This window comes from Malaclemys terrapin, chromosome 1 (assembly GCF_027887155.1).
Source record: "Malaclemys terrapin pileata isolate rMalTer1 chromosome 1, rMalTer1.hap1, whole genome shotgun sequence".
Taxonomy (NCBI): Eukaryota; Metazoa; Chordata; order Testudines; family Emydidae; genus Malaclemys; species Malaclemys terrapin.
The window spans coordinates 348,086,447-348,157,550 of record NC_071505.1 but is presented as its reverse complement, the minus strand read 5'-3'; the positions used below and the strand labels follow the sequence as shown (position 1 = coordinate 348,157,550).

The window sequence follows — 71,104 nt, the reverse complement described above, 5'->3', positions numbered from 1 at the left end:
CGGCTCACAGAATCTGGGAAGAACAGGGCTGATGTTGCAGAAACCCACATACCTAAGAGGTACTAGGCACAAGTCTGTAAATACATTCCAGGGTGGTACAAGAACACCCTGATACCAGCATTCTCCCCATAGATAACAGGAATATGCTGACCCATCCTAAAGACAGGGTCAGGATGACATGATGGATAGGGATGTTTTGATCAAACCAACATGCACAATGTAATGGGTGGCACCTTGATATGTAGAAGGGTCACACCTCGATATGTCAGGAGTGATGTGTAACTCGTTTGTATCTGTGTATAAAGATGTATCTCAGAGGGGCTGTCTTTGTCCAGCCTAGGGGGCAGTGGAAAGTCCTGCCACTGACTGAGCTGAGTCCATTGTCAGGGGGCACATATGTACTAGCAGAACCGTAGACATCTGATCCGGGGAGCTAGAGACCGTGTTTCATTTGGCAATAAACCTGGCCGGGTGCCTTCGTACCTTATCTGAGTCTGTGGTCATTGAGAGTTCCACTGGCCACTGTCAGAAGACAGGACACTGAGCTAGATGGACCGAATCCATATGGCCATTCTTATGTTCTTAAATTGTTCCACTGATGGAGGGGCTGCTGCAGTCAAGCCTTTTCCAGGGGCTATCTCTGTTACAGAGCTGGTGTAAAAAGAAGAACAGGAGTACTTGTGGCACCTTAGAGACTAACAAATTTATTAGAGCATAAGCTTTCGTGGACTACAGCCCACTTCTTCGGATGCATATATGCATATATGCATCCGAAGAAGTGGGCTGTAGTCCACGAAAGCTTATGCTCTAATAAATTTGTTAGTCTCTAAGGTGCCACAAGTACTCCTGTTCTTCTTTTTGCGGATACAGACTAACACGGCTGTTACTCTGAGAGCTGGTGTAGACACCCTACATTTTGGCCAGGTCAGTCCCTTTTTTAAGCCCTGTCCCAGCCATCCAGAATTTTTTTTTCAAAAGGAGGCATTTCTACTGTTTGCTCTTGCTGACTTGATCAGTTGGCAAGAGCAAACGGGACAAATGCCCACTTCTGTCAAAAAAATGGGGAAATGGGAGTGAAGGAACATTTGGGGGAGCCTAGTGCAGACGGCAGCCCCCCGCAGGGGGTGAGGCAGAGCTGAAGAGGCAGCATTCCAGCCACAGGTGACAGTCTCCTGACACCTTAGGGGGCCCCTACAGTATTCCAGCAACAGCGTCTCCCGTTTTCTCTTTGGGAAATATTGCCATCTTAAGGGGCTGCTCAGTGTGGGAGGCTGATTGGGGGGCTAGCACTGCCACCTAGGGGTGTGGTCCTGTAGCAGAAGGGACAGAGGCTCATGGTTTGAGCTAGAGCTTGGCTTGAAAACAGGTTTTTTTCCCCCACAAACTGAAATGTTTCCTTTTCATCCATTTTTTGGGGTGAATTTTCATAGAAAATGGATCATTTTTTCTCTGAAAGCTCAGCTGCCATTATCATAGAATCATAGACTATCAGGGTTGGAAGGGACCTCAGGAGGTATCTAGTCCAACCCCCTGCTCAAAGCAGGACCAATCCCCAACTAAATCATCCCAACCTTAAAAATCTCTAAGGATGGAGCTTCCACCACCTCCCTAGGTAACCCATTCCAGTGCTTGCCACCCTCCTAGTGAAAACGTTTTTCCTAATATCCAACCTAACCCTCCCCACTGCAACTTGAGACCATTAATCCTTGTTCTGTCATCTGCCACCACTGAGAACAGTCTAGATCCATCCTCTTTGGAACCCCCTTTCAGGTAGTTGAAAGCAGCGCTGTCCAGAGGATTCAAGGGGTCTGGGGCAAAGCAATTTTGGGGGCCCCTTCCATAAAAAAAAGTTGCAATACTATATTCTTGTAGGGGCACCTGCGGGGCCTGGGGCAAATTGCCCCACCTGTCCCCCCTTCCCCCGGGCGGCCCTGGGGAAAATAAACATTTAAAAACCTTCCGCATCTCGGCACAAACCTAGTTTTGAGAAAACTTCTTTTCAAGTCACCTCTACAAGGTATCACTGGTTCTCAGCATCAGCTAGTGCTAAAAGACACGAAAGCTCATTAAAAGGGTTGATGTTTTCTGTCAAAATTGTTTTTGGATCAAAAACTAGGGGTTTTCCGTCAAAACATTTTTTGGATCAAAAACTAGGGGTTTTCAAAAAGCAGAAAAAATCACGGACAATGTCTGCTTTCCTTCAAAATTTGTTGTGTTTTTTTTTAATTGAAAAGCTGAAATTAATCTACCAAAACCTGAACATGGTTTGGGGTTTCAGAAGTGTGTGGCCAAATATTTGCTGCTTGCTGTGTTTGATTGTTTAAAGAAACAATAAAAAAATTCTGCTTAAAAAAAATCCAAAACTTTTGAACCACCTCAGCTTGTGACCAAACGCCTGAGCCTGTCCAGTCAGAGATTTTTCCAGGTTTCTGATACTCTGCTGTCTTCCTTGACTCATATCTGTCTCCATAACTTTGGGTTCATTTAGGTTAGAACATAAGAACATAAGAATGGCCGTACTGGGTCAGACCAAAGATCCATCCAGCCCCGAATCCTGTCTTCCAACTGTAGCTAATGTTAGGTGCCCCAGAGGGAGTGAACCTAACAGGTATCAAGTATCAGGGGGTAGCCGTGTTAGTCTGTATCTACAAAAACAACAAGGAGTCCGGTGGCACCTTAAAGACTAACAGATTTATTTGGGCATAAGCTTTCGTGAGTAAAAACCTCACTTGATCAAGTGATCTCTCTCCTGCCATCCATCTCCACACTCTGACATACAGAGGCTAGGGACACCATTCCTTACCAATCCTGGCTAATAGCCATTAATGGACATAACCTCCATGAATGTATCTGTTTCCTAGAGACTGGCTCCATGGGGTCCCTCACAAACTGGAGACGGTTACTGTGGGTTTGTCTTTAGTATAGACCATGTACATACTCCACGAACTGAGCATTTGAGCTTGTTCCAGAATCTGGGATGAGCCTATGTTGTGAAAACTGAAATCTCAAAATAGCACATGCCTGTGAATGGACACAGGGTGCTAAAATTAAATTAACCCAGGGGGTCTCAAACTGGGGGTCGGGAACCCTCGGCACGAGGTTATTACTGGGGGTCACGAGCTGTCAGCCTCCACCTCAACCCCCACTTTGCCTCCAACATTTATAATAGTGTTAAAAATATAAAAAAGACTTTTTAATTTATAAGGGGGGGGGGTTACACTCAGAGGTTTGCTATGTGAAAGGGGTCACCAGTACAAAAGTTTGAGGAGCACTGAATTAACCCCTCTGGAGTCTCAGGGAATGCAGGGGAGGGGGCGGGGGGTCCTCCCTTGGTAGGGTTGGGAAGGAGGTAGGTGGTGTATGATATTGCTCTTCTCATGTGATCCCTCCCCCATAGCTCTCTTGGCGCTATCACTGTTAATGTAAAGTGGCTAATTTTAAATGAAGCTACCCTCCCCTGACATGAATCTCCCTTGGCACTGAAATTAAATGTAGACTATAATTTGGCATTTGATAAGTGAAAGGGATGGTAGCCCTAAGGGAAAAGATAACAGCTTGGCTCATTGGGTTAAATAGCTGTCTGCAAGCAGGGCCAATGCAACCCATTAGGCGACCTAGGCGGTCGCCTAGGGCACTAATATTTGGGGGCTGGCGACCGCAGCGGCCAGATCTTCAGCCACCCCGGTCATCAGCAATATTTCAAGGGCGGGATCTTCTGCCGCCTCTGTTGGGGGCAGCATTTAGGGGGCGGGACCTTTCGCCGCTTAGGGCGGCAAAAAACTTGGCAGCGCTCCTGTCTGCAAGCCTCAAACTGCTGAATGAGCTTTAGGGTAGGGAAGGCTGTGCCTCCCTAAACAGCCTGGCCCTGCCCCCTATCCGACCCCCACCCACTTCCTGCCCCCCGACTGCCCGCCTCAGAATCCCTGACCCATTCTGCTCCTTGTCCCCTCACGGCCCCCCCAACCACCTCCCCCAGGACCCCCTCCAACCCACCCTGCTCCCTGTCCTCTGACTGCCCCAATCCCTATCCACCCCCCCACACTGAGTCCTGACAGACCCCCGCAATGCCCACAATCCAACTGACCGCCCCCCCAGCAGCGCTGGCCAGGGCCACTCCTGAGTTACCGTCGCCTCTCCCCTCTCTCGGAGCCTCAGAGCGCCGCATCCAGGAGCTGCCCTGGCCCCTGGACAGCGCTGCAGCGGCATGGTTTGGCAGGACCGGAGCTTGCAGCCCCACCCCCTTACCACGTGACTCTGACTCAGTGGGAGGAGCTCAGGCCCGCAGCACTCTCCAGGGACGCTCCTGACGTGACGCGCTGAGGCGCCAGGGGATGGGAGAAGGCGGAGGCGGGGCCGGGGGCCCCTGCAGGGCCCAGGGCCTTGGGTATATTGCCCCATTTGCCCCCCCCCCAGGTGGCCCTGGTTGAAAGTAGTTATCAAATCCCCCCCCTCATTCTTCCCTTCTGTAGACTAAACAATCCTAGTTCCCTCAACTCTACTCATAAGTCATGTGCTCCAGACCCCTAATCATTTTTGTTGCCCTCCACTGGACTCTTTCCAATTTTTCCACATCCTTCTTGTAGTGTGGGGCCCAAAACTGGACAAAGTACTCCAGATGAGGCCTCACCAATGTCAATAGAGAGGAATGATTACATCCCTTGATCTGCTGGCAATGCTCCTACTTATAAAGCCCAAAATGTCTTTAGCCTTCTTGGCAACAAGGGCACACTGTCAACTCATATCCTGCTTCTGCCATATGATACTCTCCAGCTGCAGCTGCCTGGATCCCCAAAAGAAATTGGAGGCTTTTCATCTGCATCTCCCTCGTAAAATAATACAAGGTTGCACTGACGGAGTCTATGGCTGCACTCTGGGCATAGAAAGGTTGAAACCTTCTGACCAGTCTATTGTTGGGGTATTGTGCCCCACAGCAGTTGGGGAGGCCCAGAGATTGTGCGTGGGTGGGCCTACCTCCCAATGGATCACTGAGATCTGTATATAACTTTGGGGATCCCTGGATCCCGTGTCCCCATTTCCATTCCTCAGGGAGAAGGGAATGGATCTCCCGTCCTGGAACAATCGGTGGGAAATTTCCATGTAGGGAGCTTTGTGGACTCTCCCTTCTCTGGCCAGCCTCATGGGTTTGTAATGCAGGAAAGGGGGTTGCCGGGGAGATATGTGGTCCTATATTATTATTATTATGATTCTATTTTATTTTATATCAGCAAGATCAAAGTGTGACAAAATCATCGTTACCATTTGGTTCCCCCCTCCCTCCGAGGTAGCTAATTAGAACTATACGAACAGTGATGACAAGCCCCGATTCCAGGAATAGAGCCTGCAGCAGGGCTGGCACTGCTGTCCAGTTATGTAGGATCACCAGGCATCCCCTGTGATTTGGCTTCCTGCTGTTTGCCATTAGTAGCGACAGTGGTTAAAGTTGGTGCACACTGAGCCAAGCAGCTGAGGTTCCCTGATGGCCAAGTGGCCCCCAAGGGAATGTGCAGGCATGCTTTATAAAGACACCTGCCTCCCTATCTGAACAGATTTTCCCTGTGCAACCTCTGCAATGACTCTTCGTCCTTTAGGGTGAAGACCTGTGGTGTCAGCGGCTCCCCGTCTAGCAGGAATTGGGTACGTTGGCAGGTTTCACTATCGTTAAAATGCAAAGTGAAGGGGAAAGGCTGCCAGCTGTTTCCATTGGCAGATGTTCTGTGCAGCGGCAGAGGACTCAGCTGGGCTGTCGGAGTGACTCGGTGAAGGGCTGGGGGGTGAGGCAGGGCTAGGTAGCTTGGGAACCCCTCCCCTACATCTGCCCATGCTCCACGGTGGGCTACTCAATGTACACAGAAATCTGACATTCAAACTGAGCTCCGAGTGTTAAAACCCTGATGCCCCGAGTCAGGATTTCTCAAGGGGTCCCGTTTCTAGAGGTGCCGTGTGCTCTGGGCCTGATCCTGCCAGGGACTGAGCTAGAGGAAACCCTCATGGAATATCAGTGACTCGTTCCCAAATTGCCTCAGGTTTATTTCTTCCTAGAAATTTAATCAGTAAATGTATTTACATTTGAAAAGGTTTTATTCTCTGGCTCGATTGTGAAGGCAGGATTTCAGAGTTTTGTTGCTCTGTGGTAACAGGTCCAATAAGGCATATTTCTGTTTCCTGACTGGCTGAGGGCTCTAGACTCTCTGCCCTGTAGAGACCCCTCAGAGTAACAGGGCAACCAGCATCCCTGCCCCCGCTCTGGTCTCTGAGTGCCAGATGACCACCTTGTAGCCTTCCCTCTCATAGGGTGCAATCCAGCGATCTTCCCACCCTCAGATGGGACTCTGGGCTACTGCACACTGCTTGACCACTGTGCTTGCAGAGCAAGTCTGAGTCGGTTCGGGTCCTGTGGTTCTTCCCTTTGGGAGCCTGTGAGTAGTTGTGAGACGAGTGACCAGGCAGCCTTCTAGACCCAAAATACTGTTTAATCTGAAGAGTAGGAACAAAGCGTAACATAGGAGAATAAGCAGGGTTTAAATAGGGCTGTCAAGTATTTTAAAAAATATCCCGATTAATTGCATGATTAAAAAAATTAATTGCAATTAATCACAGTGTTAAAAATGTATATAATACCATTCTTTTAAATATATTTGGATATTTTCTACTTTTTTAAATATAGTGATTTCAATAACAACACAGAATGCACAGTGTACAGGGCTCACTTTATATTCAATTTTGCTTGTGGATATGTGCACTGTAAAAAAGAAACAAAAGAAACAGTAGTTTTCAATTCACTTAATTTTACAATTCACCTAATATAGAATTAAGTAGAAAAAATAACTGCACTCAAAAATAAAACAGTGTAAAACTTTAGAGTTTTTACAAGTCCACTCAGCCCTACGTGTTGTTCAGCCAATAGCTCAAACAAGTTTGTTTACGTTTGCAGGAGATAATGCTGCCTGCTTCGTGTTTACAGTGTCTCCTGAAAGTGAGATCAGGTGTTCACATGGCACTTTTGTAGCCGGCATCGCAAGATATTTTCATGCCATATGCGCTAAAGATTCTTATGTCCCTTGATGCTTCAACCACCATTTCAGGGGACATGCATCCATGCTGATGATGGGTTCTGCTTAGTAACGATCCAGAGCAGTGTGGACTGATGCACGTTCATTTTCATCATCTGAGTCAGACGCCACCAACAGAAGGTTGATTTTCTTTTTTGGTGGTTTTTGGTTCTGTAGTTTACGCATCGGAGTGTTGCTCTTTTAAGACTTCTGACAGCCACTTCATCTCTCTTACAGTTTGGAAGGCACTTCAGATTCTTAGATCTTGGGTCGAGTGCTGTAGCTATCTTTAGAAATCTCACATTGGTACCTTCTTTGTGTTTTGTCAGATCTTCAGTGAAAGTGTTCTTAAAATGAACAACATGTGCTGGGTCATCATCTCAGACTGCCATAACACAAAATATATGGCAGAATGCATGTTAAACAGAACAGGAGACATACAATTTTTCCCCAAGGAGTTCAGTCACAAATGTAATTAACACATTGTTTTTTTAACAAGCCTCATCAGCATGGAAGCATGTCCTCTGGAATGGTTCCAAAGCATATAAATATTTAGCATACCTGGCAAGTAAATATCTTGCAATGCCGGCTACAGCAATGCCATGCAAACACTTGTTCTCACTTTCAGGTGACATTGTAAATAAGAAGCATGAGCATTATTTCCTATAAATGTAAACAAACTTCTTTCTCTTAGCGATTGTCTGAACAAGAAGTAGGACTGAGTGGACTTGTAGGTTCTAAAGTTTTACATTGTTTTGTTTTTGGGTGCAGTTATGTAATGAATATAATCTACAGTTGTAAGGTGCACATCCATGATAAAGAGATTGCTCTACCGTACTTGTAGGGGGTGAATTGAAAAATATTATTTATTTTTTGTCTTTTTTACAGTGTGAATATTTGTAATAAATATAATAATGTAAAGTGAGCACTGTACACTTTGTATTCTGGGTTGTAATTGAAAATGTAGAAAAACATCCTAAATATTTAATAAATTTCACTTGATATTCTATTATTGTTTAAGAGTGTGACTAAAACTGTGATTAACCGAGATTAATTTTTTTGGCTTAATCGCATGAATTAACTGTGATGAATAAACAGCCCTAGTTTTCAAACAACTGTGTGTACACATCTCTGACCCCAAAACCTCTCTCTCTGACGGGGACCCAAGCAGGCCAAGGGCCTTCAGACTGCCCCAGTGTTGCCTGAGGAGCTCCTCAGCAACAGCTGCCCCACCTCTGGACAGACTCCCAGCGCTGGCAAAACAAGCTGTGTAACGTGGCTGGAGCCCAGCCACTGGGTCTGGTGTTGTCTCTCAACCTCCCTGAAGTGCTGACTCAGCGACGGCTTTTTTTGATCTGTTGCTTCTCTTCCTGCTTGTTTTCCAGCAGCCTGCTGTTAACCTAAGATGAGCCGTACTTTCTGTGGCACCCAAAACCCCCCCTCCCCTCCTGCCTTGGTCAAGCTGAGAGTGATGAATAGGCTGCTTTTAACAATAAGCCATAGTGGTTTCAGGCATTTTACTGGTTTGCCAGAATCTCCCCGTACACCACAACCTTTTTAATTTTTTATTTGAAGTGTCAGGAATTTGGTTCCATTTTTGGTTTAGGCGGAGCCCATCCTTCCTGTATAGGTTGCCGCTTTGCCAAAAGTTTCCCCAGTTCTTAATAAATATAAATCCCTCCTCTCTACACCATTGTCTCATCCTCGCACTGCGACCCTGCAGTTCTGCCTGTCCATCGGGTCCTGCAGGAGGAATGGGAACCATTTCTGAGAATGAAATCCAGGACCTCCATGGTAGCAATCTCTAATCTCGCACTCAATCCCTCTGCAATACCTGTGCAAGACTTTCCTAAATGTCATGAGACAATAGAACCGCTGGTCTTTGTTTCATCAAAGTGTAGAGCTGAGGTGTAGGAAAGGGGAGTGTAATGGGGTTGTATGTAACTTACGCACAGTATCACTTACACGGGTGTGGTTGAAGTAACTAGGACACTCAGATGGATATTAGTGCAAACCTAGTGTTTGCACTATTCACCCATTTGTGATGCCTCCCCCGTCCAGCTGAAGTAACTGTCTGTGTTAGCTTGTAACTTGCCAGATATCTACATACCTTGCATGGGGAGAGGATGCAGGTCCTGTGAGGATGAAGTGGAGCCTGTGGGATGATTGGACTCTCTGGATTCAGTCAACGCTGGCCGGGCAAAGCACTTCAGCTCCTCTTGGAGGGATTCTTGGGGGTCAGAGTGTATCACCGGGAGCATTTGGTAAAGGAAAGTTAATAGAGCCTGGTTCTGATTGAATTTACACATGTAAATCTGGAGTGACGCAGTTGAAGTCACTGTTATTAAAATCAGAACCTGACCCTGAGAATTGTGCTGCAGAGAGGCAGTGGCATAATTTGGACTCTCAGGAGTGGAGAAAATAAAAAAAATATATAATGAGGCAATTAACCATTTTTATAAATAGCTTCAATGCAGGGCAGATAAGTACAATGACAGATTTCACCATGCACTTTTCATTGCATGATACAATGGGCTACTCAGAAGTGGAGGGTCAGAAAAGGTGTCTGCGGGAAGGTCACAACTGTAAAATCATATGGGGATAAAGGAGACTGTGGAACTCCCAGTCACAAGTTATCAATGCGGCCAAGAGTTTAGTAGGATTCGAAGAGGAACTGTATGTTTATGTGGGTAACCAGAAAATCCAATTACATTAGTGAGGACTGTTTTAAAAAGTTTTGGAAAGACTATAAACCTTCCTGATTAACACAACAAAATATGTGTAATTAGTTTGTGTCAGGGGAAAATATTCCCCGGGAGCAGGTTATCTCATAGCTTTCTATTGCAGGGCTTCATCTGGCTTCCTCTGAAGCATCTGGAACTGGCCAATGGATACTGGGCTAGATGGACTGCAGGTCTGATCCAGTCTGGGAATAGCTATCTTCTTATATGTGGTGTAAATCCAAGATTAAGTGTTTGCTGATCTTCCTTGAGCTCCTGGGACTCTCTAGAGTTGCACTGAGAGCAGAAAAATGTCTTGTTAAATATCATCTAGTCTCGTCTTGTTTTTCCTTTCAGGAGTAAAGGTTCAAAACTACTCGGACTTCCCAGTACGGTATGTCAGCTATTAATGACACTAAATTCAGCTCTGCAGTGTTCCTTCTCACTGGGATACATGGGCAGGAAGACGTCTATCTCTGGATCTCTATCCCCTTCTGCTTCATGTATGTTATTTCTATAGTAGGAAATTCAGTCATTCTGTTCATTATAAAAACAGATCCAAGCCTCCATGAGCCCATGTACATTTTCCTTTCCATGTTGGCCGTCACAGACCTTGGCTTATCGATAGCCACCATGCCAACAACACTGGGGATATTCTTGTTTAACTCTAGGGAGATCAGTCTTCATGCTTGTTTTGCCCAGCTCTTCTTCATCCACTCACTCACATTCATTGAATCCTCTGTGCTCTTGTTGATGGCCTTTGACCGCTTCATCGCGATCTCTAACCCACTGAGATATGCTTCCATCTTAACCCCACCGAGAATAGTCAAGATGGGACTGGTGTGTGTGCTAAGAGGGGTGGTCGTAGTATTCCCACTGCCCTTTCTCCTGAAACGGTTCCAATATTGTCAAGCCAATGTCCTCTCCCATTCCTACTGCCTGCACCAAGAGGTCATGAAGATGGCTTGTTCGGATATCAGAGTCAACAGCATCTATGGCTTGTTTGTCACAATCTCCACAGTGTTGTTGGACTCGCTGCTCATCCTCCTATCGTACGTGATGATTCTGAAAACAGTGCTGAGCATTGCATCTCATGTGGAGTGCGTTCGGGCACTGAGCACCTGTGTCTCCCACCTCTGTGCTGTCCTCCTCTTCTACATACCAGGGATTGGCTTGTCTGTAGTACAGAGATTCGGGAATAGCTCTTCTCCCTTGCTTCAGATTCTCATGGGCTACATCTATTTGCTGGTCCCGCTCATGATGAACCCAATTGTGTACAGCTTGAAAAGCAAACTCCTTCGTACGAGGATAATCAAGGCATTCAAAAAGCAAAGAGTCAGTTCATCAACTGGCTCCAGCGCTGGTGAAAGAAGAGAAGTTCAGACAGGGTCTAAGGCCTGGAGCAATTGGACAGGGCCTGGTGAGGGAGGACAGTGCACTGGGTGAAAGAGACCAAAGCAGCAGCAGAATTTACAAAGTGACTGTGTTTGTGGAGAGCCAGGGGACTGGTTGCATGTTGGCCCATAAACATCTGAATCGGTGGCTGCTCTGACCTCAGAATTCCTGCCGATACATTCAGTAAAGCGAAGGGAGGTGGGTGTTGTTTCCCATTACACCTGGCCGGTCACTGTCCTGTTGTCTTTAGTCAAATATCAATGGGCCATGAAAAAAGCTGCAGAGCTGTTCTGTAGTCACCGTCCTGGTGATTCCCAAACCCTCTGGGTGCGGCGTGATCCATGAGCACTGCACCAGCTGTGGACAGGGGCTATTGAAAGGGAACGGTCACCCATCCTTCCCCTACCTCCTCAGCCAGGTGCTAGTGATTGAGTCGTGTCCGATGCGTGATTCATGGAGGAGACCCAGGAGAAGCTATTCAGGCCCCCCGGCCCCATTGATGGCTCTGCACACCACACACGTGCTTAGCCCCCTCCTCACCGAGGCAGAGCAGAGCTGCGTGTGTGAGTGAGGGTCTGACACACACGAGTCCTGGAAAGAGACTCAGGCCCAGATTCCCTTTTCCCGCCATCCATTTGTGCTGCACTGAAAATGGTTGGAAATGGTCCTCAACTCCCCCGCAGAGGCACCTCTAGCTCCAATCCCAGCCCAGCCCATTCTGCGTAGAGTGACCATCTTTTCAAAAGGCAAAAGCGAGACACATGCAGGAGCACCATCCCCACTGCCTCTCTACTCTTCCTCTTCCCACGAGGATCCCTTCCCCCGCCCCATCTCTTCCACCAAGACCCCACCCCCTGGTCCTCCTCACTGGTGAAGGCTCTGCACCCTCTCCAGACCAGAAGTCAGAGCTGTGACATGGTGAGAGTTGCCAGGATCTAGAGCCACTCTGAGAAACCAAAACCCTCCACCTGCCCTGGGCAGTTCACTGGGGGACTGAAGGAAAGACCCCAGCCTGTGTCCCCACACTCCAGAACTTAAAATCCAGGAAAGGTGGAGAGCCCGGGGCTCCCCACAGGGGCCTGGGCTCCCGGAGCAGCTCTTACCACAGTCTAGCTCTGATGTGGCTTGGGGCTGGAGCCTCAGGGGAAGAGGAGGAACAAGGGGAAGGGCCTTCTGATAAGGGATGGGGTAGGGCCTCAGGAAAAGAGATGGGGTAGTGGGTGTGGCAAGCCTGAACCAACGCTGACCCCAGCAAGCAGGGTGGGTGTGGGAGGGCTCCTCAGTAAAGGAGGAGGATGGGGCTGTAGGGTAGGAGAGCCTGTGTTTTGGAGAAGACTGAATTAATGTGACCCCACAAAGGGGGCTTTCAAGTATTCCAGGCTGAGAGTAAGTCATTGCAAGGAGCTTAGACGGAAGGGCAGGGCATGTGCAGGGCCACCTCAGGCCCCAAGGGGGCACTCTGGGGTGACACCCATCTGCTGGGATGTGGCCAGAGTGGGTTGTGCTCTTGGAAGCCGTTACCACTGGGCAGAGGTCAGCCCAGCCCCCAGGCTGCTCTAAACTCCCCTGATGCAGGGGGGAGAACAGGCCAGTGAATCAATCACTGTAACTGTCTCCTTGCCATCCCCGCTCTGTGTAGCACAGTGGGGAGCTCTTCTGGCACAGAAGAGAATGCAGCCGGGACTGTCACCACTCAGATAGCTGGAAGGCTGGACCTGTGGTCCGGGCACTGCTCTGTGACTCAGGTGCCTCTCCTACCCTCCAGCTCCATCGTCCTCCTTTACTCAGGAGTTCCCCACGACCTCCTTGTTGGGGTCTGCATTGGTTCAGGCTTGCCACATCCCCTGCTCATTTTCCCCTTAGATCCAGCCACCCCCTGTTCCTCCCCTTCTCCTGAGGCCCTTCCCCCTTTTCCTCCTCTTTACCTCAGGCCTCAGGTCACTGTGGGGAGCCCCGGAATCGCTACCTTCAATGTATGGCGTGTGCTGGTGGGTGGGAACACGGACTAGGGGATGCTCTCGTGTCCCCTCGCCCTCCTGCCCAGGGAAGTGAAACATCAGGACTCTCTGGATATCTCTTGCCATGGCAAGGCTCCAGCTTCCAGCCTGGGTAGGGTTGGGGCCATGGAGGAAGAGAAGGAGCAGGGGGTGGGGCCTCAGGTGGAAGAAGAGAGGCAGGGTGGTGCCACTGAGGGGGGACAGGGCTCCTCCATGTGTCTTTTGAAAAGGTGGTCATCCTACTCCGAATGGGCTGAGCTGGCATAGGAACGAGCCAGGCCTCGAGGGAGGAGTTGAGGTCATTTCCAAACCTTTGGGTTACTGGGGCAGTACAAAGGGAGGCGAGGGGGAAAGAATCTGGGCCTGAGTCTCTTTCCAGGACTCCTGTGCACTCACACACACAGCTCTGGGCTTACCAGGTGTGCGGTGTGCTCAGCCATCAATGCAGGGGCAGGGGCTGCCTGAATGGCCGCTCATGGGACTCCTGCATTAGTCACGTCTCTGACACGACTCAGTCACAGGCACACTGCTGAGGGTGTAGGGGAAGGGGGGTGTCCGTCCATGGCTGCTGCAGCCCCCCTGGATCACGCAGCACCCAGAGCGCTCAGGAGGAGCCAGGACTGCAATTGCAGAAAAGCTGTGCAACTTTTTTCACAGCCCGTAGATCTGTTAACCAGAGATGGGGCAGGGACAGGCCATGTGCAAGGGAACCGACATCCACGTCCCTTCTCTTTATTAATGGTGTCAACGGGAATTCTGAAGTCTGAGCAGCCAGCAATATGGCTCTTTAGAGCCAGCATCCCACTGGCTCTTCACAAACACAATCACTTTGTAAATGCCACTGCCTGCCGAGCTCTCCTTCCTCCGCGGTGTTTACAAGGAAATGTGCACACAGCACCCTAGCAAATGGATCCACGTACAGACAGCAACTATTTTTTATCATGTTGTGCAAGCTTAACCGAAATCCATCAAAATGCACAGCGCCATTTAGAGTCAAATCCACAGCACCGTCTGAGGACCGGATCAGTCTGGAGGAATCAGCTTGGCTAGTTATTCATTGCTGTGGGTAAAACGTGCACAGAAAGATTTTTCTCTAAAGTTTCTAACTCCCCTCCCCTCAATACTTCCACACACATCCCAGCCTGGCCCACAGCCCCGTTTGACAACATCTGAACCAGATGATCTAATGGCTCCTTCTGGCCTTAAACTCGATGACTCTATGAATCATTGGCTTGAGTGGATCGTTATCGTGGATACAACTTGAACAAGTTGCTCCTCTGAATGCTGACAGGCACTCAACCAGGGTAGACACTGGCCAAGAAGAATCAGGATTGTTACAGGATCTTCCAATCTGTTTTCTCCTTTCTTGTGGAAGCAGCCTTTGCTGAAACGTGTGTGAGCCTGGGCCCAGTCACCATAGTGCTCAGCCATCTCCATGTTACTGAGCCAAGGTGTGGAGATGACCTTTTCCCTCAGAATGCTTTCTGCCAGCAGGATGTCTCAGATGATACCCCCATGGCTGTTGTTCCATTGTTTGGCAGTTAGACCCAACATCCCCTCAGAAATCCTTTCCTTCTTTGCTTGTCAATTAGACCTATTCCACCTCAATGGCTTGGAAACACCGGTCCGGTGACTGTGCTGAAACTCCCAGCATCCCAATGATGCTCCAACGCTTCCCTCATAAAACCACTACCTACCCCTTATTGTCACTCCCCGACATCCCCCACAGACACCAAGGTGCTGGAGTCACAGGGTTTCCCAGAAGGCAGCTGTCATGAGAGGCTGTGGTAAGAGGCCTTTCATACACAAATGTCAGGGACATTGCTCTGTGGAACTCTGACATAACCTTAATCTTAGGATCTCAGAGCACTTTGAATTTATTTATCCTCCCGCCACTGCTGTGAGGCAGGGAAGGGCTATTATTCACCTGTGCAGAAGCTCAGAGACAGCCAATGGCTTTCCCATGGTCACACAGGGGAAGGAAATCAAACCCAGCTCTCTTGAGTCACAGAGCTATGCCCAGACTACAGGGCCAGGCTTCCAGCTATCTGAGTGGTGACAGGCCTGTCTGGATTCTCTGCTGTGTCAGCAAAGCTCATCCCTGAGCTGCAGAGAGTGGGGATGCAAGGAGCCAGTTACAGAGGTTTGATTCTCTGGCCTTTTCTCCCCCTGCCTCAGCGGGGTTTAGAGCAGCCTGCATGCTGGGCTGATCTCCACCTGGTGGTAATGGCTTCCAAGAATAGAGCACACTTTGGCCAAGTCTCTGCAGACAACAGCTTACCCCAAAAGCCCCGTTGGGACCTGAGGTAGCCCTATAGGTGCCTTCCATCTAAGGTCCTTGAAATAACTTACTCTCCCCTTGGGATACTTAAAAGAAGAACCCCCTTTGTGGGGTCGCATTTATTCAGTCTTCTCCAAAACACAGACTCTGCTACCCACTGGGCCCATCCTCCTCCTTTACTCAAGAACCCACCACCACCCTGCTTCCTAGGGTCAGCATGGTTCAGACTTGCCGCACCCCCTCTCCTCCTTTTCTCATGAGGCCCTGCCACCTCCCCATCTCTTCCCACTAGGCCCTTCCCCCTGCTCCTCTACTTCCATCGAGGCAGGCTATGGTAAGAGCTGCCCTGCAGCCCAAGCCGCTTTGGGGAGTTGCAATTCTCCATCTTCTCTGGGATGCATCCCGTGGGTGGGGAAACAGGCTGAGGGCTTCTCTTGGGCCTCCCAGCCCCCTGCCCAGGGCAGGTGGAGAGTCTGGGGCGCCTCACAGTGGCTCTGGCTCCCTAGGCAGCTGTTGCCATGGTCCAGCTCTACCTTCTAGCCTGGAGTGGGGCTGCAGTCTTGGATAAGGAAGAGGAGCACAGGGTGTAGTTGTGACATTGCAGGATGTGATGTTGCACTCCATATGTTTTATGAAAATATGCTTATGAATATGAATATGATGTAACTGGAATATGCTTTGTGCAAAAGGTCTCTTGTATGGTGTCATTAGAAAGCTTGCAATCTACTAAGTGTGTTCATCCCATTGGTTTGCATGTATTAGTTCTATGTCTGGAGTTAGGAGAATGAGATATAAACCTGTATCACTGATGTAAACATATTAAGTGGAAGCCATTAAGGGTGCTTCAGAAATCAATGAACTGTGAATGGCTCTGTATACTTGCAAGCCTTCCTGTGTACATGAGGGCCAGCCCAGGAGGAATCGAGACTAGAGGTCTCAGAGACATGTGACCATGTCACATGATACTGGAATCCATCTTAATCCTCGTACTTTTCCATGGAAGAGGCAGGGGTGGGGACAAGCACAGACAAAAGGTTCCTGCCTTGTGCCAAAGATATAAAAGGGGGTGGAGCAGGACAAAGGAGGCTTCCAGTCATGAGAAAACCCGTTTATCACCTAAGATGTGTGCTGGAACTAAGAACTAAGAAAGAAAGGATTGGGCCCTGAGTAGAAAATAGTCCAGTCTGTAAAGTAAGCTTATTGGAACATCTCTGAGGGTGAGATATTACCTGTAATCAGTTTCTTAAAGTATTAGGTTTAGACTTGCGAATTTGTTATATTTTGCTTTTGTGACTTATTTTGTTCTGTCTGTTATTACTCAAAACCACTTAAATCCTACTTTTTATGCTTAATAAAATCACTTTTGTTTGTTAATAAACCCAGTGTAAGTGATTAATACCCGGGGGAGCAAACAGCTGTGCATATCTCTCTATCAGTGTTATAGGGGATGGACAATTTATGAATTTACCCTGTATAAGCATTATACAGAGTAAAACAGACTTATTTGGGGTTTGAATTCCATTGGGAACTGGGTGTCTGGGTGGTGGAGACAGGTAACCTGCTGAGCAGTTTTCAGGTAAAACCTGCAGCTTTGGGAGCATGGCCCAGACCCCGGGTCTGCGTTGCAGCAGGCTAGTGTGTCTGGCTGAACAAGGCAGGGTTCTGGAGATCCCAAGCTGGCAGGGAAAACTGGCTCGGGGGTAATTTCAGCACATCGGGTGACAGTCCCAAGGGGATCTCTGTGACCGAACCTGTCACACTAGTCTTGAGGGAAGAGATGGGGCAGAGGGAGGGGCCTCAGGGGAAGAGGAGGAGCAGAGTGTAGGGTCTCAAAGAGGAAGAAAAAGGGATGGGGCAGGATCACCGAGGGGAAGTGGCTTCTGCGTGTATCCAGTTTTTGTCTCTTGACTAGGTGGTCACCCTACATTGAACAGGCTGGGCTGGGATAGGAGCTAGCTGTGCCTCTGTGAAGGGGCTGAGGACCATTTCCACCCCTTTAGAAGCAGTTGGGGCAGCACAAACCGAGGGGAGGAGAAGGAAATATGGACCTGAGTCTCTTCCCAGGATTCCTGTGGTTCAGACCCTCAGTTACACACTGCCCTGCCTTGGTGGGGAATGAGCTCAGCAGGTGTGCTGTGGGCAGAGCTGTCAATGGGGGGAGGGGGTGTTGCCTGAATGGCTTTTCCTGGATCCCCTGTGTTAATCATATCTCTGAAACAACTCAGTCACAAGTAACTGGCTAAGAGTATAGGGAAATGGTGGGTGACTGTGCTCCTTGAATAGCCCCTATCCACCACTGGTGCAGCCCCCATGGATCACGCAGCACCCAAAGCACTAAGGAAGGGCCTGGACTGTGACTCCAGAACAGATCTGCAGGTTTTTTTCCTGGCCCATGGATGTTTAACCAGAGACAGAACAGTGACAGGCCAGGTGTAATGGGAAACAACATCCACATCCCTTCTCTTTATTGATCGTATCAACAGAAATTCTGAGGTCGGAGCAGCCACTGACAAGGCTCTTTATGGGCCAACATCCCACCGGACCCCTGGCTCTCCGTGAAAACAGACACTTTGTAAATGCTGCTGCCTGCCTTGGTCTCCTTCCCCCAGTGCCCTGCCCTCCCACACCAGCTAGTGGGGACAGCCACCCTCCCATTGCTCCAAGCCTTAGATCCCATCTGAACCTCTCCCTATAGAGTGGTAATCAGTATGTCATCTCATCTCAATTGGAAGGGTCCAGGATGGAAAAGGTGGCAGTACCTGGAGAAGGGTGATGAACTGATTCTTCACTTGGCAAACACCCGGATTATCCTAACACGAAGGTGTTTGCTTTTCACGCTATATACAATTGGGTTCATCAGGGGCGGAACAAGCAGAGAGACATAGCCCAGGAGAATCGGAGGCAAGTGAGAAGAGCTTTTCCCGAATCTGTGTATCACAGACAAGCCGATCTCTGGTGTGTAGAAGATCAGGACGGCACAGAGGTGAGAGACGCAGGTGTTCAGGGCCCTGAGGCACTCTGCGTGGGATGCAACACTTAGCGCTGTTTTGAGGATCATCACATAAGATAGGAGGATGAGCAGTGAGTCCAAACCCACTGTTATGAGTGTAATAAACAAGCCATAAATGCTGTTGACTGTTATATCAGAACAAGCCATCTTCATGACCTCCTGGTGCAGGCAGTAGGAATGGGAGAGGACATTGGCTCGACAGTATTGGAACCGTTTCAGGAGAAAGGGGAGTGGAAACATTGCAGCCATACCTCTTAGCACACACACCAGTCCCATCTTGGCTGCTCTTGGCAGGGTTAAGATGGAAGCATATCTCAGTGGGTTACAGATCGCGATGAAGCGGTCAAAGGCCATCAACAACAGCACAGAGGATTCAATGCATTGAAGCGAGTGGATGAAGAACAGCTGGGCAAAACAGGCATTGAGGCTGATCTCCTTAGAGTTAAATAAGTACATGCCCAGTATTGTCGGTATGGTGGCTATTGATATGCCAAGGTCTGTGACGCCCAACATGGAAAGGAAAATGTACATGGGCTCATGGAGGCTTGAATCTATTTTTATAATGAACAGAATGACTGAATTTCCTACTATCGAAATAATATACATTAAGCAGAAGGGGACAGATATCCAAAGATAAACGTTTTCCTGCCCAGGTATCCCAGTGAGAAGTAACACTGCATGTGTGAATTGGGTGATATTGACAGCTGACATAATGTACTGGGAAGGGCCAATGAATTTTGACCTTTCCTTCCTGTAAGGAAAAAGAACAGGAGATTAGATGATATTTAATGGGACATCATTCTGCTCTCAGTGCAAGTCTAAACCCTCCCAGAAGCTCAAAGAAGATCAGCAAAAATATAGTCTTGGATTAACACCACTGATAGGAAGACAGGCATTGCCAGACTGGATCAGACCTGCAGTCCATCTAACCCAGTATCCAGTGGCCAGTTCCAGACGCTGCAGAGGAAGGAGCTCTGAAATAGGCAGCTATAACCTGCTCCCAGGGAAAGTTTCCTCCTGAGACTACTAGTTAGACATATTTTGTGGTATAAATCAGGAAGGTTTAGAGACTTTCCAAGACTTAAAAAAAATCCTCACTAGTGTAATTGGATTTTCTGGTTACCCATAAAAACATCCAGTCCCTCTTTGAATCCTGCTAAGCTTTTGGCCCATTTATATCTTGTGGCTGGGAGTTCCACAGCCTGCTTGAGCGCTGTGTGACCTTCCCACAGACACCCTTTCTGGCCTCCACTTCTCAGTGTGGCCCATTGTATCATGATTTGTTAAAACACATGGGAAGTGCATAGTGAAAATGTCCGTTGAAGCTATTTATAGACGTGTGTCATTGTCTCATTACATATGTTGGTTTAGTTTCTCCACTACTGAGAGTCCAAATTATACCACTCCCGCTTTGCAGTAGATGAGATATGTTCTAAGGGCCAGATTCTTAATTCAATAACAGTGACTTCAACTATATCACTGTCACTTCCGATTTACATGTGTAAATTCAATCAGAACTGGGCTCTATTACTTTCCCTTACCAAAAGTTCCCGATGATGCACTTTGACCCCCCCAGAGTCCCTCCAAGAGAAGCCGAAGTGCCTGGCCAATATTGACTGAATCCAGAGAGTTCTATCATCCTACAGGCTTCTCGCCACCCTCACAGGACCTGCATCATCTCCCCATGGAACGGTCTCTAGGTATCTGGCAAGCTAGAAGCAAACACTGACCGTTACTTCAGCTGGGCAGGGGAGGGAATGATGTCGCAAATGGGTGAATAGTGAAAAAACTCTAGGTTTGCTCTAATATCCACTTGAGTGTGCAAATTACTCAGCCATGCTTGTGTAAGAGGTGATTGACGTAAATTATATACAACCACTATTACACTCCCCTTTCCCGGACCTCAGCTCTACACTTTGCTGAAACAGTCATAAGTGGTTCTGTTCTCCCACAATGTTTTGGAAAGTCTTGCACAGGTACTGCAGAGGGATTGTGTTCATGCCCCTCAATGTAAGTGTCACAAACAGCTTCTGGTCAGTTACTAGGAGACAGAATCATACAACTGTTCACTGAACAAAGAGTTAACAGCACAAACCCATTGCAAACAGTATGTGGAGTACTTCTAAAATGCTTTCTAAAGTAATACCAATTAAGCAGTAAAGTTACCACTGCTCCTTCCTGTAGAGATTCCAACAACTCTGCCCCTGGCTTTCAATATATCTGCATGTCATGAAAGTTTGTTTGGAATATTTTTATGATAATGTAAAGTTTTGGCATAACTTTTACACATCATCTGTACTCTAGCACACATGTCAACCCATTCTTTCCCCTCTGATCTTCTTTCTGAGATCTTTTCTCTGGGACTTAAAATGTAGTGTCTGTCATCTGGATTTCTTCAGAATCTGAAAAGACCTCAATCTGAGCTCTCATTCAGTTGCTTGTCAGCAAACAAAAGTCTAGTAGCTCCTCTGTCCCTGGGTTAATAGCTGACTGGTTCTCCTCAGGTTCTGTTCTGTCAGTCTGTGACCTGTACCCAGGGTGGTAACAGCCATTGGGATCAGTATATGAAATATTAATTCCCTGAGCTCTCACTCTTTTGTACATAGTAACCCCAGAACCTCTTATTTCCACCAGGATGAGGGTTTACAAGACTTGGATTTCAAAGTCAAAAGCATGAGTATTCATGAAAATGGAACTTCATTTCCCACATGAGAGCAGTCTATTGCTCTCCCTCTCTCTCTCTTGCTGCTTATGTCCTGTATGAATAAAATGCATAGCACCCGGGAATGGAAGAGTGTCAGACATGGACCTGATCTGCAATAAGGAATGTGTCTGTTAAACCAATTTCTGGGGATGTTTGCTGTAGAGCTATATTGGGTTAACTAGTGGGATGTTTATGTTATGGCTATATTGGGAGAAACCAGTATGGCTCATCTTAGTTTAATAGCAGCCTACTGGAAAACAAGCAGGAAGGGAAGCAACAGCTCAAAATAAGCCATTGCTCAGTCAGTACTTACGAGAGACTTTACCGGAGCTACAAGCTGGGAAGAGCCTATATCTGGGCTCCAGCCACATTACACAGCTTGTTTTGCCAGTTCCGTGAGTCTGTGCAGAGCTGAGGCAGCTGTTGCTGAGAAGGTCTTCAGACTGACAGGCACAGACACCACTGGAGAAGTCTGAAGGCCCTCGGCCTGCCTGGGTCCCCATCAGAGTGCGAGGACTTGGGGTCAGAGATTTGTATAGACTGTTATTTGAAAACCCTCTTCTTCTCCCATGTTACACTTTATTCCTACTGTTTGATTAAACAGTATTTTGGTTCTAGAAGGCTGATTGGTCACTTGTCTCACCACTACTCACAGCCTTCCTGAGGGAAGAGCCACAGGTGCCAAACACACTTGGACCTGCTTGACCAACACTGTCCTGTAGCCAGAGCCCAGTATGAGGTGGGAGAATCGCAGGATTCCACCCCAGGAGAGGGCAGGGTACAACACCTCACGTCTGGAACTCAGAGACCATAGAGGGGGCAGACGTGCAGGTAGTCCTGTAACTCTGAGTGGAATCTACAGGGTAGAAACCTGGAGCCCTCAGACAGTCAGAAACATTAATAGGCTCTATCAGACCTGTTACCAACAGCAGCACAGCTCTGAATTGAGGAGCAATTGAGGAACAAATAAACCTGGGGTGATTTGGGAACTAGTCATTGATATTCCGTGGGGTTTCGTCTCGCTCAGCTCCTGGCAGAATTGGGCCCAGAGCACACAGCACCTCTAGAAACAGGACCCTTGAGAAATCCTGACTTGGGTCATCGGGGTTTTAACTCCAAGCTCACTTTGGATCTCAGATTTCTGTGTAGCTTGAACAATCCACCGTGGACCATGGGCAGCTGTAGGGGAGGGGTTCCTAAGCTACCTAGCGCTGCCTGCCCTCCAGCCCCATCACTGAGTCACCCCGACAGCCCAGGTGAGTTCTCTGCCGCTGCACAAAACATCTCCAAATGGAAACAGCTTGTAGCCTTTCCCCTTCACTTCACATTTTAAAGATAGTGAAACCTGCCAACATACCCAATTCCTGCTAGACGGGGAGCCACTGATATCAGAGATCTTCACCCTAAAGGACAAGGAGTTATCAGAGAGGTTGCAGGGCAGCAGGCAGTATCTGTTCAGATAGGGAGGCAAGTGTCTTTATGAAGCATGCCTGCACATTCCCTTGGGGGCCACTTGGCCATTAGGGAACCTCATCTGCCTGTCTTAGTGTGCACCAGCCTTACCCGCATCACGGCCAATGGCAAACTGCAGGAAGCCAAATCACAGGGGATAAGAGGTGATTCTACCCAAGTGCATTGCAGTGCCAGCCTTGCTGCAGGCTCTATTCCTGGAATCTGGGTTTGTCATCACTGTTCATATGATTCTGATTAGTCACATGACTACCTCGGAGGCGGCCGAGTGGTAACGATGATGCTGTCACATCTGTGATCTTGCTAAAATAAAATAAAATTGAATAATAATTATAAATAGGAGCAGATTTCTCCCCAGCAGGCCCCTTTTCTTCATTCCAAACCCAGGGTGCAAGCCAGAGAAGGGAGAGTTCACAAGGCTCCCTACATGCAAATTTCCCTCGGATCGTTCCAGGAGGGGGGTCCCTTCCCTTCTCCCTAAAGACTGAAACGGGGACCCAGGATCCAGGGATCCCCAAAGTTATATACAGATCTCCGTGATCAACTGGTTCCTAGGCCCCCCCACCCATAATCTCTGGGCCTCCACAACTGCTCTAGGACCCTCTCCAGCTTCCTGCTAGCACAGGCTCCTCAGAGATGTTCTACCAGGGCCTGTCACAGTAGCCACTGCCCACAGGACCTGCTGAAGGGTGAGTTGTACAGGGAGGAGGGGGCTGCACAGAGATGAGAGGGCTGGTTAGAGTAGCTGATGGGCACAATACCCCAGCCCTAGACTGGGCAGGAAGTTTAGACCTTTCCATCTCCAGAGTGCAGCCATAGACTCCCTCAGTGCCACCTTCATTTATGTTACGAGGACGAGGCAGATGAAAAGTCGCCAATTTCTCTTAGGGATCCAGATAGCTTTAGCTCAGCAGCATCATGGCAGCTGAGCTTTCAGAGAAAAATGATCCGTTTTCTATTAAAAGTCACCCCCCGAAATGGTTGGAAAGTTAACAAACATTTTCGTTTGGGTCAAAATTTTCTCATGGAAGGGGAAAAAACTGTCTTCCAGCCCAGCTCCAGCTGAAACCATGAGCCTCTGTGCCTGGTGCTACAGGACCACACCCGTAGGTGGCAGCACTCGCCTCCCCCCCCCCCCCCAGCCTCCTACACTGGGCTGCTTCTGGACGTTTACTAGGGTGGCTATGCCAGCTGTATAACAGAGGAAGCCCCTGGAAATGCTTCTCTGCAGCAACACATCCATCAGTGGAACAATTTGAGAATATAAGAACGGCCTTGTTGGGTCAGACCCATGGTCCATTTAGCCCAGTGTCCTGTCTTCTGACGGTGGCCAGTGCAGCTACATCAGAGCAAATGAACAAAACAAGGCAATTATTGAGTGATCCATCCTGTGTCACCTGCTCCCAGCTTCTAGCACTCAGAGGTTTATTGACACCCAGAGTATGGGGCTGCGTTCTTGACCATGTTGGCTAATAGTCACTGATGGACCTACCCTCCATGAACTTATCTAATTCTCTTTTGGACTTGTTTTACTTTTGGCCTTTGCAACATCCTCTGGCAATGACTTTCTCAGGCTGACTGTGCATTGTGTGAAAAAGGACTTTCTTTTGTTTGTTTTAAACCTGCTGCCAACTAACTTCATTGGGTGACCCCTGGTTCTTGTGAATGGGTAAATAAATCTTCCTTATTCACTTTCTCCACTCCACTCAGGATTTTATAGACCTCTGTCATATCCCCCCTTAGTCGTCCCTTTTCCAGCTGAACAGTCACAGTCTTTTGAGTCTCTCTTCATCTGGAAGTGGTTCCATACCCCTGAATATTTTGACACCCTTATCTGTACTTTTTCCTATTCGAATATATAATTTTTGAGATGGGGCAACCAGAACTTCATGAAGTATTCAAGGTGTGAGTATTCCATGGATTTCTACAGAGGCAATATGATATTGTCTCTCTCGTTAATGTAGATATATATAGTGATATGTATGAGGGATTGCATGATCATTTCCTTGAACGGTTGAGCACCAGATATACTCCTTATGATAAATGATATATGAATACTGTGGATAAATGGTATGCATACATAGATATATGTGTAAATAATGGGCATAGGTGTATATATGAGTATTTACATGTTTGTACCTCGAGCGTTCTGGATAGGACACTGTAGTGGACCCTCGCTCTCCCATGAGGAGTGAGGCCACTCAGTCTGCTTGCCTCCGTCATCCCGCAGTCACGACGGCAGGTCCCAAGGTGTAGGCTGTCTCTTTATTGGGGCTTGTCTGGCCACGGCAAGCATCCCAGGAACCGTCTAGGGCAGGGGTGGCCAACCTGTGGCTCCGGATCCACATGCGGCTCTTCAGAAGTTAATCTGCGGCTCCTTGTATAGGCACTGACTCCGGGGCTGGAGCTACAGGCGCCAACTTTCCAATGTGCCAGGGAGGGCTCACTGCTCAACCCCTGGCTCTGCCACAGGCCCTGCCCCCTCCCCTGAGCCTGCCGTGCCTTCGCTCCTCCCCCCAGAGCCTCCTGCATATCATGAAACAGCTGATCGGGAGGTGTGGGGAGGGAGGGGGAGGCGCTGATCGGCGAAGCTGCCAGTGGGTGGGAGGCGCTGGGAGCGGGGCTGGGGGGCTGCTGACATATTTTTGTGTCTCTTTGGCAATGTACATTGGTAATTTCTGGCTCCTTCTCAAGCTCAGGTTGGCCACCCCTGGCCTAGGGTCTTTGTTTCCACCCTGAGGCCAGTCAAGACCCTGTGTGTCTTCTAGTCCCCGGCCCCACAATAGGGCTGGGTGACAAACAGTCTCATACAGGCTCTGGCCTGGACTTGAGGAGGCTCAGGCTGCCAGCAACAAACAGTCTCAGGGCTGGCTTTAGCCTGGGCGGGGCTCAGGCAGCCACCAAAGCAGCAGTCTATGAGTGGGCTGGTAAGGGAGGTTCCTTCTCCAGAGCAGGAGCTTCCCGGTGAAGTGTAAGACGTTGGCCACCCCGGGCGGGGTGGCAGAGGGATGCGGCCCACCCTACTCCACTGCGTTCCAGCCCAGGGCCCTGGCAATGTGTCGGCGGGGATCCAGCCGCAACACGGCGACTGAGCCACACCTAGCTCTGCAGCCGGCTGCTCTGTGGCTGCCCCTGAGTTAATTCCTGCCTCCCCAGGGCTTGGTACCCCTGGCCTCCAGGCCTCCTCCGGCTCCTCTGGGTACACAGCGGCAGGTAGTCCCGGCCAGTCCTCTTCGGCGTCATCCGCTTCTGGGGATCGGGGACACCCGGGCGCAGATTCCCCTCCGGGGTGCTGCAGGACTGGCGGGGCGTCCTTCTCCTCTGAGGGTTCCACCCCCACAGAACTTCAGGGCCTTCCTCTTATACTTCTGGCCCCGCTCCTGTACTTCCGGCGAGGGAGGCATGGCAGGCTAGGTTACGCCCATCAAGGGGAGTGTAGTGGACCCTCGCTCTCACTTGAGGAGGGAGGCCACTCGGCCTCACTACAGACACATTTGGTCCAGCACACCTTTATAAACTATTCAAGTAAAAAAATTGACATTTAAATATTAATAAGCATTTGATTATTCCTTATAATGATTGTTTTTTACTATGGCAGTGTTGATAGCTAGTTCCATTTGTTTCTCAACCTGGTGTTGTAATTTGGCCTTCTTGGTTTGACGTTGCATGTAGCAACACATTCCCATCAGTGCAATTACTGATATGGTGTGTATTCCCGTCAGTATTACACTAAGTATTCTGACTATTGGGTGGAGAGTAATATCTTTTCGGATTTCCCACCTCTCCTTGCACACTTTCTACTTCTTCTATTTGTTGTTGGATAAGGTAAGCTATGGATATTAAGGCTTCCTTGGTTCTTGCCATCAAATCGTGTATGTCCAATTGTTTAGAATGGGGAAACAATTCAATTAATAAATCTTGCAGGTTTCCAGGAGGAGCAATAACTTCAGTGGCAGTGCTAACACTACTTGTTGGCCAAAAGGCCTGGGTTCCGATTTGAACTGTGCTGTTGACTTGCACACAAAATCCTGTATCAATTCCAGGACAGATGGTTCCATGTGTAGAAAAATTAGAATATCTCATACATGCACATACCACATCTTGTATTCGTACCACCTCATTGACTAATTCTTTTTGTACTGATCGGGCCCAGCCTCTTTTTGTGTTGTTGGTATCAATTGTAGCATAACATTGACACAGACATCATCCATTATGTTTTGTGCAATAAGCCTGGTTAATTTCCAAGCCAGTTTCAGTTACTAAGCACACAATGGGGTAATGCTGTGCGTATTATTTACCAAAATTCCCACACTTGACTGCGTCGTGCATTCACCTTGCGATGGCTATCATGATTCTGGGATGTATCAACAGGTGTGTTGTGAGCACGACACGAGAAGTCATTCTTCTGCTCTGCTCTGCTCTGGTTAGGCCTCAGCTGGAGTATTGTGTCCAGTTCTGGGCACCGCATTTTAAAAAAGATGTGGAGAAATTGGAAAGGGTCCAGAGAAGAGCAACAAGAATGATTAAAGGTCTTGAGAACATGACCTATGAAGGAAGGCTGAAAGAATTGGGTTTGTTTAGTTTGGAAAAGAGAAGACTGAGAGGGGATATGATAGCAGTTTTCAGGTATATAAAAGGGTGTCATAAGGAGGAGGGAGAAAACTTGTTCACTTTAGCCTCTAAGGATAGAACAAGAAGCAATGGGTTTAAACTGCAGCAAGGGAGGTCTAGGTTGGACATTAGGAAAAAGTTCCTAACTGTCAGGGTGGTTAAACACTGGAATAAATTGCCTAGGGAGGTTGTGAAATCTCCATCTCTGGAGATATTTAAGAGTAGGTTAGATAAATGTCTATCAGGGATGGTCTAGACAGTATTTGGTCCTGCCATGCGGGCAGGGGACTGGACTCGATGACCTCTCGAGGTCCCTTCCAGTCCTAGAATCTATGAATCTATGAATCTATGATTTGAAGGCTTTCACTGTTGTCATGATCTAAGCTTGAAACCTTATCAAATTTAGCAAACTGTAGGAACATAGGAGCAATATTGTTTTACTCCTTGCTCTTGTGTTTGTTTTAAAATAGCTGTGTGGTCTAGTACTCGTGGCCAATTTTGTAACTGTAAGTGTAATAATAAATTTTGTTTGATCATTTCAATTACCCGATCACCATCCCACACAGGCAACTGCCAGTGAAACGTCATTCTTTTCCATGCTGTTAATAATTGACAAAATAGTAGAATTTAGATGGATGAACCTTTGAGCAATTGAATGTATGATGTCAATTGTAATTGCATGTTGACCCAGAAATAGGCTACTAATGCCTCCTTCTGTTTTGACCATCTTACCTATTCCATCAATGATGCTGTTTATTTTCAGATTGAGATTTTCAATACCTCTGGAATTCCATATGGACATGCCAAGTCCTGAGCCTCCCAGGACGGTCCTCATAAGACCTCTTTTTTTTCCCCCTTTGCTGTTTTGGTAAGGGATTTTGAAACCCCTTCCAAAATTGAAATTGCATTTTAATTTCTGAATCGAACCAATCTTTATATTGTTGGGGGCACTGTATTGGCATGGTCATACTAGCAAAATTTAGTTTTAGTAGCACATATATCCGTCCCACATTCTGTACCATATACTCTCTGGTAGGGTCCAGGAAAATTCCTGATGTGGGCCAAGGTTGTAGAATTGGACATTCCATTGGTGGGGTAATGTCAGTGGTGAATAGAGTGGATGGGGTGAGGTGTGTGTTTGTGTTGGGTAGGCACCATCACATACTTGTACATGGTAAATACATTTGCTAATACCTGGGGTCATGACCCAAGTTCCTGTGAATGTTCCTTCATTTTAGCTGAAGGCTATGTATGTGAATGGATGCGCTCAATTTATCCTGTGAATTGATAAACGTTACCCTGTCTGTCTATTCCCCATATGTTTTTAAGATCCCGTCCACGTGACTGGTTACTGGGTTCACAGTTTTAAACCACTAGCATTTTCTCGTGGGTATGATTGAATATTACATGGCAAAGATCCTCCCCTACTACTGCTGTGAGGTGGCATTTTACTATTTGATGTGCTGTCACAAAATCTCACTCCATTTTTGGAGTTTCTACTTTTTGTTGATTAATCTGTGTGCATTTGTTGTCAATGGATGTCTCACTTCCAAGAGTATTACCAGGACCAGTGTCAGGGGATACAGCAAAGATAATAAAGTGTTCACAGTTAACCTCCTCATCCACCTTCCAACAACAAGCATACTGTCCCTGTGTGACTTTGGTTAAAATCAGTTCCTTTTTGATTCTTTGTGTGATTTTGGTAAGATGTTTTGTGGGAATATGCTGTGTCTGGGTGGTGTCTCTGATACTCCATGCCCAGGCTCGCAATACGGACACGGGTGACTCTCTAAGGATGTGTCCTGCTTGTTGTTTTTCTTCTGCTTCATATGCCCATTTGAGAGCACTTCTGGCAGGATGGATTTGGCTCACCACAGCCAGCCTGGTAGAGTTGTTTGGAGTCTCCGTCCACATGTTTCTGATTACGAAATTTACTTGGTATCCAACAATCCCTTTGCCTTTTGGATCAACACCACTACATCCAACAGTCTCCACATCCAGGTTGGCACCATAACCCACTAGGCAAAATGCTTCCAGTGTAGACAGCCAGTTGTGAAGGGCCTACTCAGGATAATGGGCCATTAGGGGAAACACTAGGCCTTAGGAGAAGCTTTTCCCCCATGTGCTGAGCCTTCTTGAGAACACTCCATACAGCCTATGGATAATGGCTGCTGTGACTCATCAAGGAATGCAAGGGCATGGGACCAGACCATATGACACTAAACTCCATTTTGCTACCTGTATTTTACCACTATATAAGGTGGGTAGTGACATCATCTCCTGGCCTCACTCCCCACACAAGAGAACTCCTGAAAACTCCTGAGGAACAAAGACTGAACTGGGGGAAGAGCTGCTCAAAGATTAAAGGGATTTCTAGTCTGCATATGGAAACTTGGTGGACTGTTTGAATCATTAGTTAGGGTGAAAAATTCCTAATTTATATCCAATATATCTACTATGTTAGGTTTAATTTGTATTTTGAACAGGTATCTGCTAGTTACTTTTCAGATCTTTTAAACTAGGTACCGAATATCACCAAGCCCCATTGAAAAATTATGAGTAACACAACCAAAAATCATAAGATGAATTTAAAATAATGAGATGTAAAAATACACTCACGTGGGGTTCATTTTAATTTGCCTTTGGTGTCTGAGCCTTCTGGGTCACCTGCTATACGTTTTCTAGCTTTTTTATAAATCAGTTTTTTACATAATCCTTCTAAGGAAAACTGAAAGCTGAGTTTCCCATGCAGTGTCTTGATCCCTGAAGCTGGGGTTCTCAGAAAGACAGGAAATAGTGTGACACTCCCAATTAAATGCCAAGAGGGGGTGCTGTTGGCCATATCTCAAGGGGAGAACCCACAAATGAAGGCACTGAGGGTTGATTAGTGGACATTTCTGGTCACACAGTCCATCAGTGGCAGAAACGTTGTTTCCCTCTGCACTGGTCTACAGAGCCCCAAGTTGTAAGGAATAGGGTTACGCCACAGACAGCCAGACATAACAGTGACAGGCTCGCAGAGTCACTAGGTACCTGTGGCACAGCGCAGAGGGGTTTATCCTCATGTTCAGGCATGAGACAGGCCGAGGGGCAGACCAGCAGGGCTCTGTTCGGCCAGGCAATGCTCTCCAGATCCTTCACGCTCTGAAAGCACGTCCTGATTCCCCCCTTACTGCCGAGCTGCAGGAGGGGCCCAGAACTCCCTCCTCAAAGGGGGCTGTGCTAATGACAGGCCTCATCCCCAAGGGGTGTTGGGAAGAGTTCAGGTTCTCCACCCAGTGACCCAAATCACCCTTATGGGGCACACAGAGCTGAAATCTCTCTATGGCACTTAGCTCTGGCCCCAGTTATTGCAGAGTCCGAGCGCCTCACAACCTGTAACATGTTATCAGTACAACACCCCATGTGCTTGGGCAGTGCATTTAACAGCACTGGGCAGATCCCAAAGCCAGAAGGCACCACTGTGACCACCTAGTCCGACAGCCTGTATAGCACAGACCAGAGACCTGCCCCAAAATAACCGCCAGAGCAGAACTATCAGGACAACATCCTGCTTTGATTAATAATTGTCCATGATGGAGAATCTACCACGGCCCTTGGTAAATTCCTCCAATGGTTAATTACCCACATTGTTAAAAAAAATTACACCTTAGTTCCAGTCTGAATGTGTCTAGCTTCAACTTCCACCATTGGATCATGTTATAACTTTCTCTGCTTGATTGAAGGGCCCATTGTTCAACGTTTGCTCCTCATATAGGTACTTACAGATTTTGATCAAGTCACACCATAACCTTCTCTTTGTTAAGCTAAATAGATCGAGCTCCTTCAGTCTATCACTATAAGGCAGGATTTCTAATCCTTTCATCATTCTCGTGGCTCTTCACTGAACCCACTCCACTTTATCAACTTCCTTCTTGAACTGTAGATACCAGAACTGGACACAGGATTCCAGCAGTGCTCGCATCACTGCCAAATACCCAGATAAAATAAATTCTCTTCTCCAATTCAAGATTCCCCTGGTTGTACATCCTGGATTGAAGTAGCTTTTTCAGCCACAGGGGCGCACAAGTTCAGCTGATTACCCACTATGAATCCCAGGTCCTTTTTAGAGTCACTGCTTCCCAGGATTGTGTCCCCCATCTGGTAAGGATGGGCTGCATCCCTTCCTCCTAGATATATACCTTTATATTGAGCTGTATTAAAATGCATACTGCTAAGGGACAGAAAAAGTCGGTGGAAGATCCTGGAACTGAAGCCAGTTCTGAGTCCCAGGCCAGCACTTTAACCCTGAACCATCCTTCCTCTCTGGGGCTAGGGGCTGGGGAGGGGGCAGCTGGAAGCTCAGCATGCTGAGATTGCCAAACACTCAGGGAATGAAACTCCTGAGACATCACTACACAGGAACCCAAGAACAATTCTTTTTCCAGACGAAAATGCTGAATCATGATTTCTCCTGAATCTATTGAGGGACAAACCCATTGGCCAGGGACCAGAGCAGGGTCATAGTGACTCCACATGAGCGCCCAGTGTGATGCAAAACAGGTGAATGTGACCCAGAGGGGCATAGACCTTGAAAGGACCCCCTGGGTCAATGTGTCCAGACCCCTGCTATGGCAAGCAGCACCGGCACATCGTCCGGGGCATAAAACCGTCTACTTCCATCTTAAAATGAGCTGATTTGTTTGGCCCACCCCCCACTGCTCCTGTTGGGAGGCTGTTCCAGAATTCTCCCTTATTGGATGGCCAGAAACCCTCTTCTCCTTCCCATCCTCAGTTAACTCCTGGCCAGTTTGTCCCCATTTGTTCTTGTGCCAACACCGTCCTTTAGCTTCAGCAGCTCATCTCCAGTCCTGGTGTTCACCACCCCCCTTCTCTCAATGTATTTATAGAGCAATCTGATCCCCGCAGAGCCTTGCATTGTGCTACGCTAAACTAGCCAAGCTCTTCAAGTCTCCTTGTAAGCCTGGCCCTTCATTGCCCTGACCATCCTTGGAGCCTTTCTCTGCACCAGTCACAGGCTGAATTCTCCTTTCCGGAATAGGAGTGACCCCTATTTTACAGTTTTTCAGAAGAGTTCTCAACAATGTCTGGTATATGGATATTAACAGTTCCCAATCTCGCTGACACATTTTAGTATCTCATTTGTCTTGTTCACAGGCGCAGCACATCAGTGGCTCACAGTCATCCTAGGACTGACTAATACAGCTAGGACTTTCTCCGCCTCTGTTTTTTCCAACTTACCCTTGGCTTTATAAATTGGGACGTAGTGAGTAGAAGTAAGGAAGATTGAGAGATGACTTGATGGCAGTGTACAAGCACTTTTTCAGGGATGAAATGCCGGGTAGCTGGCTCATGGGGCACCTCATGGTCTCAGACACCATCCGATAGTCCAGGGACATCTACATCGAGCACATCACCGGCCACCGGCAGTACAAGGAGGCGTGAGCCAGAGTGACATCGTTCTCCCACTACGAGAAAGGACCAAGTGACCTTCTCTGTTGGATCATATGAACTGGGACCATAAACTCCCTGAACATTAAATCTCACCAAATGAGGGTCAATCCATCCTCATCATCATATCCACTCATTATACTCCACACCCGAACACAGCCACTTTATGAACTTCAGACCCTCATATCTCAATGCCTGTACTTTGACCCATCAACCTTTTACCCCCAATTGGGGATATTGCAGATTATGTATTCCTTATGCCACCTGATCTTAAACCAAACTTTGCACCCTCGATAATCTGTACGTTATTCCCTGATAACCAGAAACTTCTATGCTCAAACTCTGTTCACTTTTTTTCTTTTTAACATCATCTTAATAAAATTTTTAATGGGCTCTTTAAACTAGCAGGGAAAGATATAACAAGAACCAATGGCTGGAAACTGAAGCCAGACAAATTAAATTTGGAAATGAGGCACATATTTTTAACAACGAGGGTGCTTAAACAGTGGGACAAACTCCCAAGAGAGGTAATGGATTTTCCTGATATCTCTGAACCAAGACTGGATGCCTTCCCGGAAGATACACTTTAGATGAACACAAGTTATGCATTAGTCAGACACAACTCATTGGGTTCAATACAGTGGTAACTGGGTGATGCTCTGCAGGAATTCAGATTAGATGACCTAATAGTTCCATCTGGCCTTAAATTCTATAAATCTATGAATTATTGTCTGAAGAAGTGGGCTGTAGTCCACGAAAGCTTATGCTCTAATAAATTTGTTAGTCTCTAAGGTGCCACAAGTACTCCTGTTCTTCTTTTTGTCTGGAGTAGACCGTCATCTTGGATGCAACTTTAACAAGTTGCAATTCTGAATTTAAGAACATACGCTGGCCATGAAGAAATAGGATGGTCACAGTAAAACTGGGATAAATGGTCTCTTTACCCACAAGCCATGTCCTTTCCTGTGTTGGGGAAATATTACAATTTAGTCATGACAGGTGTGGAGAAAGTAAATGAGGAAATGTTATTTACTCCTTCACTTAACACAAGAACAAGGGGGCACCAAATGAAACTAATAGGCAGCAGGTTTAAAACAAACAAAAAGAAGTATTTCCTCCCACAACTAAGTCAACCATGAGGAACTCCTTGCCAGAGGATGTTGTGAAGGCCAAGACTATAACAGAGTACAAAAAGCCCTAGATACATTCACGGAGAATAGATACATCAATGGCTATGAGTCAGGATGAGCAGGGATGGTGTTCCTAGACTTTTTTATTTCTTTTGCCAGAATCTGGGAATGGGCGACAGGGTCTGGATCACTTTTTGATTTCCCACTGTGGCCAATGCCAAGTGCCCCACATGACTGAACAGAACAGGCAGACAGGATACTGGGCTAGATGGAACATTGCTCTGATCTGGTATGGCCATTCTTAGGTTCCTATGATCCTAATTTTACCACTCTTCGAGCTGGGAACAACACCCCTTTTATACTAAATGCTTATCATCAAGCAGGACTGACAGGATACCTCAGTCTCTTCCCTTCGAGTGCTTGTGACCAGAGCTATACAGTCACCACCAGCTTCCTTAAACCAACGAGTTTTATTAGTAAACAGCACAAAGCATTAGAGAAAATGGTTTTAAAATAACAGGTAGCTATCACACGTCTACATTCTTCTATCTCATGTATCACTACATGCTAAGTTACACAGGCTTTGCTCTGGAGATAGAGGAACAGAACTGGCCCAACTACATTCTTTCCAGAAGCGAAGGAGCTCTTGGGACCAAGCCTAGTTTCCCTGTGTCTCTCAGAGAATCTTCCCATCTGTTTGCCACTTTCTTGTGGAAGCAGCCTTTGCTGAAACCCATGTGAGCCTGGGTGGGTGGAGTCACCGTAGTGCTCAGCCATGTCTGTGTTACAGGGACAGGTGTGAAGCTGACTTTTGCCCTCAGATTGCTTTCTCCCAGCCAGACCATCTAAGATGAAGCCCCCGTGGCTGTTGCTCTGTTGTTTGGCAGTTAGACCCATTCAGTATGAATGGCTGGAAAACATCGTTCCGGTGACTGTGCTGAAACTCCCAGTGACTCCGTGACATTCCAACACTCTCCTCTGAAACCAACTACCTACCCCTCACTGTCACCCCAAGCACCCCAACATCTGCCACAGACACCACAGTGCTGGAGTCATGGGGCTTCCCAGAAGCCAGCTGTCACAGGACACTGTGGTAAGAAGACTTTTATAGACCAATGTCAGAGGTGTTGCTCTGTGGGACCCTGACACAGCCCTGATCTTAGGGTCTCAGAGTATCTGAGCATCTGGAATGTATTTATCCTCCCGTCAATGCTGTGAGGTAGGGCAGGATTACTTAGCACCTGTACAGAGGCTCAGAGACAGTCAAGGGCTTGCCCATGGTCAAACACAGCAAGGGAATCAAACTCAGCTGTCTTGAGGCATAGAGCAGTGCCCAGACCACAGGACCAGCCTTCCAGCCATCTGAGTGGTGACCGGCCCGGCTGGATTCTCTGCTGTTACAGAAGAGCTCCCCCATGCGCTGCAGAGAGCGGGGATGGCCAGGAGCCAGTTACAGAGGTTTGATTTGCTGGCCTGTTCTCCCCCTACCTGAGCGGAGTTTAGAGCAGCCTGGGGGCTGGGCTGATCTCTGCCTGATGGTAACGGCTTCCAAGAGCACATCCCGGTCTGATGAAGTCCCTGCAGACAGCGGCCATTCCAGAGTGCCCCCTTGGGGACTGAGGTAGCCCTGCAGGCTCCCTGCCCTTGCCTCTAAGGTCCTTGCAATGACTTACTCTCACCCTGGGATACTTAATACAAGAGCCCCCTTTGTGGGGTCACATTTATTCAAACTTCTCCAAAACACAGGCTTTCCTACCCTCCGGCCCCATCCTGCTCCTTTACTCTGGAGCCCCCCACCTCCCTGTTTGCTCAGGTCTTCATCTGATCCACATCCCCTACTGCTCCTTTTCCCATGAGGTCCTACCTACTGCCCTATCTCTTCCCACTAGGCCCTGGCCCCTCTTCCATCCCTTCCCCCGAGGCTCCACCCCACAGCCAGGCCAGATTCTGGCCATGGTAGCAGCTGCCCCAGGAGCTCAGACTGCTGCAGGGAGCCCTAGACTCTCCACCTTCCCTGGGTTGTACATCCTGGGAGGTAAAACGTAGAGGGTCTGGGGATCGTAAGGTGGCTGACTCGCTGGGCAGCTGTTACCATCACCTGGCTTCTAGCTTCTAGCCTGAAGAGGAGGTGGAGCCTTGGGTAAAGAGGAGGAGCAGGGGGCTAAGTCTTGTGGGAAGAGATGGGGCGCAGGAAGGCGCAGAGGGGGAAGAGGATCCAGGATGGAATAAATGGTCATGGCCATTGCTCATGTTTTTTGTGTCACCAGTGCTGGAGACAGGTGATGAACTGACCCTTCACTTCACAAATGCCCTGATTATCCTCGCACGAAGGTGTTTGCTTTTCACACTGTACACAATTGGATTTATCAGGGGAGGGATCATCATGTAGACATAGCCCAGAAGAATCTGAAGAAAGTGAGAAGAGCTATTCCCGAATCTGTGTATCAGAGCCAGCCCAATCTCTGGTATGTAGAAGAGCAGGACAGCGCAGAGGTGAGAGACGCAGGTGTTCAGGGCCGTGAGGCACTCTGTGGAGGATGCGATGCTCAGCACTGTTTTGAGGATCATCACATAAGAGAGGAAGATGAGCAGCGAGTCCAACCCCATTGTTAAGAGTGCAACAGACAAGCCGTAGATGTTGTTGACTGTGATATCCGCACAAGCCAGCTTCATGGCATCCTGGTGCAGGCAGTAGGAATGGGAGAGGACATTGTCTCGACAGTATCGGAACCGTTTCACGAGAAAAGGGAGTGGGAATATTAGGGCCACCCCCCGTAGCACAAACACCAGTCCCGTTTTGGCAATTCTTGGCAGGGTTAAGATAGAAGTATATCTCAGTGGGTTACAGATCGCAATGAAGCGGTCAAAAGCCATCAACAAGAGCACAGAGGATTCAATGCATTGAAGCGAGTGGATGAAGAACAGCTGGGCAAAACAGGCATTGAGGCTGATTTCCCTAGAATTAAACCAGAATACGCCCAGTATCGTTGGCATGGTGGCTATTGATAAGCCAAGGTCTGTGACAGCCAACATGGAAAGGAAAATGTACATGGGCTCATGGAGGCTTGAATCTGTTTTTATAATGAACAGAATGACTGAATTTCCTACTATCGAAATAACATACATTAAGCAGAAGGGGACAGATATCCAGAGATAGATGTCTTCCTGCCCAGGTATCCCGGTGAGAAGGAACACTGCAAATTTGAATTTGGTGTCATTGACAGCTGACATAATGTACTGGGTAGGTCTGAGGAGTTTTGAGCTTTCCTTCCTGAAAGGAAAAAAAGGAGACTAGATTACATTTAATAAGACATATTTCTGCTCTCAGTGCCTGTCTAGAGACTCCCACAAGCTCAAGGATGATCAGCAAAAATAAAGTCTTGGATTTACACCACCAATTGGAAGATAGGCATTGCCAGAGTGGATCAGACCTGTAGTCCATTTAGCTCAGTATTTAGTAGCCAGGTCTAGATTCTTCATAGTAAGGTGGAAGAAACCCTGCAATAGGCAGCTATGAGATAACTTGCTCCCAGAGAAAGTTTCCACTGACACCCACTAGTTAGACATACTTTTTGGTGTAAATCAGGAAAGTGTAGGATCCTTCCCAGACTTTTTAAAAACAATTCTCACTACGGCATTTGGATTTTCTGGTTACGCATATAAACATCTCGTCCTTCTTTGACTCCTTCTCTTTGACTCCTCCAAGAGAAGCTCTTGGCCCCACTGATATCTTGTGGCTGGGAGTTCCGCAGCCTGCTTGAGCACTGTGTGACTTTACATTTGTGACCTTTCCACGGACACCCTTTCTGGCCCTCCACTTCTGAGTGTGGCCCATTGTATCATGATGTGTGTAAATACATGGGAGGTGCATGGTGAAAATCCTTATTGTATTTATCTGTCCTGTGCTGAAGCTATTTATAAACGTCTGTCTTTGCCTCACTCTATATATTATTTTCTCCACTCCTGCGACTTCAAATTCTGCCACTGCCTCTTTACAGTACATGGGATAAATTCTTAGGGCCAGATTCTGAATTCAATAACATTGACATCAACTGCATCATTCCAGATTTACATGTATCAATTTGATTAGAACCGGGCTGTCTTAACTTTCCCTAACCAAATGCTCCCGGTGATACACTCTGACCTCCAAGAATCCCTCCAAGAGAAGCTGAAGTGCTTTTCCTGACCAATGTTGATTGAATCCACAGAGTTCAATCATCCTACAGGCTTCTTTTCATCTTTGCCGGATCTGCAGCCTATTCCCTTTCAAAAGTCTGCAGATATTTGGCAAAGTAAAAGAAGCTAACGCAGACAATTACTTAGTTGGGTGGAGGAGGGGTTGGTGTCAGAAAGGAGTAAATAGTGCAAACACTAGGTTTGCACTAATATCCATTTGAGTGTGCAAGTTACTTCAGACATGGATACAAGCACTATTACACTCCCCTTTTCTCCACCTCTCCTCTATTCTTTGTTGAAACACAGACCAGCGGTTCTGTTCTGTTAGGATATTTTGGAAAGCCTTGCACAGGTATAACAGAGGGATTGTATTCATGACCCTGAATGTAAGTGTCACAAAAAGCTTCTAGTCAGTTACTGGGAGACAGTATCATACAGCTGTTCACTGAACAAAGAGTTAACAGCACAAACCCATTGCAAACAGTATGTGGAGTACTTCTAAAATGCTTTCTAAAGCAATACCAATTAAGCAGTAAAGTTACCACTGCTCCTTCCTGTAGAGGTTCCAACAACTCTGCCATTTGCTTTCAATATACGTGAATGTCATGAAAGTTTGGTTTCTAATATTTATAGAACAATGAAAAGTTTTGGCATAACATTTACACATCTGTACTTTCGTACACACACGTGAACCCATTCTTTCCCCTCTGATCTGCTTTCCGAGATGATTTCTAAGGTTACAGTGGGACTTAAAAAGTGGCGTGTTTCATCAGCCCTCATTCAGTGGCTTATCAGCAAACAAAAGTCTAGTAGCTCCTCTTTCCCTGGGTTAATAGCTTACTGGTTCTCCTCAGGTTCTGTTCTGCCAGTCTGTAGCCTGTATCTGGAGTGGTAACAGGCCTTGGGATCAGTATATGAAATATTCATTCTCTGAGCTCTCACTGTCTAGTACATAGTAACCCCAGAATCTGTAATTCAGGGTTTGCAGGAAGTGGATTTGAGAGTCAAATGAATGAGTATTCATGGAAATGAAACTTCCTTTCACACATGAAAGTAGTCTATTGCTTGCTCTCTCTCTCTCTCTCACTGTCTATGTTCTGTATTCACAAAATGCATAGCACCCGGGATTGGCACTGCGACAGACATGGAACTGAGCTGCTATAATGAATGTGTGTGTTAAACCCAGTTCTGGGGATGTTTGCTGTATGGCTATATTGGGTTGACTATTGGGATGTTTCTGTTATGGCTATATAAGGTGAAACTAGTGTGGCTCATCTTAGTTTAATAGCAGGCTGCTGGAAAACAAGGAGGAAGGGAAGGAATAGTTGAAGAAAAGCCATCGCTCAGTCACCACCCCAGGGAGATTGAGAGACTACACTGGAGATATAAGCCAGGAGGAGCCTATTCCCGGGCTCCAGCCACGTTACCCAGCTTGTTTTTGCCAGCGCTGGGAGTCTGTCCAGAGGTGGGGCAGCTGTTGCTGAGAAGCTCTTCAGACTGACAAGGACAGACATCACTGGGGAAATCTGAAAGTGCACGGCCCGCCTGGGTCCCCGTCAGAGCGGGAAGGGTTGGGGACAGAAACGGATGAAGAATGTTGTTTGAAAACCCTTCTATTCTCCCATGTTACACTTTATTCCTTCTGCTCATATTAAACAGTATTTTGTTTCAAGAAGGCTGGTTGGTCAGGACCAGATGTCCTGATTTTATAGGGACAGTCCCGATTTTGGGGTCTTTTTCTTATATAGGCTCCTATTACCCCCCGTCCCGATTTTTCACACTTGCTGTCTGGTCGCCCTAGTCTCATCAATACTCCCACAGTCCCAGAGGGAAGAATCACAGGTGCCGAACCCACACAGACCTGCTCCACAGTCGGCCGCAGTGTACTGTACCCCAGGGTGCAGGCTGAGGGTGGGAGGATCGTGGGATTCCATCCCATGTAAGGGAAGCCTACGAGGCCTGAAATGTGGCCCTCAGAGACCAAGAGGAGTCAGAGACATGGGAAGCCTCTAACTTTGACGGCTATCTACAGGGTGGAAGTGCTGGAGCCCTCAGCCGCTAAGGAAGCAGAAATATGCCCTATTGGACCTGTTACCACAGAGCAACGCAGCTCTGAATTCCTGCCTTCAGAATCGAACCAGAGAATAAACCCTTTGAAAATGCATTTGCTAATAAATTTTCAGTAGTAAATAAACCTCGGGAGATTTGGGAACTAGTCACTGATATTCTGTGGGGTCTCCTCTCCCTCAGCCGGTGGCAGGATCGGGCCCAGAGCACACAGCACCTTTAGAAATGGGAGCCCTTCAAAAATCCTGACTCGGGGCTTTGGGGTTTTTACACTCCGAGCTTAGTTTGAATGTCTGGCATTCTGTGTAGCTTGAACAGCCCCCATGGAGCATGGGCAGATGTAGGGGAGAGGTTCCCAAGCTACCTAGTGCTGCCTGCCCTCCAGCCCCTGTCACTGAGTCACCCCGACAGCCCAACTGAGTTTGCTGCTGCAACATCTGCAAATGGAAACAGCTTGCAGCCTTTCCCCTTCACTTTGCATTTTAAAGATAGTAAAACCTGCCAACGTACCCAATTCCTGCTAGACGGGGAGCCGCTGACACCAGAGGTCTTCACCCTAAAGGACAAAGAGTCATTGGAGAAGTTGCACAGGCAGCAGGCAGTATGTGTTCAGATCGGGAGGCAACTGTATTTATGAAGCATGTCTGCACATTCTCTTGGGGCTGCTTGGCCATCAGGGAACCTCAGCTGCTTGGTTTTAACCCCTGCCTCAGCCAATGGCAAACTGCCAGAGGCCAAATCACAGGGGATGTGTGGTGATGTCCTGCTGCAGGATCTATTTGTGGAATCCGGGCTTGTCATCACTGTTCATATGGTTCTGATTAGTCACATGGCGACCTCGGGGAAGACCGAGGGGTAACGATGATGCTGTCACAGCTGTGATCTTACTGAAATATAATAATAATAATAATAATAATAATAATAATAATAATAATAATATAGGACCAGATTTCTTCCTGTCAGCCCTTTTTCCTCATAGACTCATAGACTCTAAGGTCAGAGGGACCATTATGATCATCTAGTCTGACCTCCCGCATGATGCGGGCCACAAAACCTGACCCACCCACTCCTGGAAGAATTCTCTCCCTTGACTCAGCTGTTGAAGTCCCCAAATCATGATTTACAGACTTCAAATTGCTGAGAATCCTCCAGCAAGTGACCCCTGCCCCATGCTGCAGAGGAAGGCGAAAAACCTCCAGGGCCTCTGCCAATCTACCCTGGAGGAAAATTCCTTCCCGACCCCAAATATGGCGATCAGCTGAACCCCAAGCATGCGGGCAAGATTCTCTAGCCAGACCCTCTGGAAAAAGTTCTCTGTAGTAACTTTTAATATCCCATCATTGACCATTGTTACTAATTACCAGCACGTTATTGACCTATTGACTAAAATCACTTTATCCCATCAAATCATCCCCTCCATAAACTTATCAAGCTTAATCTTAAAGCCAGAGAGGTCTTTCGCCCCCACTGTTTCCCTCGGAAGGCTGTTCCAAAACTTCACCCCTCTGATGGTTAGAAACCTTCGTCTAATTTCAAGCCTAAACTTCCCGACGGCTAGTTTATATCCATTCGTTCTCGTGTCCACATTAGTACTGAGCTGAAATAATTCCTCTCCCTCCCTGGTATTTATCCCTCTGATATATTTAAAGAGAGCAATCATATCCCCCCTCAGCCTTCTTTTGGTTAAGGTAAACAAACCGAACTCCTCGAGTCTCCTTTCATACGACAGATTTTCCATTCCTCAGATCATCCTAGTGGCCCTTCTTTGTACCCGTTCCAGTTTGATTTCATCCTTTTTAAACATTGGAGACCAGAACTGCACACAGTACTCCAAATGAGGTCCCTTTAACCAGTTCTTTATCCACCTCTGGATTTTCATATCGATCCCCATCTTTTCCAATTTAACCAATAATTCCTCATGCAGTACCGTATCAAACGCTTTACTGAAATCGAGGTATATTAGATCCACCGCATTTCCTTTATCTAAAAAATCTGTTACTTTCTCAAAGAAGGAGATCAGGTTGGTTTGGCACGATCAACTTTTCGTAAAACTGTGTTGTAATTTGTCCCAATTGGCATTGACCTCAAGGTCCTTAATTACTTTCTCCTTCAAAATTTTTTCCAAGACCTTGCATATTACAGATGTTAAACTAACAGGCCCGTAGTTACCTGGGTCACTTTTTTTCCCTCTCTTGAAAATAAGAACCACATTAGCTATTCTCCAGTCAAACGGTACCAACCCCGAGTTTACAGATTCGTTAAAAATTATCGCTAACGGGCTTGCAATTTCTTGCGCCAGTTCCTTTAATATTCTTGGATGAAGATCATCTGGTCTGCCCGATTTAGTCCCGTTATGCTGTTCAAGTTTGGCTTCTACCTCGGATACGGTAATGTCAACCCCCCACTCCTTTATTCCCATCCATCACGCTGCCACTATTCCTCAGCCCTTCATTAGCCTCATTAAAGACCGATGCAAAATATTCATTTAGATATTGTGCCATGCCTAGATTATCCTTAATCTCCACTCCATCTACAGTCTTAAGTGGTCCCACTTCTTCTTTCTTTGTTTTCTTCCTATTTATATGGCTATAAAAGCTCTTACTATTGGTTTTGATTCCCCTCGCAAGGTCCAACTCTACACGGCTTTTGGCTTTTCTCACTCCATCTCTACATGCTCTGACCTCAATAAGGTAGGTTTCTTTGCTGATCCCTCCCATCTTCCACTCCCTGTACGCTTTCTGTTTTTTCTTAATGACCCCTCTGAGACGCTTGCTCATCTAGCTTGGTCTAAATCTCCTGCCCGCGAACCGTTTTCCCTTTCTCGGGATACAGGCCTCTGACAGCTCCTGCAACTTCAACTTGAAATAATCCCAAGCGCCTTCCGCCTTTAGATCCCTAAATATGTTAGTCCAATCCATTTCCCTAACTAGTCCCCTTAATTTATTAAAGTTAGCCCTTTTGAAATCGTAAACCTTAGTCTCCGATTTAATTCTGTTAATCTTTCCATTTAGTTTAAACCGAATTAGCTCATGATCACTCGAGCTTTGCATTACAAACTCAGCATGCAGGACAGAGAAGGGAGATTACATAGATCCTTAAAGTTATGTACAGATCTCAGTGATCCACTGGTAGCTAGGCCCCTCCACCCACAATCTTTATGCCTCCACAGCTACTCTAGGACCCTCTCCAGCAAACTGCTAGCACAGGTTCATCAGAGATGTGCCACCAGGGCCTGTGGCAGTAGTTAATAAACTGGTTTTATGCTTTATCTTTACCAGTGTGTTTTGGGTAAAGTGTCTGAGGAAAATCTCAGCTCTGTGTACAAAGGCTGTTGCATAGCCTTCTCACATCAAGGGCAAAGCGACCTGTAATAATGAGTGTACGCTGTAAAGACCCCTGTGCAGTGCAAGGCAGTATAAGTCTGGGTTTATATGCCAGCAAGGGTGCAAGCCATGAGATCTGGGATATTGGCTCTTGTCTCCTGCCTGTGTTTGAGTGGCTTAGGTAGCTCAGTTGGGTTTATGTCAACAGCTGCTGTCGTTGTTGATAACAGGGCTTGCAGAGATTGGCTGTGTCACCAACAAAGCGGTGTAAGATTGGCCAGCCCAGTTGGAGGGTTAAGGGGCACAGTGATTCGGATGGCTCCCAGACTGCACCCCGGAGGTGACAGCCTGTCACAGCGGTCTGTGTTACTCAGCTTCCTGGTTTCATCAGTAATCTCCATGGAGTCCAAGGAGATCACTGATGAACCCAGGAATCTGAGTAACACACATTGCCTCCTCAGCCACCCTGGAACCTGCATGGTGCATAATAATAAGCAACAACTTCTCTGTGCAAACACTGCAATCAATGGCCGGTGGCCACATATGCGCCAGGGAAGTCTAACCCTTTACTGGACTATACCTTCTTACTGCCTGGATATATGTAGGCCTATATCCAGGCCTATATCCACCACCTATGGTTCCCAATATTCTGTTAGCTTTTTTGACTGCCTCTGCACATTAAGCAGATGTTTTCAGAGAATGATACCCAATGACTCCATGATCTCTTTCTTCAGTGGTAACAGCTAATTTAGAACCATCATTTTCAATGTATAGTTGGGATTATGTTTTCCAATGTGCATTACAGTGCATTTATCAACACTAAATTTCATTTACCATTTTGTTGCTCAGTCACTGAGTTTTCTGAGATCCTTTTGTAACACTTGACAGTCTGCTTTGGACTTCAGTATATTGAATAATTTTGTCTTGACTGCAAATTTTTCCACCTCATTGCTTACCCCTTTTTCCAGATCATTTATGACTATGTGAAACAGCACTGGTCCCAGTACAGATCCCTATGGGAAACCACTATTTACCTATCTCTATTCTGAAAACTGACCATTTATTCCTGCCCTTTGTTTCCTTTCAACTAGTTACTGATCTATGAGAGAACCTTCCTCATTATCCTATGACTGCTTACCTTTCTTAAGAGCCTTTGGTGAGTGACCTTGTGGAAGGCTTCCTGAACTTCCAAGTACACTATAACCTCCGTATCACACTTGCCCACTTTTGTTGATCCTCTCAAAGAATTCAAATAGATTGGCAAGGCACGATTTCCGTTTACAAAAGCCACATTGACAATTCCACAACAAATCCTGTTCATATAGGTGTCTGTTAATTTTGTTCTTTACTATAGGTTTAACTAATTTGCATGCTGCTAAATTTAGGATTACTGGCCTGTAATAGCCAGGATCGCCCGTGGAGACTTTTTAATAAAATCAGCATCACACTAGCTATTTGCCAGTCATCAGGAACAAAGGCTGATTTAAGTGCTAGGTTACATACCAGTTAGTAGTTCTGCAATTTGGCATTTGAGTTCCTTCAGAATTCTTGCATGAATATCATCTGGTCCTGGTGACTTATTACTGTTTAATTTATCAGTTTGTTCTAAAACCTCTGTGACAGTTTGTCTCCCCTGGGGTGCAGGCTGGGAGCCGATGGAACCACTGAGCCCCCTATCCATTCAGCTGGGCTGGCATCTCTCACACTGCTCTGCTGGCCTCTCCAAGCAGTGTTGTCACCCAGCATGGGAGCACGTGTTGCCACAAACCCAACTGAGCTACCTGAATGCTTTACCTAAGCCACTCAAGTACAAACAGGAGACAACAAACAATTTCCCAGCTCCCCAGCCTTGCACCCTTGCTGTAGAATAAACCCAGAATTATACCATCTTGCACTGCACAGGGATCTGTATAAATTTATTAATATAGGTCGCTTTCCACTGAATGTGGGAAAGGTATGTAACAGCCTTTGTGTACAGAGCTGAGATTTTCCCAGACACTTCAGTCAAAACACCCTGGTTATGATAAAACATAAAAGAAGTTTATTAATTACTCAAAGATAGATTTTACATTATTATAAGTGATAGCAAACAGATGACGGCAGATAACCTAGCAAATAAACAAAACTGCAAACTAAGGCTAACACAGTAGATAGATAGGTTTTGAAATAGCAATTTCTCATCCTTTCTGATGATACGTGTAGTGCACCAGGTTTCCATACACAGGTTAGAAATCCCTTTAGCCTGGGACCAGCACTTCCCCTAATTCAGTCTTTCTTTCTCGTTTTTTCTAGGAGCTCTCTTGTGGGGTGAGTGAGGCCAAAAGAGGGTATCAGTCCCCACCTTATATAGTTTTTCCATATGGTGGGAATACTTTATTTTAAGCCAAGTTCCCAGCCCAGTTTGTGGAAAAATACAGGTACCAATATGGAGTTCAGTGCCATGAAATCTGGTCCCATGCCCTTGCATGCCCTGTTGAGCCATGACAGCCATTGCTCATAGGTTGGCCGAAACATTCACAGGAAGGCTAACCTCTTCCATCATCAATTAACCTGGTTTACAAGCCATCAGCCCTGTCTAGCTTCTTTGTCGTTCTACCTGAGAGGCTAGTTGTTGGTGTTACCCAGAGTAAGCACATTTGAAATACAGATACAGAGTAAATATTCATAACTTCAGGTACAAAAATGATACATGCACAGAAATAGGATAATCATATTCAGTAACCCGTAACTTTTCCAATGACACCTCACAAGACATACCTTGTACCAGAGGTATAATTATGTCATAAACATCTCATAATCACAATACTACAATGAATATAGGGTGCAGCATTACAACCTCTTGCACTGACACCGCAATGTGGGACAGGTCTTCGGATTTGTCACCGAAAAGGCATGGCTCAGATGTGGGAATCTCCCTGTAGTGGGGCAGATTGACGACTCTAAAGATGAGACAGGCACCATTGACATTGGCTCGACAGTATCAGAACCATTTCCCATAGACTCTACCAGACATACTACTGGACATACATACCATTGACATACTACCGGACATACTACAAATATTTGCCCCCTGTCAATGGACCGGCTCAGTCAGTGGCGGGATTCTCCACTGTCCCCTAGGCCAGAGAAAGACAACCCCTCAGAGGTACATTTTTATACACAGGTACAAACAAGTTACACATCACTTCTAACGTATTGAGGTACAACCCCTCTACATACTAAGGTGCCGCCTATTACCTTGTACATATTGGTTCAATCAAAACAACTCTATCCATCATATTATCCTTTTGCCCCTGTCTTTAGGATGGGTCGGCATGTTCTTCGTTATCTATGTGGAATGTGCTAGTACCAGAATGTTCTGGTACCATCCTGGCACATGTTTATATTACTAGTACTCAGTACCTTTTAGCTATGTGTATATTTGCAACATCAGCCCTCTTCTTGCCAGCTTTTGTGAGCAGGGCCTGCCTTTTGCTCACAATTTAACTTTGCTTTATATTAGCAAATTCTTGACCATTACTTTAGTTCAGGCCTTAGGCCTCATAACAGGACTCTGATGCAAGAGTTTCTGTTTCAGGGCCTCATCTTACTACACTGACAAGCAGTCAACAACGATAGAGACTGGCCAAGAAAAATTGGGATTGTCACAGTAAAACCAGGATATATGGTCTCTTTATCCTTTAAACTTACATTCTTTTGGGAAACCATGGAGTTCTTGGGACACAGCCTAGTTTCCATGTGTCTCTGAAAGCATCTTCCCATCCATTTGCCCCTTTCTTGTGAAAGCAGCCTGTGACATTACACTCCATGGGTTTGGGGAGGTATGCTTGTGAGTGTGAGTGCGATGTGGCTGGAATGTGCTTTATGCAAGAGGTCTCTTGTGTGATGTGATTGGAAAGCTTGTGGTCTCCTAAGTGTGTTCATCCTATTTGTTTGCATGTGTTGTTTCTGTGTCTGGAGTTGGGGAGATGGGATGTGGACTTGTGTCACTGTTGTGGTCGTGCTGGGTGGGGGCCGTCAATGGGGCATTGGTTTGTTTGCCTGCAGGCCTTCCTGTGTGCGTGAGGGCCAGCCTGGGGGGTGGGGTAGAGATTGGAGGTCTTGGAGACATGTGGCCATGTCGCATGGTGGTGACATCCATCTTAGATCTGGTACTTTTCCATTTAGCATGACGGGCGGGTAACAAGAGAGACGGGGGATTCCCGCCTTGTGCCAAAGTTATAAAAGAGGGTGGAGCAGGAAGGGGGGGGGCTGCCAGTCATGAGAAAACCCCTGCTTATCACCTGAGATATCTGCTGGATCTAACAAAGACAGTACCAGAGGAAAGGATTTGGCCCAGAGCAGGAAATAGTCCAATCTGTGAAGTAAGCTTATTGGAACATCTTTGAGGGTGAGATATTAACTGTAATCAGTTTCTTAATGTATTAGGCTTAGCCTTGCATGTTTTGTTTCATTTTGTTTGTGACTTACTTGGTTCTGTCTGTTATTACTTGAAAGCACATACATCCTACTTTTTATACTTAATAAAATCACTTTGGTTTATTAATAAACCCAGAGTAAGTGATTAATACCTGGGGGAGCAAACAGCTGTGCATATCTCTCTATCAGTGTTATAGGGGTCAGACAATTTATGAATTTACCCTAGATACGCATTATACAGAGTAAAACGGATTTATTTGGGGTTTGGATCCCATTGGGAACTGGGTGTCTGGGAGCTGGAGACAGGTAACCTGCTGAGCAGTTTTCAGCTAAAATCTGCAGTTTTGGGAGCTTGTCCCAGACCGCAGGTCTGCGTTGCAGCAGGTTAGCATGTCTGGCTCAATAAGACAGGGTCCCAGAGGTCCCAAGGTGGCAGAGAAAACTGGCTCAGAGGTAATTTCAGCACATCAGGTGACAGCCCCAATGAGATCTCTGTGACCAAACCCATTACAGAGTCTTTAGTGAAACCTGTGTGAGCCTGGGCCCAGTCACCATAGTAACCTTTTCCCTCAGACTCCTTCCTTCGAGCCAGACCATCTAAGATGAACCCCCTGTGGCCATTGCTCGGCAGTTAGATCAATTCAGCCTCAATGGCTCACAAACTCCGATCCCCGTGACGCTGCAACACTCCCCTCAAAAATCCACTACTTACCCCTCACTGTCACCCCTGAGCACCCCCACCTCTGCCACTGACACCAAGGGACTGGACTCAGGGAGCTTCCCAGAAGCCATCTGTCACAGGAGGCTGTGGTAAGAGGCCTTTGATAGATTAATGTCAGAGGTGTTGCTCTGTGGAACCCTGGCATAGCCCTGAGCTTAGCGTCGCAGAGTATCTGAGCATCTTAAATGTATTTATCCTCTCGCCACCACTGTGAGGCAGGGCAGGGCTATTATCCACCTGTGCAGAGGTGCAGAGACAGCCTATGGATTACCCACGGTCACAGAGGGCAGGTAATCAAACCCAGCTCTCCTGAGTCACACAGCACTGCCCAGACCACAGGCCCAGCCTTCCAGACCTCTGAGCAGTGACAGGCCCGGCTGGATTCTCTGCTGCACCAGCAAAGCGCCCCTCTGTGCTGCAGAGAGTGGGGATGGCCAGGAGCCAGTTACAGGGGTTTGATTTGCTGGCCCATTCTTCCCATGCCTCAGTGGAATTTAGAGCAGCCTGAGTGCTGGGCTGACCTCCGCTGGATGGTAATGGCTTCCAAGAGCCCCCCCGCCCCCGGAGAAGCGCAGAGCTTCCCTGGCCCCTGTGACTGCAACCCAGTCCCCACCACCACCACCACATCTGCGGCCACGCAGTTGTCTCTTCTTGAAGAACCTGAGCTTTTTATCTGTGCCATGCAGGTTCCAGGGCGGCTGAGGAGGAAGTTGTGACACTGCCCCCATATTCATCATTGTGATATGATTGTGACATAGTTATAACACATCTTGTACAAAATGTGTCCTGTGAGCGGTCTGTGGAAAAGTTATGATTGGCAGAATATGATTATCCCACGCATATGCATATTTTTATTTTTGCATCTGAAGTTATGAATATTGACTATTTATCTGTATAGTTACACCACGGTGACACCCACTAGGCAAAATATTTACAGTCTAGACAGCTGGCTAGGAAGGGCCTATTCCGGTTATTGGCACATTAGGGGAAATAATAGGCCCTAGGAGAAGCTTATCTCCCACCTGGTGAGCCTTCCTGAGAACGCTCCAGACAGCCTATGGGTAATGGCTGCTATGTCCCAGCAGGGAATGCAAAGACATGTGACCAGATCACATGACACTAAACTCCATTTTGGTATCTGTGGGGAGTCAGGGTCATGGGATGGGGGCCTCTTGCCCCCCCCCAGATAGAGGGTCCGTGGTTCCCCATGGTGAGCCGGGATCCCTGGGTGGCTCTTAACACAGCTTTCAGAGTAACAGCCGTGTTAGTCTGTATCCGCAAAAAGAAGAACAGGAGTACTTGTGGCACCTTAGAGACTAACAAATTTATTAGAGCATAAGCTTTCGTGGACTACAGCCCACGAAGAAGTGGGCTGTAGTCCACGAAAGCTTATGCTCTAATAAATTTGTTAGTCTCTAAGGTGTCACAAGTACTCCTGTTCTTCTCTTAACACAGCCTAGCTCCGGCTTTCAGGAAGACCAGGAGGTGGTCCCTCAAGGAGAAGAGGAGGAGCAGAGCATGAAGCCTTGTGGGGGGAAAGATGGGGCAAAGGCCTCAGAGGAAGAGGAGGAGGAGTGGGTGGAGCCTCAGGGGGAAGAAGAGGGGCAGGGGCAGGGTCACAGGGAGGCAGGACTCCTTCATGTGTCCTGCTTTTACCTTTTGAAAAGGTGGTCGCCCTAAACTGCATGAGCTAGGCTGGGAGAGGAGCCAGCTCTGCCTCTCTGAGGGAGTTGAGGTGTGTGTCCACCCTTTCCAAGCAGCTGGGACAGCACAAATGGAGGGAACCTCGGCCTGAGTCTCTTTCCAGGACTCCTGTGTGTCAGACCCTCACTCACACATGTAGCTCTGCTCTGCCTCGGTGGGAAGAGGGCTCAGCAGGTGTACTGTGTGCAGAGCTATCAGTCGGGTAGGGGTGCCTAAATGGCTTCTCCTGGAGCTCCTGTGTTAATCAGGTCTCTGACATGACTCAATCACAGGAATCTGGCTGGGGGCGTAGGGGATGGGTGGGTGTCTATGCCCCAGTAATAGCCTCTGTCCACAGCTGGTGCAGCCCCATGGATCACACAGCAGCCAGAGAGCCCAGGAAGGACCAGGACTGCGATAGCAGAACAACTCTGCAGCTTTTGTCATGGTCCTTGGATGTTTAATCGGAGACGGGACAGTGACAGGACAGGTGTAATAGGAAACCACATCCACATCCCTTCTCTATACTGACATCATAGGAATTCTGAGGTTGGAGCTGCCACCACTACGACTCTTTTGGGCCAACAACGCAGCAGTCCCCTGGCTTTCCATGAACACAGACACTTTATAAATGCTGCTTCCTGCCTTGGTCTCCTTCCCTGACTGCACTCTCCTGCCTCACCAGCCCCTCTCCCCTTGCTCTGGGTCTGAGTGGAGATCAGTAGCTCATGTCTTCTCGGATGGAAGGGTCCAGGATGGAATAGATGGCAGTGGACCATGTTTTTTGACTCTCAGGTCACTAGTATGGGAGCAGTGTGAGGAACTGACCCTTCAGTTGATGAATACCCTGATTATCCTCGCACGAAGGTGTTTGCTTTTCACACTGTACACGATGGGGTTCATTAGGGGTGGGACCAGCAGATAGAAGTAGCCCAGGACAAACTGAAGCAAGTGAGAAGAGCTATTCCCAAATCTGTGTATCACAGACAAGCCGATCTCTGGTATGTAGAAGAGCAGGACAGCACAGAGGTGGGAAACACAGGTGTTCAGGGCCCTGAGACACTCCTCATGGGACGCAACATTCAGCACTGTTTTGAGGATAATCACATAAGAGAGGAAGATGAGCAGCGAGTCCAAGCCCATGGTTAAGAGTGCAGTAGACAAGCCATAGATATTGTTGACTGTGATATCCGCACAAGCCAGCTTCATGACCTCCTGGTGCAGGCAGTAGGAATGGGAGAGGACGTTGGCTCGACAGTATTGGAACCGTTTCAGCAGAAAAGGGAGTGGTAATACTACAGCCACCCCTCTTAGCACACACAGCAGTCCCATTTTGACTAACCTCGGTGGAGTTAAGATGGAAGCATATCTCAGTGGGTTACAGATTGCAATGAAGCGGTCAAAGGCCATCAACAAGAGGAAGGAGGATTCCATACCTTGAAGCAAGTGGATGAAGAACAGCTGGGCAAAACAGGCATCGAGGCTGATCTCCCTAGAGTTGAACAAGAATATGCCCAGTATCGTAGGTATGGTGGTTATCGATAAGCCAAGGTCTGTGACGGCCAACATGGAAAGGAAAATGTACATGGGGTCATGGAGGCTTGGATCTGTTTTTATAATGAACAGAATGACTGAATTTCCTACTATTGAAGTAACGTACACTAAGCAGAAGGGGATAGCGATCCAGAGATAGATGTCTTCCTTTCCAAGTATCCCAGTGAGAAGGAACACTGCAAATTGGAATTTGGTGTCATTGACAGCTGACATAATGTACTGGGCAGGTCCAAGGAGTTTTCAACATTCCTTCCTGAAAGGAAAAAGAACAGGAGACGAGCTGATATATAATGAGACATCTTTCTGCTCTGAGTGCAAGTCTAGAGACTCCCAGGATCGCAAGGAAGATCATCAAAAACATAGTCTTTGATTTACACCATTGATAGGAAGATAGGCACTGCCAGACTGGATCAGACCTGCAGTCCATCTAGCTCAGTATTCAGGGGCCAGTTCCAGAAGCTTCAGAGGTAGGTGGAAGAAACCCTGCAATGGGCAGCTATGAATAACCTGCTCCCAGGGAAAATTTCCCCCTGACACCCACTAGTTAGACATATTTTGTGGTGTAAATCAGGAGGGTTTAGAGCCCTTCCAAGACATTTAAAAAAAAATTCTCACTAATGAAATTGGATTTTCTAATTTCCACTATAAGCACCCAAACCCTCTTTGAATCCTGCTATGCTCTGATCCCCAGTGATATCTTGTGGCTGGGAATTCCACAGCCTATTTGATAACTGTGATTTTAGAGCTGTAACTTTCACACAGAAACCCTTTTTGGCCCTTCACTTCTGAGTGTGGCCCATTGTATTGTGACGGGCATAAAAACATGGCAAGTGCGTGGTGAAAGTGGTCATTGTATTATCTGTCCTCCATTGAAGCGATTTATAAATGTGTTTCATTGCCTCTTTATATATTTTTTTTACTTTCTTCACTCCTCAGTCGAAATTCTGCCACTGCCTCTTTGTAGCACATGGGATCAATTCTCAGGGCCAGGTTCTGAATTCAGTAACAGTGACTTCAACAGCATCACTCCAGATTTACATGTGTAAATTCAATCAGAACCAACCTCTATTAACTTTCCCTTACCAAATGCTCCCGGTGATACACCCTCACTCTCAAGAATCCCTCCAAGAGAAGCTGAAGTGCTTTGCCTGGTCAGCATTGACTGATTCCAGAAAACTCAGTCATCCAACGAGCTTCTCTTCATCCTCTCCGGAACTGCAGGCCTGTAGATATCAGGCAAGTTACAAGCTAATTCTGACAGTTATTTCAGCTGGGGGGAAGGGTTCGCTTCACAAACGGGTGAATAGTGCAAAGACTCGGTGTGCACTGATATCCAGCTGAGTGTGCCAGTTACTTCAGCCATGAGTGTGTAACAGTTGATGGGCATAAATTATATACAATCTCTATTACACTCCCCTTTGCTGCACCTCAGCTCTACTCTGCAGAAACATAGACCAGCGGTTCTGTGCTCTCAGGACTCTTTGGAAAGCCTTGCACAAGTCTTGCAGAGTGAATGAAAGCAGAACCCTGAATGTAAGTGTTAGAAACAGCTTCTTGTCAGTTACCAGGAGCCAGTATCATACAATGGTTCACTGAACAAAACAATTAATAGCACAAACCCATCGCAACCACTATTTGGAGTAATTCTAAAACAAAGGCCACGAACTGTTACCAATGCTCCTTCCTATAGTGATTCCAACAACTCTACTGCTAGCTTTGGGTAGACATGCACGTCATGAACCTTTGATTTGTATTATGATGAACAGTTTTGGCATTCAATTTGCATATCTGTACTTTACTACACACATGTCAACCCATTCTTTGCCCTCTGATCTTCTTTCAGAGATGATTTCTCAGCTTAGAGTGGGACTTAAAACCTAGTTTATGTCATCTGGATTTTTTAAGAACCTGAAAAGATCGCAGCGTCTCAGCCCTCATTCAGTGGCTTGTCAGCAAACAAAAGTCTAGTAGTTCCTCTGTCCTGGGTTAATAGCTGACTGGTTCTCCTCAGGTTCGGTTCTGTCAGTTTGTAGCCAGTATCCAAAGTAGTAACCGCCATTGGGATCGATATATGAAATATTCATTCCCTGAGCTCTCACTCTCCAGTACATAGTGACCCCAGCACCTGTTATTCAGGCATGATGAGGGTTTGCAGGAAGTGGATTTCAAAGTCAAATGCATGAGTATTCATGGAAATGGAACTTCATTTCACACATGAACGTAGTTTATTGCTCCTTCTCTCTCTCTCTCTCTCTCTCTCTGGCTGCCTATGTTCTGTATTCATAAAATGTGGATCACAGGAACGGCATTGGGACAGACATGGAGCTGAGCTGCAATAATGAATGTGTGAGTTAAACACAGTGCTTGGGATGGTTGCTGTAGAGCTTTATTGGGTTAAGTATTGGGATGTTTATGCTATACCTATATTGGGAGAAACCAGTACGGCTCATCTTAGTTTAACACCAGGCTGCTAAAAAAGAAGCAGGAAGAGAAGCAACAGCTCAAGAAAAGCCATCGCTCAGTAACCACCCCAGGGAGGTTGAGAGACAAAACTGGAGCTACAAGCTGGAAAGATCCTATTCCCAGGCTCCAGGCACGTTACACAACTTGTTTTGCCAGTGCTGGGAGTCTGTCCAGAGGTGGGTAAGCTGTTGCTCAGAAGCTCTTCAGACTGACAGGCACAGACACCGCTGGGGAAGTCTGAAGGCCCTCGGCCTGCCTAGGTCCCCGTCAGAGTGGGAGGGCCTGGACTCAGGGACGTGTACAAACTGTTGTTTGAAAACCCTCTTATTCTCCCATGTTACACTTTCTTCCTTCTGTTCAGATTAAACAGTATTTTGGTTCAAGAAGGCTGACTGGTCACTCGTCTCACCACTACTCACAGACTCCCAAAGGGAAGAACCACAGGTGCCGAACGCATTTGGACCTGCTGGGCAAGCCCAGTCAACCCGCAGTGTGCTGTAGCCCAGGGCCCAGCCTGAGGGTGGGAGGACCGCAGGATTCCACCCAATCAGAGGGCAGTGTCTGAGGCCTGACATCTGGCACTCGGAGACCAGAGAGGGGGCAGAGATGCCAGTAGTTCTGAGGAGTATCTACAGGACAGAAATGTTGGAGCCCTCAGCCAGTCAGGAAAAAGAAATATGCCCTATCAGACCTCTTACTATAGAGCAACGCAGCTCTGAATTCCGTGTTCACAATCGAGCCAGAGAATAAAACCTTTCAAAATGTATTTGCTGACTAAATTTCCAGCACCAAATATAACTGAGGCGATTTGTGAACTAGTCACTGATATTCCGTGGGGTCCCATCTCGCTCAGCCCCTGGCAGGATTGGGACCATAAAAACATAAAAACAAGAATGGCAATACTGGGTCAGACCAAAGGTCCATCTATCCCAGTATCCTGTCTTCTTACACTGGCCAATGCCACCTGCCCCAGAGGGAATGAACAGAGCAGGGAATCATCAAGTGATCCATCCCCTGTCACCCATTCCCAGCTTCTGGCAGACAGAGGCTAGGGACATCATCCCTGCCCATCCTGGCTAATAGCCATTGATGAATCTATCCTCCATGAATTTATCTAGTTATTTTGAGAACCCTGGTATAGCCCAGCGCTCACAGCACCTCCAGAAATGGGACCCCTTGAAAAATCCTGATTCGGGGCATCAGGATTTTAACACTCCGAGCTTACTTTGAATGTCAGATTTCTGTGTAGCTTGAACAATCCACCACGCAGCATGAGCACATGTAAGGGAGGTGTTCTCAAGCTACCTAGCGCTGCCTGTCCTCCAGCCCGTCACTGAGTCACCCCGACAGCCCAGCTGGGTCCTCTGCTGCTGCACAGAACATCTGCAAATGGAAACAGCTTGCAGCCTTTCCCCTTCACTTTGCATTTTAAAGATAGTGAAACCTGCCAACGTACCCAATTCCTGCTAGAAGGGGAGCCGCTGACACCAGAGGTCTTCACCCTAAAGAACAAGGAGTCATCAGCAAGGTTGCACAGGCAGCAGGCAGTATGTGTTCAGATCTGTAGGCAACTGTCTTTATGAAGCATGCCTGCACATTCCCTTGGGGGCCACTTGGCCATCAGGGCATCTCAGCTGCTTGACTTACTGTACACTAGCTTTAACTCCCATCATGGCCAATGGCAAACTGCAGGAGGCCAAATCACAGGGGATGTGGGGTGAGGCTAGTCAACCAGAATGCAGCGCCAGCCCTGCTGCAGGTCCTATTAATTGAATCCAGGCTTGTCATCACTGTTCGTATAATTCCGATTAGTCACATGGCTACCTTGGGTGCAGCCGAGTGGTAACGATGATGCTGTCACAGCTGTGATCTTGCTGAAATAACATAACATAAAACAATAATAATAATATAGGACCTGATTTCTCACCGGCAGCCCCCGTCCTACATTACAAACTCAGAGTGCAGGCCAGGGAAGTGAAGGGAGATTCCACAAGGCTCCCTACATGGAAATTTCCTTCAGATCATTCCAGGAGGGGAAGTCCCTTTCCTTCTCCATGAGGATTGAAAAGGGGGACCCTGGATCCAGGGATCCCCAAAGTGAGACACAGATATCAGTGATCCACTGGTAGCTACTCTCACCCACCCACAATCTCTGGGCCTCCACATTTGACAGAGCAGAGCACCTCATCAGTGATGTCTGACAACACCCACCACAGAAAGTTTGTGGATAAATTGGAGACAGTCCAGCAGAGGGCAATGAAAATGATTAGGGGGCTGGGGCACATGACTTACGAGGAGAGGCTGAGGAAACTGGGCTTATTTAGTCTGCAGAAGAGAAGAATGAGGGGGGATTTGATAGCAACTTTCAACTACCTGAAGGGGGATTCCAAAGTGTATGGAGCTCGGCTGTTCTCAGTGGTAGCAGATGACAGAGCAAGAAGCAATGGTCTCAAGTTGCAGTGGGGGAGGTCTAGATTGGATATTTGGAAACACTATTTCACTAGGAGGGTGGTGAAGCACTGGAATGGGTTACCTAGGGAGCTGGTGGAATCTCCATCCTTAGAGGTTTTTAAGGGCAGGCTTGACAAACCACTGGCTGGGATTATTTAATTGGTGTTGGTCCTCCTTTGAGCACGGGTTGGACTAGATGACCTCCTGAGGTGTCTTCCAACCCTAATCTTCATGATTCTATGATGGGCACAATACCCCAGCCATAGACTGGTCGGGAAGTTTGACATTTCCATACCCAGAGTGCTGCCACAGACTCGGTCAGTGCAAACTTCATTTATGTTATGAAGATGAGGCAGATGAAAAGCCTTCAGTTTCTCCTGGGGATCCAGGCATCTGCAGCTGGGCAGCATCATGGCAGCTGAGCTTTCAGAGAAAAATGATCTGTTTTCTATCAAAATTTACCTCAAAAAATGGGTGAAAAGGAAACATTCCTTCGCTCCCCACTGCCCCACTTTATTGGCAGAAGTGGGCATTTGTCCCATTGGCTGTTGCCAACTGATCAAGTCAGCAAGAGCAAACAATACAAATGCCTCCTTTTGCCAAAAAAAATAATCGGGATGGCTGGGACAGGGCTTAAAAAATGGACTGCCTCAGCCAAAAAGTAATGTATGGTCACCCTACCCCCAAAGCATGCTCCCCTCTCCTTTGTGCTACAGGACCACACATGTAGGTGGCAGCATAAGGTCCCTATCAGCCTCCCACACTCACCATCCCATGGATGCATGCGGGAGTCTCCATTGTCTCTATTGTCTCTATTGCCACAGTAAAACCAGGATATATGGTCTCTTTATCCTCTAAACAAGGTTCTTTCCTGTCTTTGGGCGAGTCTCACAATTCTCCCACTCTTCAAGTTGGGAACACAATCCCAACTGCGCTAAATGCTAATCGCCAAGAAGGCCCGTCTGGAAACCTCAGTCTCTTCCATTCGGGGTATGTGACCAGAGCTATAGAGTCACCCCCAGCTTCCTTAAAACTAATAGGTTTATTAGCAAACAGCAGAAAGCATCAGAGAAAAAGGTTTTAATATAGCAGGCAGCTGTCACACATCTACATTCATTTATCTCATGTATCACAACAACCTAAGTTAGACAGGCTTTGCTCTGGAGATAGAGGAACAGAACTGGCCCAACTTACATTCTTTTGGGAAGCCAAGGAGCTCTTGGGACACAGCCTAGTTTCCCTGTGTCCCTGACAGCATCTTCCCATCGGTTTGCCCCTTTCTTGTTGAAGCAGCCTGTGACGTTGCACTCCTCTTGCTTGGGGAGGTATGCTTGTGAGTGTGAGTGTGATGTGGCTGGCATGTGCTTTATGCGAGAGGTCTCTTGTGTGATGTCATTGGAAAGCTTGTGGTCTGCTGGGTGTGTTCATCCTGTTTGTTTGCATGTGTTGTTTCTGTGTCTGGATTTGGGGAGCTAGGATGTGGACTTGTGTCACTGTTGTGGTACCACCGGGTGCGTGTGGGGACGTCAATGGGACATAGGGGGCTTGATGGCTCCCATTCGTTGTGACGTTTGATGGTGGATGGTTTGCTTGCCTGCGGGCCTTCCCGTGTGCATGTGGGCTGGCCTGTGGGAGGTGGAGACTGGAGGTTTTGGAGAGATGTGGCCGTATCGCATGGTGGTGAAATCCAACTTAGATCTGGTACTTTTCCATTTCGCATGAGGGGCGGGTACCCAGAGAGATGGGGGATTCCCGCTTTGTGCCAAAGTTATAAAAGGGGGTGGAGCAGGACGGGGGGAAGGGGGGAGCTGCCAGTCATGAGAAAACACCTGCTTATCACCTGAGATGTCTGTTGGATCTAACAAAGACAGTACCAGGGGAAAGGATTGGGCCCAGACTAGGAAAGAGTCCAGTCTGTGAAGTAAGCTTATTGGAACATCTCTCAGGGTGAGATATTACCTGTAATCAGTTTCTTAATGTATTAGGCTTAGCCTTGCGAATTTGTTTCATTTTGTTTGTGACTTACTTTGTTCTGTCTCTTATTACTTGAAACCACTTAAATCTTACTTTTTATACTTAATAAAATCAGTTTTGTTTATTAATAATCCCAAAATAAGTGATTAATACCTGTGGGAGCAAACATCTGTGCATATCTATCAGTGTTATAGGGGGCGGACAATTTATGAATTTACCCTAGATACGCATTATACAGAGTAAAACAGATTTATTTGGGGTTTGGATCCCATTGGGAACTGGGTGTCTGGGTGCTGGAGACAGGTAACCTGCTGAGCAGGTCTCAAGCTGGCAGGGAAAACTAGGTCAGAGATAATTTCAGCACTTCAGGTGACAGTCCCAAGGGGATCTCTGTGACCAAGCCCATCGCACATCCTTTACTGAAACCTGTGTGAGCCTAGGCCCAGTCACCATAGTGACCTTTGCCCTCAGACTCCTTCCTCCCAGCCAGACCATCTAAGGTGAACCCCCTGTGGCCATTGCTCGGCAGTTAGATCAATTCAGCCTCAATGGCTCACAAACACCCGTCCCCGTGACGCTGCAACACTCCCCTCAAAAATACACTACTTACCCCTCACTCTCACCCCTGAGCACCCCCACATCTGCTACTGACACCAAGGGACTGGACTCAGGGAGCTTCCCAGAAGCCATCTGTCACAGGAGGCTGTGGTAAGAGGCCTTTGATAGTTTGATGTCAGAGGTGTTGCTCTGTGGAACCCTGGCATAGCCCTGAGCTAAGGGTCATTGAGTATCTGAGCATCTTGAATGTATTTATCCTCCCGCCACCGCTGTGAGGCAGGGCAGGGCTATTATCCACCTGTGCAGAGGTGCAGAGACAGCCTATGGATTACCCACGGTCACAGATGGCAGGGAATCAAACCCAGCTCTCCTGAGTCACAGAGCAGTGCCCAGACCACAGGACCAGCCTTCCAGCCATCTGAGCGGTGACAGGCCCGGCTGGATTCTCTGCTGTGCCAGCAGAGATCCCCTCTGTGCTGCAGAGAGCGGGGATGGCAAGGAGCCAGTTACAGGGGTTTGATTCTCTGGCCTGTTCTCCCCCTGACTCAGTGGAGTTTACAGCAGTCTGAGGGCTGGGCTGGGCTGACCTCCACCTGGTGGTAATGGCTTCCAAGAGTCCCCCTCCCAGACAATCACAGAGCCTCCCTAGCCCCCGTGACTCCAGCCCAGTGTCCCCCCTGCCCCAGTCTGCTACCACGCAGTTGTCTCTTCTTGAAGAACCTGAGCTTTCTATATGTGCCATGCAGGTTCCAGGGCAGCTGAGGAGGAAGTTGTGACAATTTTCATCATTGTGATATGATTATGACATAGTTATAACGCATCTTGTACAAAATGTGTCCTGTGAGCGGTCTATGGAAATGTTATGATTGGCAGAATATGATTATCCCACGCATATGCATTTTTTTTTTTTGCATCTGAGGTTATGAATATTGACTATGTATAGGAAAAAGAAAAAGTTCCTAACTGTCAGGGTGGTTAAACACTGGAATAAATTGCCTAGGGAGGTTGTGGAATCTCCATCTCTGAGATATTTAAGAGTAGGTTAGATAAATGTCTATCAGAGATGGTCTAGACAGTATTTGGTCCTGCCATGAGGGCAGGGGACTAGACTCAATGACCTCTCGAGGTCCCTTCCAGTCCTAGAATCTATGAATCTATGAATCTGTCTAGTTACACCTGGGTGACACCCACTAGGCAAAATACTTAGAGTCTAGACAGCTGGTTATGAAGGGTCTATTCTTGGGAATGGGCCATTAGGGGAAATAATAGGCCCTAGGAGAAGCTTATCCCCCACCTGGTGAGCCTTCCTGAGAACGCTCGGGACAGCTTATGGATAATGGCTGCTATGACCCAGCAGGGAATCCAAACACATGTGACCAGATCACATGACACTAAACTCCATTTTGGTACCTGTGGGGAGTCAGGGTCATGGGATGGGGGCTGTTTTTGGGCCCCTGCTCCTGCTCCTCTTCTTGCCTCCCCCCACACCCACGGCAGATACAGGGTCCGTGGTTCCCCATGGTGGGCCGGGATCCCTGGGTGGCTCTTAACACAGCCTAGCTCCGGCTTTCAGGAAGACCAGGAGGTGGTCCCTCAAGGAGAAGAGGAGGAGCAGAGCATGAAGCCTTGTGGGGGGAAAGATGGGGCAAAGGCCTCAGAGGAAGAGGAGGAGGAGTGGGTGGAGCCTCAGGGGGAAGAAGAGGGGCAGGGGCAGGGTCACAGGGAGGCAGGACTTCTTCATGTGTCCTGCTTTTACCTTTTGAAAAGGTGGTTGCCCTAAACTGCATGAGCTAGGCTGGGAGAGGAGCCAGCTGTGCCTCTCTGAGGGACTTGAGGTGTGTTTCCACCCTCTCCAAGCAGCTGGGGCAGCACAAATGGAGGGAATCTGGGCCTGAGTCTCTTGCCAGGACTCCTGTGTGTCAGAGCCTCACTCACACATGTAGCTCTGCTCTGCCTCGGTGGGAAGAGGGCTCATCAGGTATACTGTGTGCAGAGCTATCAGTGGGAGAGGGGATACCTGAATGGCTTCTCCTGGAGCTCCTGTGTTAATCATCTCTGACAGAATTCAGTCACAAGAATCTGGCTGAGGGCGTAGGGGAAGGCTGGGTGTCTATGCCCCTGGAATAGCCCCTGTCCACAGCTGGTGCAGCTCCATGGATCACACAGCACCCAGAGAGCTCAGGAAGGGCCAGGACAGCAACTGCAGAACAACTCTGCAGCTTTTGTCATGGCCCTTGGATGTTTAGTCAGAGACGGGACAGTGACAGGCCAGGTGTAAGGGGAAACCACATTCACATCTCTTCTCTTTACTGGCATTATATGAATTCTGAGGTTGGAGCAGCCACCGATACTGCTCTTTAGGGGCACCATTCCCCTGGCTCTCCATGAACACAGTCACTGTGTAAATGCTGCTTCCTGCCTCGGTTTCCTTCCCTGACTGCACTCTTCTCCCTCACCAGCCCCTCTCCCCTTGCTCTGGGTCTTAGACACCATCTGAACCTCTCTCTACAGAGTGGAGATCAGTAGCTCATGTCTTCTCGGATGGAAGGGTCCAGGATGGAATAGATGGCTGTGGACCGTGTTTTTCGACTCTCAGGTCACTAGTATGGGAGCAGTGTGAGGAACTGACCCTTCAGTTGTTTAATACCCTGATTATCCTCGCACGAAGGTGTTTGCTTTTCACGCTGTACACAATGGGGTTCATTAGGGGTGGGACCAGCAGATAGAAGTAGCCCAGGACAAACTGAAGCAAGTGAGAAGAGCTATTCCCAAATCTGTGTATCACAGACAAGCCGATCTCTGGTATGTAGAAGAGCAGGACAGCAGAGAGGTGGGAAACACAGGTGTTCAGGGCCCTGAGACACTCCTCATGGGACGCAACATTCAGCACTGTTTTGAGGATAATCATATAAGAGAGGAAGATGAGCAGCGAGTCCAAGCCCATGGTTAATAGTGCAGTAGACAAGCCATAGATATTGTTGACTGTGATATCCGCACAAGCCAGCTTCATGACCTCCTGGTGCAGGCAGTAGGAATGGGAGAGGACATTGGCTCGACAGTATTGGAACCGTTTCAGCAGAAAAGGGAGTGGTAATACTACGGCCACCCCTCTTAGCACACACAGCAGTCCCATTTTGACTAATCTCGGTGGGGTTAAGATGGAAGCATATCTCAGTGGGTTACAGATTGCAATAAAGCGGTCAAAGGCCATTAACAAGAGGAAGGAGGATTCCATATCTTGAAGCAAGTGGATGAAGAACAGCTGGGCAAAACAGGCATCGAGGCTGATCTCCCTAGAGCTGAACAAGAATATGCCCAGTATCGTAGGTATGGTGGTTATCGATAAGCCAAGGTCTGTGACGGCCAACATGGAAAGTAAAATGTACATGGGGTCATGGAGGCTTGGATCTGTTTTTATAATGAACAGAATGACTGAATTTCCTACTATTGAAATAACATACATTAAGCAGAAAGGAATAGAGATCCAGAGATGGACATCTTCCTTTCCAGGTATCCCGGTGAGAAGGAACACTGCAAATTGGAATTTGGTGTCATTGACAGCTGACATGATGTACTGGGCAGGTCCAAGGAGTTTTCAACATTCCTTCCTGAAAGGAAAAAGAACAGGAGACGAGCTGATATTTAATGAGACATCTTTCTGCTCTGAGTGCAAGTCTAGAGACTCCCAGGATCTCAAGGAAGATGATCAAAAACATAGTCTTCGATTTACACCATTGATAGGAAGATAGGCACTGCCAGACTGGATCAGACCTGCAGTCCATCTAGCTCAGTATTCAGTGGCCAGTTCCAGAAGCTTCAGAGGTAGGTGGAAGAAACCCTGCAATGGGCAGCTATGAATAACCTGCTCCCAGGGAAAATTTCCCCCTGACACCCACTAGTTAGACATATTTCGTGGTGTAAATCAGGAGGGTTTAGAGCCCTTCCAAGACAAAAAAAAAACAATTCTCACTAATGAAATTGGATTTTCCAATTACCGCTATAGTCACCCAATCCCTCTTTGAATCCTGCTATGCTCTGATCCCCAGTGATATCTTGTGGCTGGGAATTCCACAGCCTATTTGATAACTGTGATTTTAGAGCTGTAACTTTCACACAGAAACCCTTTCTGGCCCTTCACTTCTGAGTGTGGCCCATTGTATTGTGACGGGCATAAAAACATGGCAAGTGCATGGTGAAAGTGGTCATTGTATTATCTGTGCTCCATTGAAGCGATTTATAAATGTGTTTCATTGCCTCTTTATATACTTTTTTTTTTACTTTCTTCACTCCTCAGTCGAAATTCTGCCACTGCCTCTTTGTAGCACATGGGATCAATTCTCAGGGCCAGGTTCTGAATTCAGTAACAGTGACTTCAACAGCATCACTCCAGATTTACATGTGTAAATTCAATCAGAACCAGGCTCTATTAACTTCCTCTTACCAAATGCTCCCGGTGATACACCCTGACTCTCAAGAATCCCTCCAAGAGAAGCTGAAGTGCTTTGCCTGGTCAGCATTGACTGATTCCAGAAAACTCAGTCATCCAACGAGCTTCTCTTCATCCTCTCCGGAACTGCAGGCCTGTAGATATCAGGCAAGTTACAAGCTAACACTGACAGTTATTTCAGCTGGGGGGGAGGGTTCGCTTCACAAACGGGTGAATAGTGCAAAGACTCGGTGTGCACTGATATCCAGCTGAGTGTGCCAATTACTTCAGCCATGAGTGTGTAACAGTTGATGGGCATAAATTATATTCAATATCTATTACACTCCCCTTTGCTGCACCTCAGCTCTACTCTGCAGAAACACAGACCAGCAGTTCTGTTCTCTCAGGACTCTTTGGAAAGCCTTGCAGAGTGAATGGAAGCAGGACCCTGAATGTAAGTGTTAGAAACAGCTTCTTGTCAATTACCAGGAGACAGTATCATACAATGGTTCACTGAACAAAAAAATTAATACCACAAACCCATCGCAACCAGTATTTGGAGTAATTCTAAAACAAAGGCCACGAACTGTTACCAATGCTCCTTCCTATAGTGATTCCAACAACTCTACTGCTAGCTTTGGGTAGACATGCATGTCATGAACCTTTGATTTGTATTATGATGAAAAGTTTTGGCATTCAATTTGCATATCTGTACTTTAGTACACACATGTCAACCCATTCTTTCCCCTCTGATCTTCTTTCAGAGATGAGTTCTCAGCTTAGAGTGGGACTTAAAACCTAGTTCATGTCATCTGGATTTTTTCAGAACCTGAAAAGATCGCAGCGTCTCAGCCCTCATTCAGTCGCTTGTCAGCAAACAAAAGTCTAGTAGTTCCTCTGTCCTGGGTTAATAGCTGACTGGTTCTCCTCAGGTTCTGTTCTGTCCGTCTGTAGCTGGTATCCAAAGTAGTAACCAGCATTAGGATCGATATATGACATATTCATTCCCTGAGCTCTCACTCTCCAGTGCATAGTAACCCCAGCACCTGTTATTCAGGCACTATGAGGGTTTGCAGGAAGTGGATTTCAAAGTCAAATGCATGAGTATTCATGGAAATAGAACCATATTTCACACAAGAAAGTCGTCTATTGCTCCTTCTCTCTCTCTCTCTCTCTGGCTGCCTATGTTCTGTATTCATAAAATGTGGATCACAGGAACGGCATTGGGACAGACATGGAGCTGAGCTGCAATAATGAATGTGTGAGTTAAAAAGTGCTGGGGATGGTTACTGTAGAGCTTTATTGGGTTAAGTATTGGTGTTTATGCTATACCTATATTGGGAGAAACCAGTACGGCTCATCTTAGTTTAACACCAGGCTACTAAAAAAGAAGCAGGAAGAGAAGCAACAGCTCAAGAAAAGCCATCGCTCAGTCAGCACCCCAGGGAGGTTGAGAGACAAAACTGGAGCTACAAGCTGGGAAGAGCCTATTCCCGGGCTCCAGCCACGTTACACAGCTTGTTTTGCCAGTGCTGGGAGTCTGTCCAGAGGTGGGGCAGCTGTTGCTCAGAAGATCTTCAGACTGACAGGCACAGACACCGCTGGGGAAGTCTGAATGCCCGTCGCCTGCCTGGGTCCCCCTCAGAGTGGGAGGGCCTGGACTCAGGGACGTGTACAAACTGTTGTTTGAAAACCCTCTTATTCTCCCATGTTACACTTTCTTCCTTCTGTTCAGATTAAACAGTATTTTGGTTCAAGAAGGCTGACTGGTCACTCTTCTCACCACTACTCACAGACTCCCAAAGGGAAGAACCACAGGTGCCGAACGCATTTGGACCTGCTGGGCAAGCCCAGTCAACCCGCAGTGTGCTGTAGCCCAGGGCCCAGCCTGAGGGCGGGAGGACCGCAGGATTCCACCCCATGAGAGGGCAGTGTCTGAGGCCTGACATCTGGCACTCGGAGACCAGAGAGGGGGCAGAGATGCCAGTAGTTTTGAGGAGAATCTACAGGACAGAAATGTTGGAGCCCTCAGCCAGTCAGGAAAAAGAAATACGCCCTATCAGACCTCTTACTATAGAGCAACGCAGCTCTGAATTCCGTGTTCACAATCAAGCCAGAGAATAAAACCTTTCAAAATGAGTTTTGCTGACTAAATTTCCAGCACCAAATATACCTGAGGCGATTTGTGAACTAGTCACTGATATTCCGGGGGTCCCATCTCGCTCAGCCCCTGGCAGGATTGGGACCATAAAAACATAAAAACAAGAATGGCCATACTGGGTCAGACCAAAGGTCCATCTATCCCAGTATCCTGTCTTCTTACACTGGCCAATGCCACCTGTCCCAGAGGGAATGAACAGAGCAGGGAATCATCAAGTGATCCATCGCCTGTCGTCCATTTCCAGCTTCTGGCAAACAGAAGCTAGAGACATCATCCCTGCCTATCCTGGCTAATAGCCATTGATGGACCTATCCTCCATGAATTTATCTAGTTCTTTTGAGAACCCTGGTATAGCCCAGAGCACACGGCACCTCCAGAAATGGGACCCCTTGAAAAATCCTGATTCGGGGCATCAGGATTTTAACACTCCGAGCTTACTTTGAATGTCAGATTTCTATGTAGCTTGAACAACCCACCACGCAGCATGAGCAGATGTAAGGGAGGTGTTCTCATGTTACCTAGCGCTGCCTGTCCTCCAGCCCGTCACTGAGTCACCCCGACAGCCCAGCTGAGTCCTCTGCCACTGCACAGAACATCTGCAAATGGAAACAGCTTGCAGCCTTTCCCCTTCACTTTGCATTTTAAAGCTAGTGAAACCTGCCAACGTACCCAATTCCTGCTAGAAGCGGAGTCGCTGACACCAGAGGTCTTCACCCTAAAGGACAAGGAGTCATCAGCAAGGTTGCACAGGCAGCAGGCAGTATCTGTTCAGATCTGGAGGCAACTGTCTTTATGAAGCATGTCTGCACATTCCCTTGGGGGCCACTTGGCCATCAGGGCATCTCAGCTGCTTGACTTACTGTACACTAGCTTTAACTCCCATCATGGCCAATGGCAAACTGCAGGAGGCCAAATCACAGGGGATGTGGGGTGAGGCTAGTCAACCAGAATGCAGCCCCAACCCTGCTGCAGGTCCTATTAATTGAATCCAGGCTTGTCATCACTGTTCGTATAATTCCGATTAGTCACATGGCTACCTTGGGTGCAGCCGAGTGGTAACGATGATGCTGTCACAGCTGTGATCTTGCTGAAATAACATAACATAAAACAATAATAATAATATAGGACCTGATTTCTCACCAGCAGCCCCCGTCCTACATTACAAACTCAGCATGCAGGCCAGGGAAGTGAAGGGAGATTCCACAAGGCTCCCTACATGGAAATTTCCTTCAGATCATTCCAGGAGGGGAAGTCCCTTTCCTTCTCCGTGAGGATTGAAAAGGGGGACCCTGGATCCAGGGATCCCCAAAGTGAGACACAGATATCAGTGATCCACTGGTAGCTACTCTCACCCACCCACAATCTCTGGGCCTCCACATTTGACAGAGCAGAGCACCTCATCAGTGATGTCTGACAACACCCACCACAGAAAGTTTGTGGATAAATTGGAGACAGTCCAGCAGAGGGCAATGAAAATGATTAGGGGGCTGGGGCACATGACTTACGAGGAGAGGCTGTGGGAACTGGGCTTGTTTAGTCTGCAGAAGAGAAGAGTGAGGGGGGATTTGATAGCAACTTTCAACTACCTGAAGGGGGGTTCCAAAGTGTATGGAGCTCGGCTTTTCTCAGTGGTAGCAGATGACAGAGCAAGAAGTAATGGTCTCAAGTTGCAGTGGGGGAGGTCTAGATTGGATATTAGGAAACACTATTTCACTAGGAGGGTGGTGAAGCACTGGAATGGGTTACCTAGGGAGCTGGTGGAATCTCCATCCTTAGAGGTTTTTAAGGCCCGGCTTGACAAACCACTGGCTGGGATTATTTAGTTGGTGTTGGTCCTCCTTTGAGCACAGGTTGGACTAGATGACCTCCTGAGGTGTCTTCCAACCCTAATCTTCATGATTCTATGATGGGCACAATACCCCAGCCATAGACTCGTCGGGAGGTTTTGACATTTTCATGCCAAGAGTACCGCCATAGACTCGGTCAGTGCAAACTTCATTTATGTTATGAAGACGAGGCAGATGAAAAGCCTCCAGTTTCTCCTGGGGATCCAGGCAGCTGCAGCTGGGCAGCATCATGGCAGCTGAGCTTTCAGAGAAAAATGATCTGTTTTCTATCAAAATTTACCTCAAAAAATGGGTGAAAAGGAAACATTCCTTCGCTCCCCACTGCCCCACTTTATTGGCAGAAGTGGGCATTTGTCCCATTGGCTGTTGCCAACTGATCAAGGCAGCAAGAGCAAACAATACAAATGCCTCCTTTTGCCAAAAAAAATAATCGGGATGGCTGGGACAGGGCTTAAAAAATGGACTGCCTCAGCCAAAAAGTAATGTATGGTCACCCTACCCCCAAAGCATGCTCCCCTCTCCTTTGTGCTACAGGACCACACATGGAGGTGGCAGCATAAGGTCCCTATCAGCCTCCCACACTCACCATCCCATGGATGCATGCGGGAGTCTCCATTGTCTCTATTGTCTCTATTGTCACAGTAAAACCAGGATATATGGTGTCTTTATCCTCTAAACAAGGTTCTTTCCTGTCTTTGGGCGAGTCTCACAATTCTCCCACTCTTCGAGTTGGGAACACAATCCCAACTGCGCTAAATGCTAATCGCCAAGAAGGCCCATCTGGAAACCTCAGTCTCTTCCATTCGGGGTATGTGACCAGAGCTATAGAGTCACCCCCAGCTTCCTTAAAACTAATAGGTTTATTAGCAAACAGCAGAAAGCATCAGAGAAAAAGGTTTTAATATAGCAGGCAGCTGTCACACATCTACATTCATTTATCTCATGTATCACAACAACCTAAGTTAGACAGGCTTTGCTCTGGAGATAGAGGAACAGAACTGGCCCAATTTACATTCTTTTGGGAAGCCAAGGAGCTCTTGGGACACAGCCTAGTTTCCCTGTGTCCCTGACAGCATCTTCCCATCGGTTTGCCCCTTTCTTGTTGAAGCAGCCTGTGACGTTGCACTCCACTTGCTTGGGGAGGTATGCTTGTGAGTGTGAGTGTGATGTGGCTGGCATGTGCTTTATGCGAGAGGTCTCTTGTGTGATGTCATTGGAAAGCTTGTGGTCTGCTGGGTGTGTTCATCCTGTTTGTTTGCATGTGTTGTTTCTGTGTCTGGATTTGGGGAGCTAGGATGTGGACTTGTGTCACTGTTGTGGTACCACCGGGTGCGTGTGGGGACGTCAATGGGACATAGGGAGCTTGATGGCTCCCATTGGTTGTGACGGTTGATGGTGGATGGTTTGTTTGCCTGCGGGCCTTCCCGTGTGCATGTGGGCTGGCCTGTGGGAGGTGGAGACTGGAGGTTTTGGAGAGATGTGGCCGTATCGCATGGTGGTGAAATCCAACTTAGATCTGGTACTTTTCCATTTAGCATGAGGGGCGGGTACCCAGAGAGACGGGGGATTCCCGCCTTGTGCCAAAGTTATAAAAGGGGGTGGAGCAGGACGGAGGGAAGGGGGGGGCTGCCAGTCATGAGAAAACCCCTGCTTATCACCTGAGATGTCTGCTGGATCTAACAAAGACAGTACCAGGGGAAAGGATTGGGCCCAGACTAGGAAAGAGTCCAGTCTGTGAAGTAAGCTTATTGGAACATCTCTCAGGGTGAGATATTACCTGTAATCAGTTTCTTAATGTATTAGGCTTAGCCTTGCGAATTTGTTTCATTTTGTTTGTGACTTACTTTGTTCTGTCTGTTATTACTTGAAACCACTTAAATCTTACTTTTTATACTTAATAAAATCAGTTTTGTTTATTAATAATCCCAAAGTAAGTGATTAATACCTGGGGGAGCAAACATCTGTGCATATCTCTCTATCAGTGTTATAGGGGGCGGACAATTTATGAATTTACCCTAGATACGCATTATACAGAGTAAAACAGATTTATTTGGGGTTTGGATCCCATTGGGAACTGGGTGTCTGGGTGCTGGAGACAGGTAACCTGCTGAGCAGGTCTCAAGCTGGCAGGGAAAACTAGGTCAGAGATAATTTCAGCACTTCAGGTGACAGTCCCAAGGGGATCTCTGTGACCAAGCCCATCGCACATCCTTTACTGAAACCTGTGTGAGCCTAGGCCCAGTCACCATAGTGACCTTTGCCCTCAGACTCCTTCCTCCCAGCCAGACCATCTAAGATGAACCCCCTGTGGCCATTGCTCGGCAGTTAGATCAATTCAGCCTCAATGGCTCACAAACACCCGTCCCCGTGACGCTGCAACACTCCCCTCAAAAATACACTACTTACCCCTCACTCTCACCCCTGAGCACCCCCACATCTGCCACTGACACCAAGGGACTGGACTCAGGGAGCTTCCCAGAAGCCATCTGTCACAGGAGGCTGTGGTAAGAGGCCTTTGATAGTTTGATGTCAGAGGTGTTGCTCTGTGGAACCCTGGCATAGCCCTGAGCTAAGGGTCATTGAGTATCTGAGCATCTTGAATGTATTTATCCTCCTGCCACCGCTGTGAGGCAGGGCAGGGCTATTATCCACCTGTGCAGAGGTGCAGAGACAGCCTATGGATTACCCACGGTCACAGATGGCAGGGAATCAAACCCAGCTCTCCTGAGTCACAGAGCAGTGCCCAGACCACAGGACCAGCCTTCCAGCCATCTGAGCGGTGACAGGCCTGGCTGGATTCTCTGCTGTGCCAGCAGAGCTCCCCTCTGTGCTGCAGAGAGCGGGGATGGCAAGGAGCCAGTTACAGGGGTTTGATTCTCTGGCCTGTTCTCCCCCTGACTCAGTGGAGTTTACAGCAGTCTGAGGGCTGGGCTGGCCTGACCTCCACCTGGTGGTAATGGCTTCCAAGAGTCCCCCTCCCAGACATTCACAGAGCCTCCCTGGCCCCCGTGACTCCAGCCCAGTGTCCCCCCGATCCCAGTCTGCTACCACGCAGTTGTCTCTTCTTGAAGAACCTGAGCTTTCTATATGTGCCATGCAGGTTCCAGGACAGCTGAGGAGGAAGTTGTGACAATTTTCATCATTGTGATACGATTATGACATAGTTATAATGCATCTTGTACAAAATGTGTCCTGTGAGCGGTCTATGGAAATGTTATGATTGGCAGAATATGATTATCCCACGCATATGCATTTTTTTTTTTGCATCTGAGGTTATGAATATTGACTATGTATAGGAAAAAGAAAAAGTTCCTAACTGTCAGGGTGGTTAAACACTGGAATAAATTGCCTAGGGAGGTTGTGGAATCTCCATCTCTGGAGATATTTAAGAGTAGGTTAGATAAATGTCTACCAGGGATGGTCTAGACAGTATTTGGTCCTGCCGTGAGGGCAGGGGACTGGA

The 71,104-nt window shown here is 47.5% G+C and overlaps 5 protein-coding genes across 5 annotated transcripts; 1 reads left to right on the top strand and 4 right to left on the bottom strand.

The window, feature by feature from the left end:
* Positions 1 to 10,165: 10,165 nt before the first annotated feature.
* Positions 10,166 to 11,215, top strand: LOC128844131 (olfactory receptor 51G2-like). The gene has a single exon (XM_054041593.1). The coding sequence runs from the start codon at positions 10,166 to 10,168 to the stop codon at positions 11,213 to 11,215; it is 1,050 nt and encodes a 349-aa protein (XP_053897568.1).
* A 7,012-nt stretch (positions 11,216 to 18,227) lies between these two features.
* On the bottom strand, positions 18,228 to 19,163 carry LOC128832365 (olfactory receptor 51G2-like). The gene has a single exon (XM_054019671.1). The coding sequence runs from the start codon at positions 19,161 to 19,163 to the stop codon at positions 18,228 to 18,230; it is 936 nt and encodes a 311-aa protein (XP_053875646.1).
* Positions 19,164 to 36,113: 16,950 nt separating this feature from the next.
* LOC128832358 (olfactory receptor 51G2-like) lies at positions 36,114 to 37,049 on the bottom strand. The gene has a single exon (XM_054019660.1). The coding sequence runs from the start codon at positions 37,047 to 37,049 to the stop codon at positions 36,114 to 36,116; it is 936 nt and encodes a 311-aa protein (XP_053875635.1).
* Positions 37,050 to 47,182: 10,133 nt separating this feature from the next.
* LOC128844074 (olfactory receptor 51G2-like) lies at positions 47,183 to 51,974 on the bottom strand. Its single transcript, XM_054041462.1, has 2 exons — positions 51,048 to 51,974; positions 47,183 to 47,266 (listed from the first exon to the last, which is right to left on the bottom strand). The coding sequence occupies exons 1-2, from the start codon at positions 51,972 to 51,974 to the stop codon at positions 47,183 to 47,185; spliced, it is 1,011 nt and encodes a 336-aa protein (XP_053897437.1).
* A 9,865-nt stretch (positions 51,975 to 61,839) lies between these two features.
* On the bottom strand, positions 61,840 to 62,775 carry LOC128844019 (olfactory receptor 51G2-like). The gene has a single exon (XM_054041332.1). It carries the CDS (start codon positions 62,773 to 62,775, stop codon positions 61,840 to 61,842), a length of 936 nt encoding a protein of 311 aa, XP_053897307.1.
* Positions 62,776 to 71,104: the final 8,329 nt, after the last annotated feature.

What these genes read in the sequence shown, in the direction of transcription:
- LOC128844131 (XM_054041593.1), top strand. Translation starts at nt 10,166, where the DNA reads ATGTCAGCTATTAATGACACTAAATTCAGCTCTGCAGTGTTCCTTCTC.
- LOC128832365 (XM_054019671.1), bottom strand. Translation starts at nt 19,163, where the DNA reads ATGTCAGCTGTCAATATCACCCAATTCACACATGCAGTGTTACTTCTC.
- LOC128832358 (XM_054019660.1), bottom strand. Translation starts at nt 37,049, where the DNA reads ATGTCAGCTGTCAATGACACCAAATTCAAATTTGCAGTGTTCCTTCTC.
- LOC128844074 (XM_054041462.1), bottom strand. Translation starts at nt 51,974, where the DNA reads ATGTCAGCTGTCAATGACACCAAATTCCAATTTGCAGTGTTCCTTCTC. An exon ending in CGAGGATAATCAGGGTATTC is followed by an intron (nt 47,267 to 51,047) that starts ATCAACTGAAGG and finishes CAATCACATCAC; the next exon opens with ACAAGAGACCTCTTGCATAA.
- LOC128844019 (XM_054041332.1), bottom strand. Translation starts at nt 62,775, where the DNA reads ATGTCAGCTGTCAATGACACCAAATTCCAATTTGCAGTGTTCCTTCTC.